The sequence below is a fragment of the Balaenoptera ricei genome, chromosome 2, assembly GCF_028023285.1.
Source record: "Balaenoptera ricei isolate mBalRic1 chromosome 2, mBalRic1.hap2, whole genome shotgun sequence".
NCBI classification, from domain to species: Eukaryota; Metazoa; Chordata; class Mammalia; order Artiodactyla; family Balaenopteridae; genus Balaenoptera; species Balaenoptera ricei.
In genome coordinates, this window is record NC_082640.1 from 1,697,788 (window position 1) to 1,769,876 (window position 72,089).

General features: G+C 41.7%; 1 long non-coding RNA gene across 1 annotated transcript; it reads left to right on the forward strand.

Moving 5' to 3' along the window:
* Positions 1–14,799: 14,799 nt before the first annotated feature.
* On the forward strand, positions 14,800–16,623 carry LOC132356466 (uncharacterized). Its single transcript, XR_009499866.1, has 3 exons — positions 14,800–15,230; positions 15,751–15,942; positions 16,475–16,623. It is a non-coding gene; the product is annotated as an uncharacterized LOC132356466 (long non-coding RNA).
* Positions 16,624–72,089: the final 55,466 nt, after the last annotated feature.

Below are 72,089 nucleotides of genomic sequence, written 5' to 3' on the forward strand. Positions count from 1 at the left end.
AAGCTCAGGGCCATTTTTGAATTAAGCAATGAACCTTGCACGTCTATTACTGCATCGACGTGAAGTTTCCTTTTTAATTTTCAGAGTCTGCAAAAATCAACAGAATCTTGGGTCACAGGTCTTCTGAAACTGTGATAATCAACCCAGATGAGGGTGCTTATATATCACTTGTGATTCCTCCTGGTCATTTGGAGTAGTTAACTTAGGACAGTTCTTCAAACCCGGAAAGTTGTAAAGTTTAGCAACAATGCAATAGTGAATTATAAAAGCTGTATTGTTTCCACCATACCACCATTTTATCTAATTATTTCTGGTATAAACCCCAGTGGAAACGATGCATATTTTGTTAAGAAACTCCAACCAGAAACATTGGACCTCAGACAAAAAGGAAACTTTGGCAAAAGATTCCAGCATAAAACTGTGGCATGTATATTCCCACACACATAAAATGAAGAATTAATATAAAATATCATGCCAAGAGCATACTGCTTAATATTTGTGCATTTTCTATTAGAAACTTATTTTGAGGTTGACTGATTTTTTTTTCCTATGAATCAGAAAGCTTCTTTCAATAACTGTAAGATACAACTCATTTCAAAATTCACCTAGAGAAATGTTTAGGAGCAAAGACGATGCTGTATTTGCAGTCAGTAAAGACCATTCCTTTACGTAAATATGATTATGAGGGTGCTATCAACCAGTTCATTTTTTTTTTTTTATTATTTATTTATTTATGGCTGTGTTGGGTCTTCGTTTCTGCGCGAGGGCTTTCTCTAGTTGTGGCAAGCGGGGGCCACTCTTCATTGCGGTGCGCGGGCCTCTTACTATCGCGGCCTCTCTTGTTGTGGAGCACAGGCTCCAGACGCGCAGGCTCAGTAATTGTGGCTCACGGGCCCAGTTGCTCCGCGGCATGTGGGATCCTCCCAGACCAGGGCTCGAACCCGTGTCCCCTGCATTGGCAGGCAGATTCTCAACCACTGCGCCACCAGGGAAGCCCTCAACCAGTTCATTTTAATGAGCTCTGTATTCCCAGAGTTTTGATGGTGATCAGAAGAGATGGTGCCATAAACATCACAGAGAGGTTTTTCTTACATGACAGTTCTTTTCTTCTTATTATTAAACTTTTAATTTTGAGATAATTGTAGATTCATATGCAGTTGTAAGCAATAATACAGAGAGATCTCATGTATGCTATACCCAGTACCTCTCAACTTAACATCTTGCAAAACTATATGTACATGATCACAACCTGGATATTGTCCCTCAGCATAATTCTCCAGGGTGTTTTGTGTACCAATAGTTTACTCCTTTTTACTGCTAAGTAATATTCCATGCTATGGATGTACCATAGTTTGTTTATCCATTAAGGTCATCTGGATTGTTTCTAGTTTGGGGCCATCATGAATAAAGTTGTTATAAACACTTTTGTGCAGGTTTTTGTGTGCACACAAGTCTTTACTTCTGGGATAAATGCCTAGGAGTACAGTTGCTGGGTCATATAGTAGTTGCATATTCAGATTTTCAAGAAACTACAAAACTGTTTTTCAGAGTGGCTGGTCCATTTCACATTTTCACCAGCAACGCATGAGTGATCCAATTTCCCTGCGTCCTCGCCAGCATTTAGTGCTGTCACTATTTTTTATTTTAGCCATTCCGATGGAGGGGGAGTGATATCTCATTACAGTTCCAATTTGCATTTCCCCAGTGACTGCTGACGTTGAAATCTCTTCATAGGCCTACCTGCCATCCACGTATCTTCCTCATGGAAATGTCTGTGTATGTGTTTTTGCCATGTTCTCATTGGATTGTTTGCCATTTCACTGTTGAGGCTTAAAAGTTCTTTGTGTGTTCTAAATACTAGTCTTTTGTTTGATATGTGGTTTGAAAATATTTTCTCTTACTCTGTAGCTTGTCTTTCCATCTTCCAACAGAGTCTTTTGCAAAGCAGAAGTTTTTAGTTTTGATGAAGTGCAATTTATCAACATTTATTTTATGAATCATTCGCTGGCTGTCGAGTCCAAGAACTCTGTCTAGCCCTAGACCCTGAAGATTTTTTCTTGTGTTTTTCCCTGAAAGTTTTATAGTTTTACATTTAAGTCCATTTTGAGTTGATTTTTATATAAAATGTTTGACTTAGGTTTGAAGTTCATTTTTCCCCTATGGATGTCCAATTAATCCAGCATAATTTATTTAAAAGTTTATGCTTCCTTCACTGAATTGCTTTTGCCCTTTTGTCAAAGTCAGTTGGGAATATTTGTGTGGGTCTATTTCTGGGGTCTCTATTCTATTCCCTTGACCTATGTGTCTATCTGTCTGCCAATAGTACACAGTCTTGATTACTGTAGCTATACAGTAAGTCTTGACATTGGGTAGACTGATCCCTCCTACTTTTTTCATCTTTTTCAAACTGGTTTTGGCTATTCTATTTTCTTTGCCTGCTTATATAAATTTTAGAATAATTTTGTCTATACCTACCAAAAAAATCATGCTGGGATTTTGATAAAAATAGCATTCAATTGTATATCAATTTGGGGAGAATTTGGTATCTTTACTATGTTGAAACTTTCAAGCCACAGACAGAATATCTCTCCATTTATTTAGATCTGTTTGATTTCTTTCATCAGCATTGTGTAGTATTCAGCAAAGTCTTATGCAAGTTTTGATTAGATTTACATCTAAGTATTTTATTTTTTGAGCAATCATAAATGGTATTATGTTTTAAATTTCTGTGTGTATGTGTTCATTGCTAGTTTATAGAAATACATTTTTCCATGTTTCCCTTGTATTCTTTGCTTTGCTCATCTTCTCTATTAGTTCTAGAAGTCTTTTTTCTTTTTCTTTTGTTTTCTTTTTATAGATTCTTTGGGATTTTCTATCAGACAACCATGTCATCTGCAAATAGAGGTAGTCTTATTTTTTTCCTTTCCAATCTGTATGCGTTTTATTCTTTTTCTTGCCTTATTGGTATGATTAGAGCTTCTAGCACTACGTTGAGTAAAAGTGGTGACAGTACATGTCTTGTCTTGCTCCTGATCTCAGAAGGATTCATTCAGTCTTTCACAATTAAGTATATTATGTATAGTTTATTTGTAGATGCTCTTTATCAAGTTGAGGAAGTTCCCCTCTAAGATATTTGTTTTTATTAACAAATTTAGCAGTTTAGGTTATATGAACATTACAGGAGTTTTGCTTTCTCTTTAAATTTTTTTTCTTTTTGATAGGATGAAAATCGTATTTTTCAAGTTTACAAAAGGACTTTGTCATCTTTTCTCACTGAAAGTATGTTGAGTTGTTGTTGTTTTACTTTTCCTAGATTTGTTAGGAAATGCACTGTTTTCATAGAGAAAATATTTGCTATCAATCTAAGTCATCAGGAAAGAAAATAAATCTCAGGTCATAATTTGGCTAGTGAAGGACTCATTTCTTTATGGCATTGGGTGTAACACAGGAACATTGGTGGGAAACAAAAGAGAAAGTGTGCTGAGTCCTCCCAGACCTGCTCACCTGTCTCTTCCCTGTTCCATGCCTCCCAGACCTGCAGAGAGCTGGCAATTCAAGCTATACCACAGGGTCAGGGATATTTTTCTCCCTAATTCTAATTCCTTTGTGGCCACTTGGCTTTGCAGATCCCATATGACGCCTCTGTTCTCTGATGCTACTGAACACTTGTGAAGCCTTCTTGCCTTCTACATCAGGGCTTCTCCCCCAGCCTGCTTGGAGGGGCTGCGGGACAAGAAGGAAAGCTGTGTTGTTTCCTTTCCCTCCTTCTTAGATTCTCCAGGCCTGTAAGTTTCAGAATGTATCTCTTCTGCTTGCCCACTAAGTCTTATCCATTACAGAACTCTCCATTATAGAAACATCCTGTTAGATATTTACTTTAAAAAAGGGACCCTCAACTCCAGGCCCTAACTATGACCAAGCACAAAATGAAATGAAAATCTGGCAAATTATAGTTCAACCCTATAGATGTGAAGTAGGGAGGGCTCTTGTTTGCTTAGTTTGTTTGCTTTACTTATGCAGGTGTGTTATCCACATCAACCAAATCTCTTTGGTAATGTCCAGTTCCTTTCGTGCTCTGGTCTGTGTTAACATAACTTACTGTATATCCCTGAGGTCTCATTTTGTTCTCCTTTCCCACGTTTTCTTTGAGAGGTAAAACTCCAAGTGGTGCCACTGCCCAGGATCACCCTACAGGAAGATAGTTCACAGCTGCATGGTGTCTGGGAGCACAAAGCCCCCGGTTGACTCCTGGCATTTTTCAGTGACTTTCCTCTGAGAACCTCAAAGCACTTCACAGTCTATTCTGCCACTGGCCGGTTTCATAAGATGCAGCGTATGGTAGGGTTGACCATTATGCCCGTGTGTAATTCTGCATTTTATTAAAGGATGTTTTACGTAATTTTGAGTGAGACAGACTAATGCACTTTAGCCCATCACAGACACTTTGAGCACCGCTGGTTCTTAGAGGAGCGCTTCTATTTGTTGCTTTGGTTACTAACATTTCCCCAATTGCTCAAAGTGATATATGTCTTTAAAAATATAAATTAGCATTAACAGATACCCCAGCTCTCTGGAACTGAGAAGAAATGTAAGGGGAGTGGTCCACCCTCAATGTATAAGGCTGGAGGATAAGTGAGCTGGATTCTTGTCACTGTGGTAGAGCCTTAGCATGACTGTGCCATAAGGGTCAAAATTTTACCAAATTCATCTCAACCAAGTGGTGTCTCCACTTGGATGGGTGACTTTGCCTATAATTTTGCATAGAGTTTCTCTTATAAGAAGCTTATGGAAGCTTAGTTTGAGTTTCGGGGGATTAGATGGAAAATACCTCTGAATTGTCTCTAATACGAATTGCTGCCTTAGAGTAGGATTAAGGCTAAAAAAACCCCAACTTTAAAAGAAGCAGCATTCTTATAGCTCAAGGCAGAGTAAAGGCAGCACAGCATTTCTGGGTCACTGTGGCCAAGCTGACTGTAGACAGTGAAAATGATCCACCTCCCAGATGGATGGGCCCCCGCCTTTGGATGGTTAGCGTCTAGTGACTTAAACAAGAAGGATACTAGTTTTTGACTGAGTTCATACCTCTGGGACAGTAAAGGAGGGGTGGCTCTGCAGACAACTGGTCATCCATGAAGCCTGTCCCTTTATTCACGTTCCTTTTACTGACAGTGAAAAACATGTATTGAGAAGAGATGCACATAGACAAGATTCTCATGGGCACATTTCTGTCTTTCTGTCAGATTTTCCATTTCTGGAAAAACTGCAGCTAATGGGTATTTCTAGGGTTGAAAGTGGGGTAAATTGGTGTTGCCACCCCTCAAGTTCGTGCTCAAGTACAAAGATACGGCTGAAAAGTTTGTGAAGATAAAATTCTAGAGAGACAGACACATAGGAAGGTAGATAATAGACAGGAAAAGGAAAGAAATAAGAGCTATCACCATCCGTACACATCAGGAATGGAAACATACATCTGTCTTCTGTGAAAATTAGAGATGACCATTTCATGTTCATCCCCTTTCTCGGAATATACTGGCCCCATTTAGAGCTTCTCAGCACAAATGGCCTCTCCCCTGGACCATGAATTCAACTCTATAATAGACTGCTTTTGGCACAGAGTGGTAGATATTTATATGTTCATGTTCATATCTTATTTTTAATCTATGTTGCATAACTTTTTAGGAGCAAAGTCAATGTCTTTCAGTTCTTCCTAGTGTGACACTTTGCACTTGTAAGTGCTGGTGAATGTTTGAATTGCTGATAGTTGGAATAAAAATGAAGGGAGACAAAGATGAGAATTTAAGGAAAAAGCGCTCCACTCCATTATTTATAAAATGTAATATTTAAGAACCGCAAAGTGTTGGCTTTATAACGCTGCTTACTTTCTGCTCCTGTGTGGACCGTGCTCTGGAATGCTCCCATCAAGCAGTGTACAAATATCACCTCTGCTCCTTTTCCTAGTGCGAACATTGTTGTATACTTGCAAACTGATCCAGGTGCCAGGTTATAGGATCGATTTAAATGTCGTGATCCTATCTTGAGCAGTCAAAGAGAAATTAGGGAAGGCAAGATGGGGTTTAGAGCAAACGATTAAAGGAAATCTTACCTGAATCTTTGCAGGTTATCACTTTACTGTGCAATGTTTCATTAGCTAATTGTTATTGAGACAATGAAGGAGTCGGTTCCAAAACAGTCAATTACTTAGTCCAATTTGGGTAATAAAAACATTCTATGAATTGAAATATAGTTTACTTTGAAAGGAAATTGTGCCTCCCAGGAGGCTGCTGAATGGTTTGGGCGAAAATGGTTCTATTACTTGCCTCTTTGTTGCAACCTTATATGTTGGAAAAAATACACTTAATCACATTTGGTTGGCTCTAAAGACTTTCTGTTGCAAACTGCTAAAATATTAACAAAGAAACACTTGCATGTGAGAGTTGTACAGAGGAGGAGCCTGGGTCCCAGGCAGGAGGTAGGATGTGCCCAGTAGGGACACAAAGTGCAGACCTGAGAGCCTCCGTCTCTACGTTTTGAATCCAGTTGTCCTCCCATTACTTTATGTGGCAAAAACTGCAAATAACCAGACAGTAACTCACAAGGATCTTCCATAGACTTTAGGTAACGTATGTAAGATGCATCTTGCATACGTTACCTAAAGTGAGATAATTAAGATTTAGGATGCAAAAGTGCTGAGGCCTTCAGGAATTTCTAAATTGTAAACAGTTTATTTAAAAAAAATTAATTTGACTCCTATTTTTTTAGTAGCAAAAATGCATATCCTAACCCAACAGTTACACTAGATGACTGTAACATTTACGCTTCACTTTAAAAAGCTTTCTGACTGCTTTTAGGAAGGCCTGCAAATGAATAATTGTCATAAAACTCCATGTTTGGGAGGCCTCAAGTCCTGGAAAGGTTTCCTTTGGCACTATTGTCTTTTCCGCCGTGCGTTTAAGACAAATCCCCTCTCTTAATGCCTCTGTCACTCACAAGCAGCTTAGAAGAGGGTTTTCTTGGGACATAAAGATGGTGAATGTGGTGGCCCAATTCCTTTCGCTTTTTAGAACAGTTTAAATAATTCTATCTCTCTTCATTTCATTTGCTGTTTCCTGGGTAAATGGATCTGTCCCAGTGGATCCTATGATTAGAGCCGAAGTCATACCCCAAATCTTCATTCCCTGATCTGTGATGGGAACACAGATGACAACTGCCTGGGGGGCCTGGGCTCTTGTTCACCTGCAGGCACACCTGGAGGAGCATGGCTTCAGGATGACCAGGAAGCTGTGGGACTCAGGTGAGTTTCTCCACTGATCGGAGCCTCTGTTTCCTTGTCTGTAAAATGAGGATAGAAAGGGTTTCTGGCTCATAGGGCAGCCTTTTGTGTAGAATCGCTCAAGTTAGCTGAGTTGTGCCCTAGGGGAACCTGGGGGCAGGATGAGCTTTTTGCCGTTCCCAGAGCAGGTGGTGAGTGGAAAGATCACAGGCTGGTCTCCAGTCTTGATTCTGCACCAACAGAATGTCTGCTTTGGGGCAACGTACTTACCCTTTCTGAGTCTAGTTTCCTCATTTGTAAACGGAGGTAATACTGACCTTGGGGGCTTGTTGGGAGGGTTGGAAGTCTGTGTCTGGAATTTAGTGGATGTCCCTTTTCTTCCCTTAGAATGGCTGGGAGTGTTCTATCCTTACAGAGCCCTTAATGGAACAGTGGACCGGGGTAAAGAATTCAAGGTGTTTGTTTTATTAGCCTCAGCTCCTAGGAAGACACATCTGCTGGCAACAAGGTTAGTCTAGTGCCACCTGCTGGAGAAGCCACTGTGGCCTCAGCTGAGCAGCTCCAGGATCCCGTCCTGCTCTGCAGGTGTGCTTTCAGAGCCCTAAACTGCCCTCTCCCACCAGACACCCCAGCAGGGGGCTTCCCTTCTCTTCCCCCTCCCCCTCCCCCTCTCCCCTCCTCCTCCTCCTCTTCTGCTTTGTCCTAATACTACCATTAATTAGGCCTGTGGTACCACGGGGAGAAATGGAATCTCATATCTCTCTTTGACATTTTCACTTCCATTTCAGGAATATATTTCTTTGTCCAGTAGGTGCTGTAGTACACAGACACGGAAGTGTTCGTGTGGGTCCCTGAACTTTGTGCAGACACACAAGTGGACCCACTCAGGCTAGAAATGTTTCTGACTTTTTGCAGTAATGTTCTGAGCTAAATCTTTTCGACTCCTGGCTGCATTCTTACTCTGTCCTTGTTCTGTCCTTATAGTTGGGAGGATGTGGGGAAGGGGGTGGTGAGCGGGGAGAATGATTGCTTTCATTTAGAAAGAAGAAAGAGAGAGAGAAAGGAAGAAGGAGAAAGAATGAAGGAAAGAAACAAAGGAAGGAAGGAAGGAAGAAGTTTCAAGGAACATACCAGGATTCAAGTTTCCCAAATCGGAATTCATGTTCAGAAGACGTAGTTTTGGATTAACTCCAATCTACGTAAATACAGGGATGTGCCTGCAACTACACAAAGACCACGCTTTGGAGGAACTCTTCACCTGCCCACCTGCTTTCTCAGCCCCTCAGAGGCACGCTTTCCCTCTCTTGGGCTAGAATGGAGATGCTATAGCCTCTAGAGTGAGATTTCTTGAAGAGAAGGTTAAAACATTTGGCAGACATTCATGTGAAAGCAAAGAGCTCTATTTGGGGCAAAGCTATTGAGTGAAAAGATAATGGAACTTGGGAAATCTGGTTCCGCTTAAAATCTGAGATTCATTCACAGCTAGAGCACAAGTTCTTTCTTTAAATAAACACAAAACAGTAATTTGCTAAAATGATGGAGCTTCTCCCTGTGTGTGTCAGATGGCAAAGCATCCCACAGGGCTCTCTCGGGTCTGTGGGGACATTTTTGTTCCTGTTTACCCTCCAAGTGGTTCACTGCTAAAGTTTCACTCGCCCTACTTGTCAGGAAGCAAGGAAGCCTCTGGGCAAAAAGATCTAGTCATTGAGTTTGATTTCCTATATTGGGTGACTCAGGTGACAAATTGGTGATTTAACTCATTTAGAAAACGTGTTATTATGAATGCACTCTACCATTCAGCCCCGATCTCCTTTTAGTCTTAGTAGCAGCTAAGATCTATGAAATGTTTTGAGTGTTTCTTTTATCCCAGGCACAGCTCTGAGTGCTTTCTGTGGGTTGAGTCACGCTCACACTTGTGGATGCCATAGGATATTGGTCTGTTTCTGTTTGCAGATCTATCCCAAGGACCTAGAACAGGGCAGAGAGTTGGTGCTCAATACCTAGTGGTAATGAATAAAAATCCCTCATTGCAGCCCTGTGAGGAAGATAGATTATAATTGAGGAAATTGTAGCCCGAGAAGTTAAGTGAGGGTCCCAGGGTCACGTGACTAGGAAGTGGAGGGTCGGGGTGAGGGTGGAACCTCCTTTTTGGTGACAGAGCCCAGGGTCTCGTCCACTGTGCGGTGCAATCTTGTTTCCCCTCAACCTGCTCCAGGGACCTAATGACCCAGAAAGGCTGGTCCCGGCATAACAGCCCCACATGCTGGCATGTTCCTGCTTCAAGCTCCAGTGATTCCCCTTCAACTGTTACTACCACTTCCCCCCTTTCTCTCTCTACCCACTGTCCTGCTGTTAAACCCCACTCAGCCTTTAATGCCCAGCTGAAGCCCCACTTTCTTCTGAGCCCTCAGGGATCTCCCTTATGCTAAGTACCTGTACCATGCCTTCAACACTCACCAGAGAGAGTCTCCGTTACCTCTTATTTATTTATTTTTATTTAAAATATTTTTTTTTAATTGAAGTATAGTTGATTTACAATGTTGTGTTAGTTTCAGGTATATAGCATAGTGATTCAGTTATACATATATATAGCGATTCTTTTTCAGATTATTTTTCATTATAGGTTATTACAAGATGTTGAATATAGTTCCCTGTGCTATACAGTAGGTCCTTGTTTACCTATTTTATATATAGTAGTGTGTGTATGATATTCCCAGCTTCCTAATTTATCCCTTCCCCTCCTTTCCCCTTTGGAAACAGTAAGTTTGTTTTCTGTGTCTGTGGGTCTGTTTCTGTTTTGTACATAAGTTCATTGTTTTTAGATTCCACATGTAAGCGATATCATATGTCAGTTACCTTCTATACTGAGGAAGATTTTGACCCCTGCTTAGGTCACAAGCTCCTAAAGGGCAGTGACAACCTCAGACACCTGGACCTTGACCAATTCATCACCATCCCCTCCCTCCATCCCTCTCCCCGACCGTGTGCCATTTTCTCCCTTCAGTGGTAAAGAAAGATCAGATTGAAAGGGGCTGGAAATTAAGTAAAGGCTAAATAAACTTGAGAGGTTTAGTATAGGAGAGGGAGTTCAGCACAGGGGTTGGAATGTGGACTCTGCCCTCGGTTTGCTCAGGTTCGAATCCCAGCGTTGCTGTATTAATTATCTTTGCTGAGTAACAAATTAACCCCAGAACTTAGGGCTGTAAAGTCACAATAAACGTTGCTATTTCACTGGGGTCTCTCGTGAGGCTGTAGTCAAGTGTCGGTTAGGGCTGCAGCCATCTGAAGGTTTGACCGGGATGGGTAGGGTGCCCTCCCCAGGCTGGTGCTGATGAGACGCCTCAGTTCTGCCATGTGGCTGTCCCCACTGCACTCCCGCCATGCTCTGCTGGTCGCATGGATGAAACTGGTTCCAGTGTGTGATGGGGCCACACAAGGGACTCGAGGATTGCTGGCACCATCCTGGAGGCTGGCTTTTATATCCACCATTTATAGGTGTGTCAGTTTGGACAACTTACTTAACAACTTTCAAACAATTCCCCCATCTGTAAAATGAGGCTAATTTTTGGCACTACATAATATTATGTAGCTGTTGCGAGAATCATATGAGAAAATACAGGTACTTAAGACATGACCTAAGTATTAACTGTTATTATTTGAAAGTGCAAACTAATTTCAGAGGAGCAGAGGGGTCTGACCTGGGGAAACTGGGCTCCCTACCCATCTTTCCTTCTACTTCTCCCCCAGCTCTGAGTGTGCGTGTGTGTGTGTGTGTGCGTGTGTGCGTGTGTGTGTGCACGTGTGTGTGTGCGCGTGTGTGCCTGTGTGCGCGTGTGTGTGTTCCTTCTACTTCTCCCCCAGCTCTGAGTGTGCGTGTGTGTGTGTGTGCGTGTGTGTGTGTTCCTTCTACTTCTCCCCCAGCTCTGAGTGTGCATGTGTGTGTGTGTGCGTGTGTGCGTGTGTGTGCGTGTGTGTGTGCGTGCGTGTGTGTGTTCCTTCTACTTCTCCCCCAGCTCTGAGTGTGTGTGTGTGCGTGTGTGCGTGTGTGTGTGTGTGTGTTCCTTCTACTTCTCCCCCAGCTCTGAGTGTGTGTGTGTGTGTGTGTGCGTGTGTGTGTGTGTGTGTTCCTTCTACTTCTCCCCCAGCTCTGAGTGTGCGTGTGCGTGTGTGTGTGTGTGTGTGTTCCTTCTACTTCTCCCCCAGCTCTGAGTGTGCGTGTGCGTGTGTGTGTGTGTGTGTTCCTTCTACTTCTCCCCCAGCTCTGAGTGTGCGTGTGTGCGCGTGTGTGTGTGTGTTCCTTCTACTTCTCCCCCAGCTCTGAGTGTGCGTGTGTGTGTGTGTGTGTGTTCCTTCTACTTCTCCCCCAGCTCTGAGTGTGCGTGTGTGTGTGTGTGTGTGTTCCTTCTACTTCTCCCCCAGCTCTGAGTGTGCGTGTGTGTGTGTGTGTTCCTTCTACTTCTCCCCCAGCTCTGAGTGTGCGTGTGTGTGTGTGTGTGTTCCTTCTACTTCTCCCCCAGCTCTGAGTGTGCGTGTGTGTGTGTGTGTGTTCCTTCTACTTCTCCCCCAGCTCTGAGTGTGCGTGTGTGTGTGTGTGTGTGTTCCTTCTACTTCTCCCCCAGCTCTGAGTGTGCGTGTGTGTGTGTGTGTGTGTTCCTTCTACTTCTCCCCCAGCTCTGAGTGTGCCTGTGTGTGTGTGTGTGTTCCTTCTACTTCTCCCCCAGCTCTGAGTGTGCGTGTGTGTGTGTGTGTGTGTTCCTTCTACTTCTCCCCCAGCTCTGAGTGTGCATGTGTGTGTGTGTGTGTGTTCCTTCTACTTCTCCCCCAGCTCTGAGTGTGCGTGTGTGTGTGTGTGTGTGTGTTCCTTCTACTTCTCCCCCAGCTCTGAGTGTGCGTGTGTGTGTGTTCCTTCTACTTCTCCCCCAGCTCTGAGTGTGTGTGTGTGTGTGTGTGTGTGTGTGTGTGTTCCTTCTACTTCTCCCCCAGCTCTGAGTGTGCGTGTGTGTGTGTGTGTGTGTTCCTTCTACTTCTCCCCCAGCTCTGAGTGTGCGTGTGTGTGTGTTCCTTCTACTTCTCCCCCAGCTCTGAGTGTGTGTGTGTGTGTGTGTTCCTTCTACTCCTCCCCCAGCTCTGAGTGTGCGTGTGTGTGCGTGTGTGTGTGTGCGTGTGTGTGTTCCTTCTACGTCTCCCCCAGCTCTGAGTGTGTGTGTGTGTGTGTGTGTGTTCCTTCTACTTCTCCCCCAGCTCTGAGTGTGTGTGTGTGTGTGTGTGTGTTCCTTCTACTTCTCCCCCAGCTCTGAGTGTGCGTGTGTGTGTGTGCGTGTGTGTGTGTGTGTTCCTTCTACTTCTCCCCCAGCTCTGAGTGAGTGTGTGTGTGTGTGCGTGTGTGTGTTCCTTCTACTTCTCCTCCAGCTCTGAGTGTGCGTGTGTGTGTGTGTGTGTGTTCCTTCTACTTCTCCCCCAGCTCTGAGTGTGTGTGTGTGTGTTCCTTCTACTTCTCCCCCAGCTCTGAGTGTGTGTGTGTGTGTGTGTGTGTTCCTTCTACTTCTCCCCCAGCTCTGAGTGTGAGTGTGCGTGTGTGTGCGTGTGTTCCTTCTACTTCTCCCGCAGCTCTGAGTGTGTGTGTGTGTGTTCCTTCTACTTCTCCCCCAGCTCTGAGTGTGCGTGTGTGTGTGTGTGTGTGTGTGTGTTAGGTAGTGGTGGGGTGAGTGCTTTCTCAGCATAAAAGTACTTTCTAAAGAGAACCTTTCTGTATAGGAAGAGACTTTTGTTAAGTTGAAGATTTACTTTCCTTTTTCTGCATAGTTTTTCTGCCAGCCCATGTATTGATCAGAGACGGTTTGTTTCAGGGACAAAGCCTCTCAGGCCTATTTAACACCCATGCAAGATGAAATGGGGCCAGATGAGCTTCCCAGAAAAATAGGTGAATGCCACTTGCTCCAACTGGGGCCACTTGCTGATTGGAGGGAAATAAATGGTCAAGATGGAAAGATGCAGAGAGTAGGAAAGACGTACATTCAAAGATGAAATACTTTTTGGGCATCTACCATATGCCAGGTACTATGTTAAATCTGGGAATATAGGCAGACTTCAGAGATATTGCAAGTTTGCTTCCAGACCACTGCAATAAAGCGAATGTCACAGTAAAGTGAGTCCCATAAATTTTTTGGTTTCCCTGTCATGTAAAAGTTATCTTTACACTATGCTGTAGTCTATTAAGTGTGCAATAGCATTATGTCTAAAAAGTAATGTATGCACCTTAATTAAAAAGTACTTTATTGCTAAAAAACCCAACTGTCATCTGACAATGCAGGCTTGTTACAAACTTTCAATTTGCAAAAAGCACTGAATCTGTGAAGGGCAATAAAACGAGGTATGCCTGTATAATGGAGTTCCAAAAACGAAACAGAGCTCCTGACCTCGTGGAGCTAGCAGCTATTCTTGTGGAGCAGACTTCACCCCTCAAAATTACACAAACACATGTATAACTGCTAAATTATAATCACTAAAAAGAAGGATAAAATGCAGGGCAAGACCTCTATAGGTAGGTGAGCACATGATTTTGTTTGCTAGGCCCAGTCCCAGTTTATACCCATATCCCACATAATGAATTATAGTACCTAATTTCACTCTCAAAAGGGTCCTGGTCTGGAAGAGAAACCATAAGGCCACCCTAATACTAGGAAACTTAGGACAGTCAGGGAAACTTCCTGAAGGAGTGACCAATGTGTTGAGATCTCTAGGAATAGGAATTAACCAAGGGTGAGAATATTTCAAGCAGAGGACCTTATACAAAGGTCCTGTCACGGGAACAAGCACCGAACATTTCAGGAGCTGAAAGCCTGGTGTGTTTGGAACACGGGGATCAAGGCAGTACAGTCTTTTAAAAAAAATAATTAATTAAAATTTTAACTGAAGTATAGTTGATTTATAATATTGTGTTAGTTTCAGGTGTACAGCAAAGTGATTCAGTTACATATATATGTGTGTGTGTATGTATATATCTATATCCTTTTTTCAGATTATTATTATTTTCAGATTATTTTCTATTATACATTATTACAAGCTATTGAATAGAGTTCCCTGTGCTATACAGTAGGTCCTTGTTGGTTATCTATTTTATATATAGTAGTGTGTATCTGTTAATCCCAAATTCCCAATTTATCCCTCCCCCCTTCCCCTTTGGTAACCATAGTTTGTTGTCTATGTCTGTGGATCTATTTCTGTTTTGTAAATGAGTTCATTTGTATCATTTTCTTTTCAGGTTCCACATATAAGTGATATCATATGGAATTTGTCTTTGTCTGACTTACTTCACTTAGCATGACCATCTCCAGGTCCATCTGTGTTGCTGCAAATGGCATCATTTCGTTCCTTTTTATGGCTGAGTAATGTTCCATTGTATGTATGACCACATCTTCTTTATCCATTCACCTGTCAATGGACACTTAGGTTGCTAAGGAAGTGCAGTCTTAAAATGAGGTTGTCCAGGTTGTGAGATAGACCATGCAGAATCTTAGAGGCCAGGTTAGGGCTTTATTGTAAGACCAACAAGAAGCTAAAGAAATCTTTTTTTCTTTTTTTTAAAAATTAAATTAAATTTAATTTAATTTTTATACAGCAGGTTCTTATTAGGTATCTATTTTATACATATTAGTGTATATATGTCAATCCCAATCTCCCAGTTCATCCCACCCACCCACCCCCAGCTTTCCCCCCTGATGTCCATACGTTTGTTCTCTACATCTGTGTCTCTATTTCTGCCTTGCAAACCGGTTCCTCTGTACCATTTTTGTAGATTCCACATACATGCGTTAATATACGATATTTGTCTTTCTCTTTCTGACTGCACTCTGTATGACAGTCTCCAGGTCCATCCACGAGAACTGTTAAATCAAGGGAGTTACGTGATGAGACTGAGTTTCCAAAGCATCATCGGTTGTACGCGGAGAGGGGATGAGTGGTAAGGGGACCAGGGCACAGGTAGGGATGAGGCCAAACTGGAGGGACATTTAGGAGGAAAGTGGACCTACTAAGGGACGCTTTGGATTTGGGAGCTGGACAGAGGGCTTTCACAAATGCCTCTTCAGTTTCTGTTTGCAGAATGGCTTCATTTAGAGAGACAGGAGACACTGAACGAGTACTAGCTTTAGGGGAAGACATGTGAGTTTGATTTTACACACACTGACTTTCAAGTATCTTTGAGATTTACCCAGGAGGCAGCTAGAGACGTAGGACTGAAGCTCAGAGTAGCGGCTTGGTTTTGAGATGAGTTTGTGGGTCACTTGTGTCCTTTGTGTTTGAAGGATGCATGGGAGAGATTGTCTGGAGGGAGGAGTGGCCCTAGCGTGGAGCTTTGGGGAATTCCGACGTTAAAACTGGAATGGCAGGGGTAAAGTTCACACACTGCTCATAACAGGGAAAATCAGACTCAGAGCTAAGAGCTTTATAATAATAACTATTATCAAAACCTATTTTTTAAGAGGTGGAAATTTGCATGGAGCTATAACCCTAAGCATGGAGCTTTGGGGAATGTCACATTTCCAAAAATGTGGCCGAGGAAGGACTTCACACAGCAGCCGAGTGGCAGGAAGCAACCAGATGAGGAGGCAGCTTTACGTCTTGGCCAGAAGTAACCCAAGGGCACGGTCAACAACATTGGGAGTGCCCAGGAGGTATTTTTAGTGTGATATGCTTAGAACAAAGCATGGAAAGCAATAACCTTGACTGAGCCCCTCCTAGGAGAGGAGTGCGGGGCTCACAGTTAACCATGAGGCTGTGGAAACGTGGAAGGGTAAAGCACGGAGAGGACAGGAGAGCGCGAACTGAAAGTGATTCGTGACAGCTCTCTCCCGGCTCTGAGTTGTTCTTAACCACAAGGATTTTAAGCACAGCTCAAAGTCAAGCCTGAGCTTCCCCTTGGTCCACTGAGCCGTCCACACAGAAGGACAACGGGGAGAGGGGGATGGCGTGAATTAGGAATGTCACCGCTGCAGTCAGGAGAGTGGGGTGAGTCTGACTTAGATCTGGGGTTCCTTGCCTGCTAGGAGCTGGGCAAGCACTGATACAGCCCAGTATTCATGTCACCTGTGAGCTCATGCCACAAAGAGGGCCTCGCTTGTGCAGTAGATGTGTTCCTGGAAGGTTGGGTGTTCATCAGATTTTTGTAAGCCGAGTAATATAATTTTCACTTTTTTGACTTCACAGTCTCATTTCAGAGATGATTTATCCTGATTTATTTTCAAATGATGTTTCTCAATGGAATTCTACTCAGCCATAAAACAAACTGAAACAAAATGAAACTGAAATAACACCATTTGCAGCAACATGGATGGACCTAGAGATTATCATGCTAAGTGAAGTAAGTCAGACAAAGACAAATACCATATGATATCACTTATATGTGGAATCCAAACTATGACACAAAGGAATTTGTCTATGAGACAGAAACAGACTCACAGACATAGAGAACAGACTTGTGGTTGTCAAGGGGGAAGGGGAGTGGGGGAGGGATGGAGTGGGAGTTTGGGGTTAGTAGATGCAAACTAGTATATAGAGAATGGATAAACAACAAGGTCCTACTGTAGAGCACAGGGAACTCTATTCAGTATCCTGTGATAAACCGTAATGGAAAAGAATATGAAAAAGAATATATGTATATATAGCTGAATCACTTTGCAATACAGCATAAATTAACACAACATTGTAAATCAACTATACTTCAATTTTAAAAATTAAAAAAGAGAAAAGGAACTTTTTTTAAAAAAAAAACAAAATGATGATGTTTCTTAACAATTTTGACAAAAGGTTACTTTCTTTGTTCCTTTCTTTAAAAAATGTATTTATTTATTTTTACAGTAGGTCCTTGTTTGTTATCTATTTTAAATACAGTAGTGTATACATGTCAATCCCAAACTCCCAATGTATCCCTCCCCCTTTCTTTCTCCTCTCCCCCCCAACCCCAATTTTTTTTGTCAAGAGTTTAATGATCTAAAAACACTTAAAGCCATTAGGGGGTTACCATAGGAGAAGAATCCTTTCACAGTATTATTAATCCATGGCTCTGCTGGGCCCTGAGGTCCAGCTCCTGCTGGCAATGTAGTGGGTGCAACACTAAAACATGGAGGGGGGCTTCCAACCAGGGCTGGGAGCGGCGGCTACAGACTACGGGCTACTTCCTTTTCCTTTGTACCCAGAATGGAAAACTGGGCCCAGCTGAGGGGCAGTCAACCCAGGAGGTGAAGTAACGATGGTTTCAGCTTGGACCCAACACGCATGTGTACAGAAAGAGCATTTTTCTCCAGTGAATTCTCTGAGCATTTTAAACATAATTAAGGAAGTGATATTCAAAGATGAGAGAAATATCTACTAAGTCCTTTTTTTCAAATGGCAAAGAATCTGAGAACGTCAGATGTGGGGTTCTTTTTCACAGCTTGCATTTTGGGGCTTAATTTCTGTGCAACTTCTCCAGCCAACTAAAAGAACTGTTTTGCATAATCAGGTTGCAAGCGAAGTGGAATAAAAATTTTATTTACACGGGGACTTGACTGTTATGAGGCCCTTTGGATATTGTTCATCGGCTGCCGGAAGAGATTCTCAGACTCTAATTCTGGGTGTTTTTCATCCAATCACTTAGGGGCACGTTAAAGATGACAGAATATTCCTCAACATCTCTAATGAAAGGTGGAGCCTGTGCTTCTTCCCCTTGAACCCGAGCGGGCTCTGACAAATAGAGCACAGTGACGCCGGTTTTCAGGTCCAGGTCTTGAAGGCCTGGCAGCTTCCACTCTGCTTCCTGCAGCCCTGAGCTGTCACATCAGAAGCCCAAGTACTGCGAGAGAGACTAGATGGGGAGGCTTGGACTCCAGCCGGAGAGGGGGAGCTGAGCCCAGCTGAACCAGCCTTCCTGAATTTTCCACCAAAATGTCAGGCATATGCGTGAAGCCATCTTGGACCCTCCAGTTCAGCCCTGCTGCCACCAAAATCCACCCACTGTCCCCCATCAATGCCGTGTGAAGCAGAAGAAATGCCTCGTTGAGCTGACCCAGAGATCGTGAGGATGAATGCAATGATTTCTGTCAAGAAGCAGGCCTCTGATAAGAACCTTTGAACCTTCCAGAAAAAAGAAAAGTTTTCCTATTTCAGGAATGCCTTTCCAAGACACATGACTCATTTATAGCCACCTGCAGATTACAATCTACAGCGTACATTCCAGGCAGCATTGGGGCATCTAAATTTGATTAGGCAGACGAAAAATTCCTGTATTAAATTCTTATCTGGTTTTGAAAACTTTCTCATAGACGCCCTGAGAACAGATGCCAATCATTCCCATTGACCTTTGCTCTACTGATTATCCTCAACATTCCCTGCCAGAAAGTGCAGTAGGTTATAGAACAAGCCATCATTTTTAATTGGCTTTTTCAGGAGCAATCTATTAGATTTGTAGAAACCTCATTCCAGAGCGTCAAGGGCAATTTTATTGAAGAAATGTAAGAACTAAGCTCTTCTACTTCTGCAAGAACTTAAAGGTATTGGATGGGTAAAATTACGAATTGATTTGCTATACATCATACTAGGGGATATGACTCTTGTGTCTCAAATAAATCAATAATTGCACTCAGTTTTTGCTCTGTGCGTGCTGTGCTCTCTACGGATGGACAAATGCCTGTTTCTCTAAAATGGTGCAGTGATGGAAGGTTCTGGCTATTCAAATATCCAAATATTTGACTTAATTGGGAATTCCTATCCATACCAGAGAGTATTTCCCAATTTCAAAAAATTGCAAGTAAATGAAATACTTTATAACTACCACTGGCAATGATTTTTTTCCTTGTCTGATGATTCAGAAGGCCCAGGAATTTCCAGGGTGCCCAAGGGCGCCCTTAGGAACTTCACGATGTAGACAAAGAAAGTACAAGAAACTGTGAAATCTGCTATTAAGTCTATGTCAATGTCAGATCCCAGAGTTGTGTAGAATTCATGCTGCAGAGCACGTTGTTCACTTATCATTTCTCTTTTGTTTTTATAAAAGCAGAGCCTGGAAAAAAAATCCATCTGTTTGTTTGAAGTTTCTTGGTCTTCCAACTTGGTGTAAAGGAGCATCTCCTATACGTGAATATGTACGTGTCCCTGGAAATAATGTTTTCTGCTTAGCTCCAGGGAATGGGGAGATGTATTCTTACGGGAGTCTTGCAGGAACAGTTTAAAAACTCCTTGGTGGGAGTAAATGCGGACGGAAACCACCAGGGTGGCAGCATGGAGAGAGAGGGAGGGACCCGCAGGAGAAGTGAATGCCAATAGCTTTGCAGCTGTGCCTTCCCAGAGCCCCCTGGCTCATGGACATGTCACCCGAGACTCCAGACACCAGCTCTCAAAGGGCTCCACCCTCAGTGAGCTTATTTGGCTCAAACTGAAGAATCACAGTTGGGGATCGTGTCACCTGCACATTCCCTTCATTGTCACATATGGAAATGGGGGCTGCAGGACGCACCCTCTCAGGCCAGGCGGAACCAGGAAGCAGAGCCACAGAGGCTGAGTCTGATTTGAATATTTGCTGTCATCACCCAGATTAAAAATCAACACTAGTTACCATAGGGATGGATCTCTAGGGTTTAGGGAGCAGGGGACGCTTGGTTCCCTCCAGCCCTGACCGGAGATGTCTGTGCAATCTTTTCCTAATGGCCTTGGCCCCAGCGTGAGAGGAGGGCAGGCCATTTCCACAAACGTGTCCCTGGGTTCACACATGCAAACACTTCACAGCCGGTTCCAGGTAGCCAGCAAGGGCAGCATGAAAGATTCTTTACTGCGGCCTCCGAGACTTCATCTCCATTGTTAGCATAAGTAACCCCAAATTTCTAACCAGCCTGGACCCTTCACCTGCAAACTGGCTTTGAAGCCCGTGGAATCTTGGTATCAGTTGCCTTTCACGGATATGTATTTTATGCAGACAAAAATAATTATTGAGTGAAAATCTCCTTGTGCTTTTCAAGCATCTGCAAACAAGCTGCTCCGTGAATGCACGAACGGCTACCTGGTTTGCTGACTCATTCACGTCCGTTCCCTGCTGCGAACCCACAAAGCGCTGCCCGTTGGGCAAGTCACTCTATAGACAAATGAATGCATGGGTAAATGCCATATTCCTATTTATGTCTACCAGATGGTTGAGTTAATTAGTTGATTGAGTGAATTAGCTCTAAAGACACTGGATTTTCCCTGTCTGAACTTTCTCAACAGAAGCCTTTTGGGTTGCCAGGCACACACTTTTGTTTATTAATTCATTGTTCATTCAGCAAATATCGATTGACTGCCTGTGGAGCGTATGCCTGGCTCTGGGCTAAGTGCTGAAGCCATGGTGTGAAACTAGGTGGACGTGGTCCCTGCCCACCGGGAGCTTACTCGCTCCAGGAGGGGAGCCTCGCTAGAAACATTGTTCCTTGGACATGATCATGGAAAGGTACAAGGCCAGTGAGAACAGGAAACAGGCGCTCTAAATAGGAAGGTCAGCTTCCCAGTAACAGAGACATTGAAGCCGATAGGAGTTTACTGGGCAGAGGGAGAGAAAGGTGTGGGCAGAGGGCAGAGGGGGGAGGCAGGAGTTAGATGGAGCTCGGCCCCGATAGGCCCTGAGAGCCAGGGGCCGCAATTTCAAAGATTTGCGGTTTTATGCTAATGACACTGGGGAGTCTCTAAGGGTTTTGGGAATGATGGGACGTGATCAGACATGGGTTTTTAACAGATGACTGGACTGTCCTGTAGAGGATGTACTGGAAGGAAGGAGAATGGACGCAGAGAGCAGGCAGGAGGCCCCACAGGGTCCAGGAGGGAGATGCTGGCGGTTTTGCCTGAGGGCTGGAGTCTGGGGAGAGGAAAGGACGTTTCTCTGCCTTCCATTCTCACCCACTGTGCAGCTCACCACTCATTTTTGAAATGGAAACTGATCCCAATAGGGGCAGGAAGGGAAAATCGTCACACGTCAACGCGTGCTTGTTGCTCACCGTATCAGGCACTGCTTAAACCACTTGGGGGGGACAGCAGTGAACAAAATCGAATATTAGATGACACTCCCAGGGCAGGCACCCTTCAGGCTGCATTCTGCCAATTTCCACTTTCTCAACCTCAAACGCTTTACTGTCCCACCTTTTTATGGTAAGGGAGTGTATGTTGCCTTTGCAATTTTCCTACATTTCTTTTCTTCAACATTTTCCCCTTTCTCTCCTCTTCTATGATATATTCTAACGATTTGGTATCAGTGTTATTCCACTTTTATGAAAAAATTAATTTTGAGAAATGAAATGCTGAAAGTTGAAAACGTGTCCAAAAAAATCCCTTCTGCACAGAGAGCTACTCTTCCTCTGTGGTCCAAGTTGGAGATATTGATTTATTTAGCACGTACTCTGTTCCAGGCACTGTCCTAAGTGCTTCGTATGTATTGTCTCCTAATATTTATCTCCATAGCGTTAGTGAATACTGTTATTATTATCCCCACTTTATAGATGAAAAAACTGAGGCACACAGCAATTAAGTTACAGAGAGCTGCAGAGTTGGTGAGGCGAGTGGCAGAGGGTCGCTTCTCCAGATGCAGAGACACAGAGAATTTCTTCCTTCAGCCCAGTCCCTACAGAGCCACTGCCCTCAGATCCAGGCTTTAAACGGGCACAGCCAGAAACCCAGCTCCACTGGGATAAGATCCTCAGGAGGGTCCACAAGCCCGTTCTGCTGCTTCCCCTCCGGGCTGCAGGCCTATGGCTGCTGGTCTCGCTGTCGAGGCGCCTGGTTCCTGCTGTGTCCAGAAGCCACACTCCCCACGCTGGACCTTGTCATTGAGAATAAGGACAACACGATAAAATGGTACAAAGGCCAGGAGGGCGGAACAGAGACAGAGACTCTCCCTACTCCAGCAGCCCACTGGGTGATCCTTCCAAGGATGGAGTTTATAAGCCATGAGTGAACCTGAAATTCTAGCTGACCAGACTTTGAGAAACTTCCCATCTGTTTTGTGTTTAAAATGGGCTTTTCGTTTGTGGAGAAGTTTCAAATCAGGGATTATGTTAATCCTAGAGAGGGAAGCATACCCGAAGGTAAGATTATTCCGATGGGATTCCTCAGAGAATGTATTGAACTTCGGTATTTAATCCAGAATCTGTTTCCCTAGGGGGGTGGGCATAACGCTGCCTGGTCCTTATCCCAGCCCATGACCTCCTTGACAGCTAATAAGGGAAAGACGGGTGGGGGTGAGGGGCAGGGACAGAGCAGGGAAGGGAGGCGCGGAGCTTCAATAGATCAGGGTGCGTCTCCATGCTCGTGTGGTGCTAGGAAGCTATCTAGGCTGTCCACAGGTCACTGTCTCAATGTGACCTCACTTCTGTAAAATCACCCCAGCACCATAAAGTGTTCTGCCATGACACATATCTGCTTGATCACTTATTAAGGAGTGGTGAGGCCATCTTTCTGTTACTTGCATTTCTCTTCCAATCTCCGTGGTCCCCATCCCAATGAAGGATGTGGTCCCCATCCCAGTGAAGGGTGTGTTCCCCATCCCAGTGAAGGGTGTGGTCCCCATCCCAGTGAAGGATGTGTTCCCCATCCCAGTGAAGGGTGTGGTCCCCATCCCAGTGAAGGATGTGCTCCCCATCCCAGTGAAGGGTGTGGTCCCCATCCCAGTGAAGGGTGTGGTCCCCATCCCAGTGAAGGGTGTGGTCCCCATCCCAGTGAAGGGTGTGCTCCCCATCCCAGTGAAGGATGTGCTTCCCATCCCAATGAAAGTTCCCATGACCAAAGTCAGAAAAACAAAACATGCCTAAAATAATGTGGAGAAGCCACGTTCATTGCCATCACTAGAGAGTATTTGTAGGCTGGAAGGCTTGATACAAACAGTCTGTTTGTATTCAGAGAAAAGCATCTCTAATACAGAGATCTCTGTAAAGAGTCACCATCTGGGCTCCATCTCCACCAAAGAAGACACAGCAAGAGGAAGTGGGCTCAAATGGCAACTCAAAGGATGTGTGTTACGTGTGATGTAAATAGACAGCAAAAGCAAATCCAGTGTACAGGGCATGGATCCTGGGATTTTTTAAAAAGTTTATCCTGAAAAACAACCTCTGTGTCTCTTGAGATGACAATCATGTCATAGTGATACACCAGCAGTGATTGTACTGCCCACTTCTGACAATTTGGACCTCTGGGCCATCATTCCACTCCATCCTAGAGCCCAAGTCACGTCATCTGCCTCTGGAGGCAGGTGCAAGGGAAAGCACAGGGCAGGATGCAGGAGGTGGGGGCGGTGCTGATGGGGATGGGGATGGGGGAGGTGGGGTGGCAGACCTGGGGATGCTGATGGAGGGAAGGCTCCTGGCCCTGCGAAGCTTCTTAGAGACATGGTAACACACGAGACCTGAATAACTTTATCTTCTCTTCCCCAGGCTCACTTCAAAGGATTGTAATTTGGGGTATGAGAATGATTGAACTAAAATGTATTTGGGAATCCTCCCAAGCCTCAGATACAAAGAGAGTCAGTTAAAAGGAGGAACATTATTTTAAGAAAAGATATTGGGAGAATTTCAGAGTTGGCTTCAGCCTGACATCACTTCCTCTCATCCACGTCTCAGAGAGGTGTGTGTGTGACGCGAAAGTGTTTGCAAAGCTGATTGCTCATTTCACAAGAGTCATCTTAGTTAACTTCATGATATAAATGATCTTTAGCACATATCTGACCATTTAATCTCTACTCCTATCTTGATGAGGATTTAAGGCAGAAACTTACCTCCAATAGGACCTGCCCTGAATGTCTTTTCTGAGAGGCTAAGTGATTGGGATGGAATCTTGACATGGTAACACCTTCCCCTTTTAGAATTTTCAGAGGCTTTCCCCTGAAATAATGAAGAAATGAAATCTCAGACATCACAACAGTCAGCCTTTTATTTCATTTTCTCACCTGAAAGAGGACTTGGAACACCTTGTTGGACTCAGTCCTCCTTGACTGTGATATTAGGAATTGAGAAAATAATAATAATAAGTTCAATTTTTTAGAGTATAATCGCCATGGCTGACAGAAATCAAATTTACAGCACCAGGAAAATCTGGTTTTAATTCCCGCCATCTTCCTGGGATAGTGGGTGGCTTAGTTAATAAAGTTGATCTCCCACTTCTGGAATTGGATTGAGCTCCCAAGCTGAAACATGTCTGCATTTAATTTGGAGATGCTTGTGTATTCTGGGTCTGTGCTACCCAAGAAGAAACAGTGCTTAATTCTGGCACTGTGGTGCTGACTGAGGAACGTTTTAACTTGCTATGAGCCTCCTAAGACATGAGGATTTTAAGCCCTTGCTTTTCAAAAGTTGAATCTGATTGTGCATGTGCCAGAGGGAGAGTGGGGGCAGTGGTGAGGGATATGGTGTTTTACAAAGAGTCGTAAAAATGCAGTTACATGTTGCCAGGCAGCTCTCTCTTTGCTTACATATCTAGGAAATAAGCCAGAAAGTCAGTGAAGACTCAGCATGATTATTGATACTGAACAGCTCAAAAATGTCTCCTCACTCTTAGTTTCTCTTTCTGCCAGTTGAAGACAGGGAATTTATATTCAGAGGTGGCTCTTTCTAGAGGACTTAAAATTCTTGCTCTGAATTAATACAATTCATCATATGGACAGAGCTAAGAATAAAAGTCATATGATCATTTCCAGTAATGGTCAAAAAACACATTTGACAAAATTTTATCAACAATCATGATAAAACATAGGAAATGAGAAATCTTTCTTAACATGACATGATAAAATATATATACCTCAGCCCAAACCCTTCATCTTACTTCGTGGGACAACACTAGAAGCTTTCCACTAAGTCAGAAACTAGGCAAGAATAGACATTACTCACCATTACTATTGAACCCTATGCTGGAGATAGTAGCCAATGCAATTAGACAAGAGCAAGTAATTAGGGGGATAAGAATTGGAAAGGAAGTGGCAAAACTATCCCTCTTTGCAGACAGTATGTTTATATATCTGGACAACTTAAAAGAACCAATGGAAACATCTACTCTAAAAATTCTAGTACAGAGGCAGGATATAAAATTCACAAGCACACTAACAAGTTAGAAAAACTAATAGAAGAGAAATCACATTAAAGTAGCAACGTAGTAGCAAAATACAAAATACCTAGGCTTAAACTGAGTAAGAAATGTGCAAATTATATGAGGAAAATGATAAAACATTCTTGAAAACCACACGTAAACTTGCATAAATCATAAGAGACACCATGTTCCTCTATGGCAAGAGCTAGCAGATGTCTATTCTCCCAATGTTACTTTAAATATCTAATGCCATCCAAAGAAAATTATTATTGTTTTTCTTTCTGGAGCCAAATAAATTTATTTTAAAGCCCACTTAGAAGGATTAACAAATCAGACAAAGAAGAGGAGGGGTGTGGAGAGTAGTCCTAGAAGATATTGAAATATTTTAAAGCCTCTATAATTATAACAGTTGGTATTGATGTGTGAAAACACAGACTGATGTAATCAGATAGGAAATCCAGAAGGAGGTACAAGAATATATGGAAATTTAGTATATGATAAAGAGATATGACTCATCTCAATAGTGGAGGGAAAGAAGGACTTTTTAATACATACATAACTGGATAATCAAATGGAAAAACATAAAATTTAGAACTTTCCTCACACCATACACTAAGATAAATTCTAAGCGGATCAAGACCTAAATGCAAAAAGTGAAACAATTTGAATACTAGAACAAATATGGGTGAATTACTTTATAATTCTTGAGTAAGAAAACTTCCTACCTATACTCAAGTTCAGGCAGCAACAAGGAAGAAGATGAATAAATTTGACCACTTTAAAGTTAAAAAAAAAAAACTGTGCAGCAAAAAGCAAATAATCAAAATAGCAACAATAATAACAACAAAAACAAAAATATAGTAAAGTAACAAGACAAAAGACCAACCAGGAAAAATACTTACAACTTACATTACAGCAGAGAGTTAATATTTCTTATATGAAGAGCTTCTAAAAATTAATAAGAACACCAATAACACAATAGAAAAGTGATACAAGATATAAACAAACAGTTCACTGAAAAAGACATGTAGTTTTCTCTTAAAAGTAGAGAAGATGCCCAGCCTTGATCATAATAAGAGAAATGCAAATTAACGCTACACAGGACTAACACTTTCACCTATCAGATGGGCAAAACTCCAAAAGCCTGGGAACATATTCTATTGGTAAGACTGGGGAAAGAGTCACTTCATAATTGCTGCTGGGAAAGCAAATCATTCAATCTTAATGGAGAGAAATTGGCAATATAATAAAAATTATGCTCTTACTCTCCAACCTAAAAGCCCATTTTTAGAAATATGTCCCAAAGATACGCTGGAAATGTATGGAATGACATTTACATTCATTGCAACACAATTTGTAATGTCCAGTGACAGCAAATATCCAATGTCCATCAATAGGAAACTTGAATAAACAATGGCACAACATTACAATGGAGCACTGCGTAGCTCTTAAAGGGACAGGAAGGCCTCTGTATGTTGCCGTAGAGTGATCTGCTAAGTGGAAAACACACAAGATGCAGATGACTGTGTACAAGATGCCATTTTGGGGATTAGACAAGAAGGTAGATATGAATACAAATATATATTTGCCTCTAATTCCAAAAATAAAGCAAAACATTCTTGAAGTGTTCCCTATGGAATAGGAAGCTAATGGCGATGAAAGAAGAAGGGGTGCAGCTAGAACTCAGTGCTTTGATTCTGGAACCATGTATATATTTTACATCATTTTTTTTAAATTAATGAAATTTAAGCAAACAATCTCAATTAAAAGCCAAACTAAAATAAAACTCAGAGAGACGTCATCAAGGCGGTGGAGCAGAAAGCCGAGCTTTCATTCCTCTGTAGAAACGCTGATTTACCAAGATATTGGTACCAAAATGCTTGACGGGAAATTCAAAATCCAGCCAAAAAGTAGAAGCGCCTCAGAGGAGCACGCTGAGAGCAGTCACGTTTACGTGGGTAAGAAGAGCAGTTGTATTTTACCTCTGTCACTCGCTCCCCGAAACTGGCTTAGCCCAGAGCCAAGAAGATCACCTTGGCCCACGCTTTCCCGCATGGGAGGTTAGTGAGATCGGGGTGTGCACGTGGCCACCTGCCCTCCTGGCCTCTTAGAGTGCCCTCTGTGGGGCTGGTCTCTTTCTCACCTCATACCAAGTGTCGAATGACCTGCAGATCCTGGTGCTCTGGGACAGCTAGGGACAAAGGAAAGGGGAGGGCATCGGCTTGTAGCCAGCACTGCTCAGGGAATAAGGACAGAGTTGAAGGAGGGACGGAAGCAAAGGGGCAAGTCAGAGTGGCCTCCAAGGAGCTGATTTCCATCTTTTCTCATCCAGAATGACGAACAACAGCAAGCAGCTCAGTCCCCTGGGACAGGGTGAGTAACAAAGTGGTGGGCATCCTCTAATAGTTGGCACGACTAAGCATAACACAGAAGAATCACGGAGCTGAGGCTTTTCCTCCAGAAGAGCGGGAAGGAAGCGAAGAGGCCTTTTCTCCAGACTTGCAGTGCACTTCCTCAGGACGGGTCTCTGTCTCACGTGTCCAGCACTGCCTCCTTGTGAAGGTCTCTCCCCGTCTAAGTCAGCCCATTAGGACCCCAGGAGGTAGCGCCTTCTTCAAATGTGCAGACAACAAAGCAAACCTCCAAAGAACATGAAGAATTAAAAAACATGACACAATAAAAGGAAGAAGACAAATCTCCAGTAACCAGCCCAAAAGAAATAGAGATCTTTGAACTGACTGACAAAGAAACCAAAATAATCTTATTAAAGGAGCTCTGTGAGTTATAGAAGAACACAGACAGATACCTAAATGAAATCAGAAAAATTATACATAAAAAATGAGAATATTGACAGAGAGATAGAAATGATAAAAAATGGCCAGACAAAATTATTGAAGCTGCAGAATACAATAGCTGAACTGCAAGATTCACTAGAGGGTTTCAAAAATCAGATTTGATCAAGCAGAGGAAGAATTATTTAAAGCAAACTTTAAATAATTCTAAATATTTTATTAATTATTAAATAATTACTTTAAATATAAATAGATTAAACTCCCCAATCAAACTACATAGAGTGGCTGAATGGATTAAAGAAAAACAAACAAGATTCAACTATATGCTGCCTATAAGAGACTCACTTTACTTGAAGGACATACATAGGCTGAAAGTGCAGTGGTGAGAAAAGATATTCTATGCAAATGGTAAACAAGGGAGCACAGGAGTGGCTATTCTTACATCAGCCAAATTGAATTTAAATCAAAAAACTGTAGAAGGTCATTACATAATGATAAAGGGGTCATTTTATTGAAAGGTCATAACAATTATAAATATATATGCGCCCAACATTGGAACTCTTAAAAATTTATATTTCTGCCTTCTCATGGTCATTGCAGCATTATTCACAATGAGCAATATGTAGAAACACCTAGACGTCCATGGACAGATAAATGGATAAAGAAAGTATATATACATATATGTCGTATATACATATATAGAAAATGAAATGTTATCCAGGCTTATAAAAGAAGGAAACCCTGTCATTTGACACAACATGGATGAAACTGGAGGACATCATGCTAAATGAAATATGTCAGACACAGAAAGACAAATAGTGCATGATCTCACTTATATGTGGAAAGCCAAAAAAATCATACTCGTAGAAGCAGATAATAGAATGATGGCTACCAGGGGCGGGGACGTGAGAGAAATAAGGAAATGTTGGTCAAAGGGTGCAAAGTTTCAGTTATGCAGGATGAATAGATTATGGAGATCTAATGTACAGCATGGTGACTAAAATAATACTTTATTGTATATTTTAAATTTGCTAAGAGAGTAGATCTTCACTTTCTCACACATACAAAAAAGTAACTATGTGAGATGATACATATGTTAATTAGCTTGATTGTGGTCAACATTGTGTTCTTATTACAATATATATGGATATCAAAACATCATGTTGTGCACCTTAAATATATACAATTTTTAGATACAATTTTTAATTCATCAATGATACCTCAATAAAGCTGGAAAAATAAAAAAACTCTAGTAATTTGGTAGTAAAGTCACATTTCAAAAGGCTTTGAAATACAGTATTTGATTATATATCCCTAGTTGGATATATCCAAAGAATAAAAATAAACCACGAAGAAACCTTAAATTATAGTCAGTAATCTTATTGTTACCATTACCATTGGTATTGTTATTTTGAAACTATTACAAATAGCCTCAAAAATATTACAAATCATTTAAAAATATTACATACAAATTATAGAACAAAGCTGATAAGTTATTTTATTAGTGTTATTAGAAACCAAGATTTTCAACTAAATAGAAAGAATTCCAAGTGAAAGAACAGCCCAGTAACAATGGGCATCACTTGAGCTCAGATTGTGAACTCAAAAAACCATTTCTTCCTTAGGAGGAGAAAATGTTGATTCTGGGTCTGGGGCAGGAAATGTACACCTTGAGCCTGGTGCATGGAATCTTGTCAAAAGGATAAAAGGGAAAAAGACACAGGAGCCAACTTAAGGGGCTCTCACTGGCCAATGATTGTATAATTTGAGCATCAAAAAAGATAATTACAGAAGATTGAAATACATCAAACATATAAAAATCCATGTGTCGTGATGATACGCTAAGAAGAAAACTCATTGGTCAGTATTAGGACATCAACTCATTATTTTGAAAATTCATATAAGAAAAAAAATTAAGTATTTATCTTGTCTTTCCTGTAAGGATTATCTTTCAAAGTAACCAAATAGTTGATGAAAGAATTTTCTTCTTTACAGAAGAATTACTATGAATAAATGCAGAAGGACTGATATAATTAGAAAAATCACTAATAGATCATGGATAGAACTAAAAAAATTGCAACTGTAAATGAAATAATGGATCTAATTCACAATCAGCAAGGGCAGCTAAAACCATTAGGTGAAATACCAATAGATACATTTACAATAGATGGATTGGCTGACACTTGAACCCACTGATGTATCTTAGCACCACTACAATTGGGAAAACCAGGTATTGTGTGTATTCTGTTGTGATGCATTAAGAAGTACCCAGCACCACCTATGGAGGATTCTCATCGAAAATATTCACCCCAAATATAGTCGAGTCCTTAAGTCTAACTACCAGTTTGCAAAATCATGGAGGGTACAAGAACATGGTAAACAATACCAAGAGAATGAGAGAAAATCCTATTGGACAAACGATCCAATTTCTTTAACAAAAAATGGCATGAAATAAAAGGGAAACTATTATAGATTTTAAACGCCTTAAGAGCCACAACAATCAAGTATAATATGTATTCTTATTTGAATTCTGATTTGAACAAACCAACTGTAAAAAGACGTTTCAAACAACCAGGAAAATTTGAACATGACTGATTATTAAGGAACTAAGGTAAATTTTGTGGAGTATGACAATGGTGTTAAAATTATATTTTTAAAGTTCTTCATCTATTAGAGGGGTATATAGAAATATTCATGGAGATGATATAATGCTTGGGATTTAGTTTATAATATGCAACAAAGAAGCTGGAGGGGAAATGAAGCCAGTAGGACTGAATATAGAAATGTGTTGAAACTGGGTGATAGGTGCACAGGGATACATACCTCCATGTGCTCTATTTTTCTTTCTTGACTTTTGTTGTGTTTATATGTTAAAAACATAGAAACGTTTTTAAAACTTTAGTGTTAAAATGGGACATTTTGAAAATACCATGTAACATCTTAAGTGAAACCTATGTAGAGAGAATAAAGAATTTACATCTCCAAATTCAAGAAAGGAAAAGACTGTTCTTTGGCCACAGACCCAAGCTATGAATTAGTAACTTCCAAAATTGATCTTAAACTCTTTCCAAACAGTGACAACTTCACTTCAGTACTCATACATCTCAAAGTCAGCTAATCAGAGGAGCCTCCCACCATCAACAAGGCTTTCCCAGTCAAAGATCAACCAACTCCCAAACTTTAATTTCTGAAAGTCTCCCAACCCCTGAGCCCCATACTTCCCCAAACCCTAGATAAGATCACGTTTGCTTTGTTCAGTGGGACCATCACTTCTAAGTACAGCTCTCCCTCGCAGCAAGTGATAAATTCAGGTCTTTGTTTCAGATAATGAGTGGTGGCTTCGTTTGACAAAAGAATAAACCCATTAAAAATAATTTTGGGAAGACCAAAATTTGAGGGCCTTGGATCTGTATTTGTATTCAACTCAGGTCGCCCTGGTCTTTGAAGGCAAATTCTAGATAAGGCCCAGCTATTGAACGTGAACTCCCATCTCCCTCTGCCCTGAGCAGCAGAAATCAACCCAATTAATAAAACTTGGCACTGCAGTGGGGCCTCTGTATCAACAGGTTCCAAATCTGTGGATTCAACCAACCGTAGACAGACCGTACTACATGATTTTGTTTAATGGACTTGCACATCTGCAGAGCTTGGTATCCATGCGGGGTCCTGGAACCAATGCCCCGCAGATACCGAGGGACGACTTACTGAAGAAGAGTTGGGAAAAAGAAGGGTAGAGCAAAGTGATGTTTTATGAGACACTCGTAAATGTGATTCGCGGATTTTGTAGATGATCGTGCATCCTGAAAAACACTGGTACTCAGTAAGTGATTTCAAAGGGCATTTGTTTTACACACTTTAAAATCGATTTCAGTGGGTCTCTAGTATTAACAAAAGGAAAACAAGCTCAGGCCACTCTCTTAAAATGTGCATTTCATCAGTAATTTTCATACTGAGTGAATAAAAAATCATGGCTCAAAATACATTGTTTGATGTGTGAGTATTTGTGAGTGAGATCTATACTTTACAGAAGTGCATGTATATATGTTGAAACTCCAAAGGAATTGTTCTATGATCTATGATCTGAGTAATACTTTTCATTTAAGACCTCAGAAAAAGAAGATAAGCTATATAAAAATACATAATGTGGACAATGCTTGGATTAATTTATTCAAGATATAAGTTATAAAAGTGGTTTTTTTAAAACTCCTTTTATCACAGTTATGATTTAGTATTATTTGTCCAGGAGTCAATATCATCTGTCTCTTATTAAACTGTGAAGAGTTTAAGTATGGTAGATTAGAGAGTTATTATTCAGGAATGTCATATAGCACAGGACTTTGCTGCTATTCTTTATGTACTAAGAAATGACTTCATAGATTTCTCTGGTGACTCTACGTTGTTTTTAAGCTGTCAAACTGATATGAAAACTTACCACCATCTTGAAGTGATCAAATATTAAATACTCAGCTGTATGTAATTTGAGTAAACCACTAAAAAATCAAAACCTTTGTAAATGAATTCAATTTAAGAGAAATAATATTTGGGAAGTTGCACCTGAATTTCTTTGATAATTGAAGCATATTCAAATTATGTGAATAAAGTATTCCATAATTTCTTCCGTGGTCTAATTTTTGGAAGTTTCTGTATAGATAACATTTCAAGTGCTTCTCTACCTTTACCAATGTGCCATAGTACTACCCCTTTGTATTCTTAAGTTGTGACATCATGACATTTTGTTGAGTGATAGGTAGAGAATTATAATACCAGGTAGGACAAGTAATGAGTACAGCTACTCAGACAACCAAACCAAACAAATGTTCCGGAAGACAATCTTGGGTGTCATAGTGACAAGGAAAAGCCACCTTAAAACAGGGGCCTTATTCTGGTTTTAGGGGTTGGGAACCTCCAGAAATATGTAGTTTTGGAAAGAGAATCTTTAGCCTTTCAGATTTTCAGAGTGATCTTTGACTGTACGATCAGATTAAGGTCAAGCATGCAATGCCAACCTTTGGGTGGGATCTAAACGTTTCAGCCAACTGTCTGAACGTTTTGTCTGCACAAACCAAACCAACCACTGTTTGATAACTGAACAACTTTTCTACTCTTATCTAAATATGCCAAGCACTTTTATTATTCTTTATTGAGGTACAATTGACATATAACCTTATATTAGTTTCAGGTTTACAACATAATGATTTGACGTTTGTATACATTGTGAAATGATCACCACAATAAGTCTACTTAACATCTGTCACCACACATAGTTACAACATTTTTTTTCTTGTGATGAGAATTTTTAAGATCCACTCTCTCAGCAACTTTCAAATATGCAATTCCATATTACTGACTATAGTCACCACACTGTATATTACATCCCTATGACTTATTTATTTTATAATTGGAAATTTGTGCCTTTCGACCACTGTCACCCATTTTGCCCATCCCATTCCCCCGCCTCTGGTAACCACCAATCTGTTCTCTGTATCTATGAGCTTGTTTTTTGTTGTTGTTGGCTTCAGATCCCACATATAAGTGAGATCATATGGTATTTCAAGCACTTTTTAAAATTATTATTATTCTCACTTCGTAGAAGAGAAAATTGAAGCACAGAACGGTTAATTGCTTTCTGCAAGGTCAAGCTGGAATCTAGGCCCAGGCAGTGCGGTTCCAGAGGTCACTCTTTCTAAACCACTGTGTGATGCCAGAAGCCCCGAGAGTATAGCTTAACTTCAGGTTAACATTTCAAGATTTAACTCTTGAAATTTCTTACACTTTGGGAAAATAAACAATAATTTCAACTGAAACTAAGTTTTTGTTTAATTTCTCTCTCTCCTTCTTACATGTGTTCTCATTAAATTTGTTCCTCCAACTTTAGTAATGTGGTTTATTGCTCTGTTTCCCCTTCTGGACTTGAAGCCCCTTTAGGACAGAGGTTGTGTCTTATGCTTCACTAGGCCCCTAGCACTTAGCACGAAGCTCTGCCCATGGTAAGGTCTAAATTCATATTTGCTAAATGAATAAATGCATTTTATTTCCCTTCCTTTCTGTGTGGAAAGGGAGAGTAATCTTTGAAGCCAATGACTTATTTAGATTTAGGGTTGATTTTAGACTGTATTTGAATATTGACCAATGAGGTTCTGGCCAGATCAAGGAAATGGTAAGATGTTCCAGAAAGTCATATGCCTGCGTACAATACCCTGAATCATTTTCCCATCAGTGTAAACTGAAAATGGTAAGCAAGAGGTTATGTACCATGATTCTCAGAATTTCATTTTAATTTTTTAGTTAGGTAATACATGGCTCTAGCTATTACCTTGTACCTAATTAAGGGGAGGAGTGGAAAACAAAACAAAAAACACCAACAAAGAGCCCAAAGCCTGTGCCTTTCCCAGGTACTTGGGGCAAGGATTTATTTATAAGCTGATTCATTAACTTTACATTTTAATTATGAAAAATAAAAGACCAGGTATTTTTCTAAGTCATTTGGCCAAAGGTAGGAAAAATGTGAGTCTTTAGAACACTGTGGCTTTTCTTTTGAAGTCCTTTGAGAATTTCTCTTTTAAAATTCCTAAAACTTTGTGTTTTGCTGGGTGTTTCCGGATGAAACTGATTACTAGAAACTCTCAGGGCTAGAAAGAATTTGAGCTACATGGATAGGGCAAGCAGTGTTGAACAGAGAGACGAGAACTTGGGTTTTAGACTTAGTTCAGTTATTAACTCAAAGGTGACCTTAAGCATGTCATTTAATCTCTGAGGGCCTCCATTTCATCAATCTGTAAGGTGAGAGGCCTGGGTTAGCTGACCCTTGAGCATTCCTTCAGCTCTCACAATCTATAAATCTGTAACCTAGTTCATTTCCTCTTTCCAGCAGGGACAGCACAGTTTAGCCTGACAGTCTAATGAGAAGCAACCCTTTTGGATTAAAGTCTGTGTACTGGATTTCTCTGTAGGCACATCAGATCTATTCCGACTTTTTCCACCCTACTTTCTGTCCCCAGAGGCTGACGTTTAAAGATTGTATCACAGGCTCCTTTGCCCTCTGGCTTTTGCTTAGATTCAACCCCTGGAAGGCACCAGAGGGGATCAGAAGGTGGGGGGAAGGAGAGGTCAGGGTTTCTGTTATCTGTCTCTAGTCTCTACTGGGGCCTCGCGGGGGCCAGGGCTGGATTTTCCTGTCCCTGTGCTGAAGGCCACAGCTCCTGCTGGGGAGCTGTCTGCCGTAGCTCCAGCTCTGGGAATTGCCTCCTCTTCTGTCTCTTTTGTCTAGGGGTGAGAGTGGTTATCCCTGTGCTTCACATTTCTTGTTGCTGGTTTCTCTTAAACCTACCCTACCCTCATCTTTGCAAAGAGCGCGTTCGTTAAGCTCGCTTTCACTCTTTCCCATTTTGAGAAGAAGGTAGGCTACGTCTACACAGTTAGTGGAAGTGTGGTTCTGCGAATTTTTCCAGCTGGAATTTTTTATTAAGCTGATTTAGACATTCAGCACAAGCAGAAATTTATTAAATACTCTGACAGAAGTAGATTTGCGCAGGGACCTGATAGAAGTTTTGAAATCCTGACACGGGGTAAACAGACAATTTTGACTAGTATCTCGTCTTTCTTAAATATTGCAATGGAAATGGTTCCTGGATTCATTGGCAGATCCTGGGGAGATTAGGGTTGATGACACCTCTGTTTATAAAAGAGCACTTCAGTTGGTTTACATGAGTCTAATTTCTTTAGTTAGATTACTCTCCTTGGAAGATAGAGAGTATATTTTCTAATAAATAAGAATACCCGTAGTATATACTAGAGGACTAAGAACTCTGCAATGTGGTTGACCAGCTGACCAGTAGCATAAGTCAAAAACTGGCACGTTAATGACAAATTTTCTTCAAAAGAAATCTGGTGGAACTTGCCTTAGTCCAGCTCTATGTCCCAGGAAAGAACTATAAGGACAACTGACACAGAAAAGATTCTGAGTAGTCCCTGGAACTTTAGCACTTTGAGATCTCTTCTGGAGTAAGAATATAAGCAGAATTAGCAATTAATTCTCCAAAAGAATGGGTGAAATCTAATTGTTTGCCTGATATATAAAATTTGAATAAGTCTTAAAGGTGGGATAAAAATTCACTGGTAGACTGGGGGAGGAAGAAAAGGCTTTCAAAGCAAAAAGAGGAGCACAAGCCAAGGCACTGAGGTGTGGGATGACTTAGTCCATTCAGGGCCACCAAGAGGAATGGTTCTGTTATAGAGTTCAGGATACAGATGCAGCTGGAGAACAGACCAGAAAGGTCCGTGTATGTCTTGCTAAGGACTTTGTACTTCATCCTATAAACTGATTATTATTATGAGTTAAATATCTCCCAAAAAGATATGTTGAAGTTCTAACTCTCAGTACCTGTGGATGTGACCCTATTTGGAAATAGAGTCTTAGCAGATGTAATCAAGTTAACATGAGGTCATTAGGCTGGGCCCTAATTCAACATGACTGGTTTCTTATAAGAAGAGGAAACACCATGTAAAGACAAAGGCAAAGACTTGAGTGATGCAGCTGCAAGCCAAGGAATGCTGAGGATTTGTAGTTACCACCAGAAACTAGGAAGAGGCAAGGAAGGATTCCCCTGAGAGTCTCAGAGGGACCATGGCCCTGCTGAAGACATGATTTTGGACATAGAGCCCTCAGAACTGGGAGTTTCTACTGTTTTAGCTACTTAGCTTGTGGTACTTTGTTTTGACTGTCCTAGTACACTAATATGCTTAGGTAAGTATCTATAGAGACAAGGATTGTCACATAAATGGATGAAGTGGGCCAAGCGAAAAACAATAGGGAATAGAGGGTATTGAGCACTACAGATCCTGTGCTCATCTTCATACTAACATATTTTAAAAGCATGGTCTACAGCAAACAGAAAAAAATTCTGTGAGCCAAATTAGGCCCGTGAGCTCCCAAGACTCCTCCTACGTAATGGGAAGAATCCAGAGGGTTTTCAGCTGAGGGATGGTATTAGTTGTGCATGGTAGTAAATTGCTCTGTGGCCAAGAGGAGGAAGAATGAAAGGAGTATGAGAAGGGGAACTTGGTATGAACCAGGTGAAATGGTACAGACGAGCGTGGTGGGTATAGAGAGAATGGGCTGTAGGATCAATAGTAAGTGGTTTTTAAAGTAAGGAAGTGGGGGAGTTGGGTTGAGGGGCACTGAATGGATGGCAGTGTGAATGAATTAGCTATTGCCTTGATTATGCTGTATAAACTCAGTGTCTGAAAACAACTGTTATTTATTCTCATGGATCCAAAGGGGGGTTGTGGCTTGGCTTATCCAGTCCGGGCTTAACTGGAGGCTCTGCTTTGCACTGTAAGTCTGCAGTTTGGATGAAATAGCTGCCTTACGTGTCCCTCATTCTGCTCAATTTAGCAAGCTAGATGGACATCCAGCAAGAAGCAGCACACAAAGCCTCTTGCGATTAGGCTCAGGATGGGCACACTGTCTGCTCCACCCTTTTCCATTGGCCAAAGCATCACATAACCAGGTCCAAAGTCAAGGGGCAGGAAATGAAGTCCTCCCACCATGAGGACATGGCAATGGTGTGGATGCAGGAGGTGTGAAGAATTGGGGGCAGTAGCTCAACTGTGGTCTGTCATCTGGCTGCAATTATTCACATCCATCCCATATGCAAAAGTCATTGACTAGCATCCCAGTACCCCAAATCTTATCAAATCACAGTGTCAGGCTCAAAGTCCAAGATTCCATTACCTATATCAGGTCCAGACGTAAAGCTTCTTAATTCAGAGAACAGACAAATTATCTGCCCCACACCTGCCCAACATGTAAAGGTGAGGAGGGGACAGGATAATCACAACAAACACCCCCATTAGGAAAAAGGAAGGAACAGAGACACATAGCACTGGCCTATAGCAATCTTGAAATCTCACCTGGCAAATGTTGTCAGGTCCTCCTGCCCTTAGTAGGGAATGTTCCCTGATTAGACCTGGGCTTTTTTCCCGGAGAATAGCTTCTTAGTTCTCTATTCTTCATGGATCTTGGTTCCCCATTCTAGGATTTTCTTGAACATTTCTGAAGAGGACATTGGAAATATACCCATTTTGGCAGCTCAACAGCTTTCAAAGACCACTACCTTTCCTGTAGAAAGCTAGGGGCCCAGAAGTCTCTATACATTTCAATACATCTTGGGCTCTTTTGATCCATGCTGGTAATTCTTTCTTGTAGATCTTTATTCATATTCATCTTGTGCCTTTAACACTTCAAAAAACGATCTTGCCCAAGTCCTGAAGTTCATTAAGTACCTTGTTTATCTTCCAAAACCTTTACCACCACCTGTAAGTGGTCACCATTGTTTCAGCTTCCTATAACATTTCTTTACCTCCTGCTACCCAGCCCTAAAGCCAACAGAACTCATAATGAGTTTTTCTTACAGGAGCTCTTCTTTTCCAGAACCAGTTTCTACCTCACTGCTTCACTTTTGCTACAAAAAACATCACTCCAGACTCAGTGGCTTAAAACAACATTTATCCCCATAGATCTGAGAGCTGGCTGGCATATGGCTGATCGGGCTGCCCTTGGTTGGAAACAATGAAGTCCTTTCTAAGATGTGGATGTAGGACGCGTACGGTTCATGGTGATTTGTGAGGAAGGGAAGCGCATCCTTGAGGGGAAAGTTAAAGAGCTCAGTTTTGGATACCCTGGTCTTGTGATGCCTGGGGAACGTGCAAGTGAAAAAGACGTGTGATTGGAGCCTAGGAGATTGGTCTTGGCTAGGGAGATAGAGAGAGACAGAGAGAGAGTTACTGGGTCATCAGATTATAAATTGTGACCAAGGACATGGACATAGATGATTGACCAAGGTGACCATATAACGAGACAAAAGGTAAAAGGCTCTAACATGAAACCTGAGGTGCGCCGACATTTAAGAGGTGTGGAAAGGAAGAAAGCTCACAAAGACATCTTGGATGGAACAGAGATACGGGAGAGAATGGCATCGTGTAAGCCAAGGAGAAGAGTCTCACTATCGTGGGAGACATTACGCTCCCAGATCCCACAGAGTGGCCCCGCTATATGAAAACGGAAGAGAGCCTGATGGATTTGCAGATAGGAGAGCATTGGTAAGGAGACCACATGATTTATCTTCGAACTAGGATACATTTGAGAGTGACCAGAGGTGCTATTAATAATGACAGAAGAACAACACGTGTTCTCAGGCAAACAAGGGCGTGTGGTCACGCTGGCATCTGGGGATCTCTGCCAGGCTGTTTCTCCAGGGTGAGTGGAGTGTAGGCTTGTGAGCAAGCAGATCAGTGATCGGAACACGGAAGAGCTGAGACAGCTGCAGCAGATTTTTCTGGGAGCTACTTGGTTGGACAAGGAAGTGAGTGGGAAGAGGGAATGATAGCAAAACAGTGGGCTTTGCAGAAACGTTTGAATATATGTTCTTCTAACAGAGCGGGCCTCAGACAGCTTTTAAGATTGTGTATTCAAATATAACTGACTGTGAGAGCTTCTAAGAGGACTGAAAAAGTAGAACGAGCTAGAGAGACCAGCCCCACCTTTTTTTTAAAGCAACATAGGGGGAAGATCTGTTGCTATGAGGGTAAATAAGAAGATACCGGGTGATAGAAAAGAACGGTCACCTGGGCTCAGGCTGGGATATTTTTTTCAGCAAGAACAAAACCATGTTCTTAGACGTGGCCTTGAAATAGTCCATTGTCAGAGGGCCTCAGTGTTACAGGAACATGCACTGTGGAAAACCCAAAATAACTAAGTATATTATGAGACAATTAAGTCTCACATCGTGTCGAAAGTGTTCGAACCATCCAGAGCGTGACGGATGGCTGCAAGCAGCATATACGTCTTCATCCTTTCACCCCTTATAAGGTTTCCTCCAAGTCACTCCCCACCCACCATGGCCAACCTACTGCAAAAAATTGCTCTAAAACCAGACTGATGGCATGGGTCCCGGTTGAACAAGCCCTCTTTGTTAGCTGCATCAGTTGGCTCCGAAGGGCATGTGAGCAGCAGCAAGAACAATTTCATGATAATCTAGGTCGGGTTTTTCCTTTCCCACCGTTGCCAGAGAGTTTCATCGACTTCAGAGTCAGCAGGGCACGGGACGGCTTATCTGTGTGGTCGTGTTTCTCTGATGGGGCTCCGTGTGGGGAAAGCAAAATCCCTGCTCTCAGGCAACACCTGAATGATGCTGAGAGCTTTACTTGATCTCAAACCCTATCAGCGTGTGTATGAGGATTTTGGTTCTTTTTTTTTTTTTTAGAACCCTTTCAGTTCACTAACAACTAGTAGAATAACATTACTTTTTGGCTAAGCAGAATGTGAGAAGCCAAGTTACATTTGAAAAACAATCTTTTCTTTTCAGGACATAAAAGATAACGGACTTAACAACTGACAATGGTGAAACCAGTTTGCCTATAACAGAGTCCCAAAGATAGGGGCCAGTTTATACTTTAAACCTTTCTTAGTTTCACTGAAATTTCAGGACTGTTTGAAAAAATGGAAAGACGGAGATTTAAAGGCAAGTATACAAAACGTAAATTGCTTCCTCATATTATGGTAGATTGTGGACGATTTTTCCTAGCCTTTTTGAATGAGGAGTGAATTCTGACCATCAGCTTTGGGTTTCCCACAACAGCTTGGCTTCACTGAATAGTGCAAAGTCCTTCAAAGTCTCGCGCCACCATTTAGTAGCTGTGTTACTTCGGATAAATTAATTAAGCTTTATGTGTTTCATTTTCCTCACCTATAAATAGGGAGAAATCATAATGGCTGTCCCATAGGACTCTTGTTAATCATTAAATGAGGTTGTGTTTGTAAAGCCCCTATTATATCTTAATACAAAAAGCTTATATCTTAATACAAAATAGATAACCAACAAGGACCTACTGTCTAGCACAGGAATTCTGCTCACTATTCTGTAATAGCCTATATGGGAAAAACATCTGAAAAGAATGGATGTATGTATATGTATAAGTGAATCACTTTGTTGTACACCTGAAACTAACCCAACATTGTAAATCAACTGTACCCCAACATAAAATAAAAATTAAATTGAAAGAAACTCAATAAATATTAACTATGTTATTGTTTCTTCTTGTCATGGACCCTAATTAAGGTGCCCCAGGAACCAACTTCTAGAGGACTCTAGAAAACGCTAGCACTTGGGGTAACTATTGCAGTCTCAAAACCTTGGATCTGAGTGACAGGGCAGGTGTTCAGTACTGCTGATGGGACTCTGCACGTAAAGGTTCAAGTTCAGGGAGCCCCTAGCATTAGGGGAGTAGGGGGCCTAACTCAGAACGTGTCCTTGAGCAGTGGTGGGATTAGGGTTCTGCATGCTCCGCATGTTGGATCTCTCTAGATTACTGGCCTGCTTCTCCCTCCATAGCTCTTGAACCTTTGGCCTTCTCCAGTCTTAGTTCTACAAGAAGTGTGGTCACTCCCAGAAATCCCACTACTGGGCATATACCCTGAGAACACCATAATTCAAAAAGAGTCATGGACCACAATGTTCATTGCAGCTCTATTTGCAATAGCCAGGACATGGAAGCAACCTAAGTGTCCATCGACAGATGAATGGATAAAGAAGATGTGGCACATGTATACAACGGAATATTACTCAGCCATAAAAAGAAACGAAATTGAGTTATTTGCAGTGAGGTGGTTGGACCTAGAGTCTGTCATACAGAGTGACGTAAGTCAGAAAGAGAAAAATAAATACCATATGCTAACACATATATATGGAATCTAAAAAAAAAAAAAATGCTCTGAAGAACTTAGGGGCAGGACAGGAATAAAAACGCAGATGTAGAGAATGGACTTGAGGACACGGAGAGGGGGAAGGGTAAGCTGGGACAAAGGGAGAGAGTGGCATGGACATGTATGCACTACCAAATGTAAAATAGATAGCTAGTGGGAAGCAGCTGCATAGCACAGGGAGATCAACTTGGTGCTCTGTGACCACCTAGAGGGGTGGGATAGTGAGGGTGGGAGGGAGATGCAAGAGGGAGGAGATATAGTGATATATGTATACATATAGCTGATTCATTTTGTTATAAAGCAGAAACTAACACAACATTGTAAAGCAATTATACTCCAATAAATATGTTAAAAAATAAAAAACAACCAATTAAAAAATGGGTGAAATATTTGAACAAATAAATAATGCTTATTTTGTTTAAAAAAGAAAAGAAAAGAATTGTGGTCACTGAACCTTGGCCTTTTGACCTGGTCTCCTAGCTCTGGTCTGTAGGTTGTCTCATAATGATGCTTATTCCTGGCCTGTCACTCGTGTCCCAGGAGAGAGCCCCCTCCACTGGGTGGGGGACTGTCTCAGTTTTGCATAAAACAGGACATTTTATCATGAAAGATAAGGGATCAAGTGGCATATTATGACGAATATACAAATGTTATCCTCTGCAAACCAGTCTTGCTGTAGGTTTTATTTGGCTTGTACAGTGCAATGCTTCTGTGTCACGATTCCTTAAAATAAAATAGACATAAAATGACAACAGAGAAGACAGTCTCAAAATAACTTTTTATTGTGACTTTTATGATATGTTGTAGAACTATTTATCGTGAAGAAAAATCCTAGAAGCTTTTTAAAAAACAGTCTTAAGCTATTACAGTTGAAGAGGAGATCATGGAAAGAAAACGTTTTCTTTGTCAGTCCCAACAGAACAGACACATGACACTTTAGTGGAAATCCTGTAAAGGAGAACATTATTGATGATAGACATTCTGTCTCTCTGAGTATGTTTAAAAAGTCACTTTTAAAGTGTGAATACATATATATAGATAGATAGAGATATATATTTTTAATAGAATCAATTTTATAGGATATCCTAAAAGTTTTGAACATGTTTATATATCTTTACCTAGAAATTCCAGTTCCAGGGTGCTATCCTGAGAGAAATATTTGTTGAGTGCCTACTACCTGCCATGAACTTTTCTCGGCATTTGAGATTCATCAAAAGAGAATGACATTTATCACCATCCTTTCTGAGCTTACATTCTAGCAGGTGAACACAGACAGTAAACAATGAACATAATCAATAAGTAAGTTAGAGAGTATGTCTGGGGATTAGTGCTCTAGGAAAACAGTGGAGCAGGTGGGGAGATCAGGAGGCAGGAGAGAGCAAAGGGCAGGTAACAGTGTAAGCAGCGATCTATAACATTATTTTTATTATTTTTTTATTTTTAATTTTTTTATAACATTATTTTGAATAGTATGACACTGTATGGGAGCACCGTAATTTGTCTTAGTTTATTCCCAATTCACCATTATAAATAAAGCTTCAATGAGCATCTTCATCTGTATGTATGCATATATGTATCTATTTGTCTACCTGTCTGATTATTTCCTAAAATAAATCCTGGAAGTTAAATTATTGAGTCAAATACTATAAACAGGTTTAAGGCTTACCTAACAGAAAGTCTGAACCAATTAACACTCCTTCTGGCACTTACATTTTTTACTCTTGCCCAATTTCATCGTCAAAAATGGTAACAACTAAATTTTCATGATATATGATATCAAATGAAAAATAAAAAGAAGTATTTGCTCTAGCACATTAGATTACACACATACTTGACTAGATGTTAATACATCAGCATTTTAACTGTTTTTCCTTTTTTAAATTCAGTACTATAAGCGATTTTTTCTTCTTTCTTCATACTTTTCTGTATTCCCTAGGTTTTGGACACTCAATGCAAATTTTGTCTGATAGCTTTTGCTTTTACGGATAATAAAAAAATAAGTTTTAAGTAAGCAAACAATATTGGGAAGCTTTATAATGCTTTGTCAATGTTTATCACAGTTTCCTGGATCGGCGAACGCTATTTGTTCATTTTCTTATTAATCTGAAATGGCTACGGTATCTTAAAACACAAATTAACAATTCTTTCTGTCCTCTTTTGGCCAGACTACTTTCCTGATTTGCTTAGGATAGATCAGAAAAAGGCCCGTTCCTCTTCTGTTATGTGGCTTGGTCCTTAAGACTTAGAAATGAGTTTTCCTAAAAGACCAGCCTCAGCTCAATTTAAAATGTTGTTTTATTTGAGATGGGGGTCTTGTAGGGTGGTCCTGCTCCAAGTCTCCCCAAAGAAGTGGCTCATCCCTTCACCCAAGAGCATTCTTTCAGGGGATCAAATCTGTTAAAAATGACCAAGTTAGCTGTTGATTTATTCATGCAACCAATATTTATTAACGGACAAAGTGCTGGGGACACTGAAGTGAATAAAAGAGACCAAAGAGTTCCTGCCCTCATGGAGCTTCTCCTCTAGTGGCGGAGACCAAACAGTAAACAAGACAAGTATGTACATCACTGGTAGGTTACACAGTGATATGGGCTAAGGAGCAAAAAATAAAGCAGGAAAGAAGGACCTGACATAGAGGAGGGTCAGGGATGCTGGAGTCTGAGATGGGGTAGCTAGTGAGGAGATTCACTGAGGCTATGATATTTTCAGTAGGATCATTCCCTTGGCATATTTCTCGCTGTGACCTTGAGACATTCTGACTTCAGGAGAATGGGTGGGCGGCTGGACTCTGGTTAATACCACCAGGGACGTCCACTTGGGGTCTGGCCCTCTTCTTTCAGGACACTTGGGAGCTGGAATGATGGGTGGGAAATGAACAAATAGGGAAAGACGGCTGCACAGTGGCTGAGAAGCTGGAGGGGAGAAATCGTGAGAGATAATGAGAGAATGTCCCTGAAGCCGGGGGCCGTGTCAGGCACGTCTCTCTGTCTTAACTGAGCTGATTTGCTCCCTTTGGCTCCCCCGCCTCTGCCTCTCTCTGCTTTGTCATTCCTTGGCTTCACTCCAGCTGCATTTGAAACACCCTCCAAAACAAATAACCAAGGCTCCTGTGTGTTTAGAAAATGGACAAGGTAAGGACTTTTCATTGAAAGGCGAGTTTGTGCCCTCGCAGCCACCACTTACTGGCAAATACTGTGATTTTTTTAAGCACTGAAAACAAATAATATTTTAAAGTGGCAGCACTTTTTATGTACAGGAAATAAATGTTCATGTAACGGGACCCTTAACATCAAGAGCATTTTGTTCTCACGGGTAATTTACAAATTCCAATTACGAGGCAAGTGAATGTTTTCATTCCTTCCCACTCACACTTGAATACGTGGTATATGCCGGGCTCACGACTCGTCTGTCCTCTGGGTGCTTCCAAAGCAAGCATGTTGGTTCCTTGCAAAATAATTATATCTGTTTTATCACCCGTGAGGTTTAATGATGTAACACAGGGAAAAGACGAAGATGGTTTAATAGTAAGAATGAAGTACATACTTTTTGGACAATATAAAGATATTTTTTACCCAAAAGTCCCCAAAAGCTCTTTAACTTTGAATAATGGTCAAGTTTCTATTTTGTAATGTAAGGGCAACAAGGCATGCAGTGTCCAAACCGGCATATGATCCGAAGCTCATGTTTTTTTGCTTTTGGACGTATTTTTGAACAAACATTTGAATGTCATTATGTCTGATGTTCAGCATTAATAAGTCCAATAAAACAGAGCCAAACGATGACTCTGGGTGCTGGAAGGTGTTTTTCCCCACTTCAAGTCCACCCCGGTCTCTACCTGTAACTCCCCACTACCATGACTTTGCCTTTGCTCACTTTCCCTCAAGCGCCCCCTGGAGGGTAGCAGTGCCAGGAGCTTAGGAAGGAGTCAATCACTGAGGGATGGCTGGATAGACTGAAATCTAACGAGTTAAATAAATCTGAAGGTTGAATTATAGTAAACGTAGTGGGTGAGATAAAGGGAAGAATTAGATAGGACGGGTGTTACCTGTGTTGGGAAGAAGTGTGTGTCTTTCTTCTCAGGAAAGCAAGCCACCAAGTACCCCCATCCCATCCCATCCCACGCATCCTACCTTGTAACTGGTTAATGGAAGGTGGTACAGCACTCCTGCTGTGAGAGGATACAGGGAAAAGCGACTTAGGAAACAGGCCTGAGATGTATTTATACTCTCAGCTGAAGTATTCAAAGAGCATGTCTACAGTTACTGGAAGTTGTATTGGAAACCTGGTCCCTGAGCCGGTTGTGAGCCCCTTTGTTGGTGAGTGTAGATGGCCGAGCGGAGCCTTTGGACGAAGCCTCTGCCTGTCTGTGTTTGAGGATGGATCTCTGCCATCGGTCCACTGACAGGACAAAAAGGTGACCTGATTCAGATCAAATGCAGAGTGATGTGGGCTCTGGCATCAGCCGACAGCCAGGGTTACTCAAGGTCTGGTACACGGAGTAACCTACTTAAAACTTCTTCTCTTGCTTTTGAAACTCCTGGCCCTTCCTGATTCTAACAGGTACAGGAAACATAGGGGCCTTGGGCCAGACTGCTTCAGAAATTGCTGCTGGAGGGCTCTGAACCGTCCTGACTTCTGTGTCAGTGACAAGCCTCTTTCTTGTTGGTTTCACCCACATCTGGAGCTGCCCTGGGCTCTGGGGGATCAAGAGATTTCTTGGCTCCCTAAACCTCTTTCCTCCCCCTTGGGGACACGAGGCCTCCCCGGCCCTGTTTTCTATCGTGCCTTCTCTCTAGGGGCACCTGACAAGATGAGTCTTTCCTGCCCAGCCCAACCCTGGTGGCTTCAGTGAACACAATTGGTTTCACATAGATCCTGCTCTCCTCTCTAGAAATCACTGCATGGGAACAGGTTTGTCTGGTGTAGCTTCTACTTGCCAGGTCACCGCTGGAGTCATGAAGGTGGAAGATGACAATTCCACCTTATTCAGGTTTCACTGGGACGGGAGGCAGAGAGGCTCAGAAAGGGAAGCCTGAGAGCACACCATCTCTAACTGTCCTGGAGAGACCAGAAAACTGCCTTGTCTATTGTTCTTTTTCACATTTAACCTTCTTTAATATGTACATTTATATATTATCTATAAATATATAAATATATTTGTAATTTAATTATATACAATTACATTATTTATATATAAATTCTATACAATTTGTATTAAAATATACTTATTTCATATATAATTATATTATATATAAATTTATGTATATAAATATTTATTGTGTATATTTATATACTATAAAAACATTATTTTATATATATAATATATAAATAAAAATATATAAAATATGTGCATGTGTGTATGTATATATGTGCATGTGTGTCTGTGTATGTGTAAAGAAAAACTCACAGAAGACTTTGGGGCTGAAGAATACTTGGCTGTTACCAGCTTTCACTCTTTTCATGCTTAGTTGATGTGCTGAGCAAAATTTTCCCCATCTCCACCTGTCCAGATCCTATGTATCCTTTGATTTGTGATTAGACAAGATCCGCCATGAATTTTATTGCTTCCCTCTGTAGAAACAAAAATGCATGTGTGTGTGTGTGTGTGTGTGTGTGTGTGTGTGTATAAATCTGAACTCGCACAAAACACTTTTGGTACTTGTCACATTCTCTCTTATACGCCAGTTGTGTGCACTCATAGCTCCTTGCCAAATTCCTAGTCGCGTACCTTCTGCATCCGTGTACCCCCGTGCCCGTGTCTGTCTGCTACAGGATGGACGCGCACGAAACAGGTGAGCAGTGGATGGAGGGTGAAGGCGGAGGGGGCAGAGGGAGTCACAGACCCATCTGTTCACACCCGTGGACTCAACTGCCCCGTGTGTAGCTGGGGTTCTGCTCTTACTCAGCTGCCCCTGATGAGTGCCTGCCCAGCACTTAGTATAACTTTAAATACAACCATAACAACGATAGAAAACTGTGTCCAGGCACTACCTCTGACCTGGGCATTTGTATTTTAATCAAACAAGCAAGCAAACATACAGACGAGCAAGCGATTCTGACATGCACCCGGGGTTGCGACCCTCACAGCAGAGATGCTGGTTCCCTGTGATGCTTCCCCAGCAGCACCATGCAGGGAACCCCTGGGGATTAAAATGTAGACTGACACTGTCAGAGTTGGCGTGGCTCACAGACTCCCAGGGGATGCTGGTTCCTCTGTTCTGCAGACCAGAAGGTCTACCTCCTAAAAATTCTGCTGGAGTAGTTCAAGGGTAGGGCATGTGAATTTATGTTTTTAACCAGTACTCTAGGTGATTCCCATAATTAGACACATCTTGGAAACGCTGGATTTTAGCAGTGCTTTGCAACACTAGGAGTTCACTAAAAATCCCCTGGTTGCTTTGATAAGTCCATCCTCCCTGCAGGGTCCCTACGAGGTTCCAGGTGGAACGTCAGGGTCTACACTTTAAAGATCCGGAGGTCATTTCCGAGTCACCCAAGGTTGAGCAACCCTAAAGATGGCAACAGTGCTTCTTGCATTGCAGGGAAGGAGTGTCCTGGGGGGTGCAAAGGGTTTGTGGAGTCTGCAGATAGACAAACAGTTGGCACCTGGAGAATAATTGGCGTTGTCACTACAAATTGCCACATCCTGTAATATGGAAGGTTTGCTTCAGCAGCTGTTCTTCAAGAGTATAATCTCACGGACAATCTTTCCACTGAAGCTTTAATAGAAGAAATCAGAAGTTGGTTCCACACCAGTCAGTTCATTTGCCTGTGTATTTTCCAATTCTTTCCCTCTTTGTCTATATAAATAAAGGTGTTAGAAGCCCCACGGTGCCTGAAAATGGTTGGCCTTGTCTCAATGCCTTTTGCTATGAAAAGGCTGCTTGTATATGAGCAAGCAGGTGTGTATGAACTTCCTGCCCCACCGTGATCTCAGAGCTAGACGTCGCTCACCTGCCCTGCTGAGGGCCTTCCAACAGGATGGCTTTGGAATGCGATCAAAACACCCCCAGTTGAGCATTTCTTTCCAGTGAAGTCGACTTTGGTGAAAGTTGGTGAAAGTTTGGTGAAAGTTTTGGCTTTGGTGAAAGCAGTGATCCCTCCATTTTGTGAATGAAGCAACTGACATCTCCCAGGCCCTGGGTCTTGGGGCAAAAAGAGGAGACGGATCAAAAACAATGAGTCTCGGGCTTCCCTGGTGGCGCAGTGGTTGAGAATCTGCCTGCCAATGCAGGGGACACGGGTTCGAGCCCTGGTCTGGGAAGATCCCACATGCCGCGGAGCGACTAGGCCCGTGAGCCACAATTACTGAGTCTGCGTGTCTGGAGCCTGTGCTCCGCAACAAGAGAGGTCGCGATAGTGAGGGGCCCGCGCACCGCGATGAAGAGTGGCCCCCGCTCGCCGCAACTAGAGAAAGCCCTCGCACGGAAACGAAGACCCAACACAGCCAAAAATAAATAAATAAATAAAATAAACAAAGTAAACAATGCGTTTAAAAAAAAAAAAAATTAAAAAAAAAAACAAAAAACGATGAGTCTCAAAAACATGTCCTCATTTCCCATTTCTAACCATCCCGAGATCTCCTGCTGGAGACAAATAATAAAGTTATGGGCTCATTGTCCTTTGATCAATTGTAATATTAGAATTTCCCCAAACGATAGAAATATAATTTTTCTCCAGGAGAAGGGTCACTGACATTTGTTGAGATCTTTCCAAGGTACCGACAAGAGCGCTGGAATGTCCTATTGTTTAATCTTACATTTACTTGGATTCTGTGTATAGTCTGAGAGCCCAAATTTGGCTTTGGTTCAGACCAGGACAACCAGCCGAACAGTGAGAGAGACTCAACTCAGAACGGCCATGGCCTTTCAAAACGGGAGGTTTTCTTACTTCCCGCAAGCAAGGTGATGTTTCCTTGGAAGCCAGCTAACCATTCTTCAGAGATAAAGGTATACTGCCTCTGTGGTTTCTAAACCTGGCCATTCATCAGAACCACTTGGAGTGTGGGGAAAACTGATTCTTGTAGCCTATAGAGCTACTGACTCAGATTCTAAGATGGTGTTGATAAATTGGAATTTTTTCCAAATGATCTACCGCTCTGCACTCCAGCATGAAGGAACAACCTTCTGACTCTAGGATTCTAGGGTGTACTGAATGTTGGTGTATATATGTGATAAGTGCTTCATAAATCAGAGAGTGTAACATAAGGCATTGTTAGTAATCACCAGACACCCCCATGTTTCACTGTGTGTCTGTGTGGGGCTGAGCTGACAACCAACGAGCAGAAATCAAGATAAATTCTGAAAAAGGCATTCTTGTGAGTGGTGAAGGTGTTGTTTCACGGGAGTGTAGGTTGCCGCGGACATGGGGACGGGAGATCAGAGACAGGACTTGCCGGGTTCAGTATATAGAGGTTTTAGAGGAAGATACTGACTCAGAACTGGGGCAAAGACAAAGAACATGACTCAGGAAAAGAAGATGGCAGAAGCCAGGCAGCTGGGAAAAAACCTGTGGACACATGTCAGGCAACAGAGTGAGCAGGGCGACCCAGACCCGACACACAGGAACCGGAAGACCCGTAGGAGAGGCATGCAAGCTTGCGGTACAGGACAAGCCAACAGAAGAACTGCTCAGAAAATCAGAACCAGGCTTCCCTCCCTAAACGCAGTTGGCTGGGGCTGTAGAAGGGTCTGATGGAGAGCATCCAGGTCACGAGAAAGTAACCACAGGCAGGCTGTTTCGGAAACAGGCCCATGAGGGCGTGAAACCCACACCCTGGACGATTTTTGAACAATCTGAGTTCCTCAGCCAAATGGGCCATTGCCTGGAGTTGCTACTCCTGGGTAAACAAGCCATGTGACCTGGAGGCAGCTGCGTGCCCTTGAGCAAACCGCTTCATCTCTCCAAGTTCAAGATCCTCATCTTCAAGATGAAGGTGCAGGAAGGACAGGGGACCTCTATGGTCTCTGTAATCCTGGGCAGCACTTACAATGCTGGCTCTGCCAGTGTTATGTCCACACTCAGTGGGGCACCGCATTTGTCATCCAGCCAGGCTGAGCAAAGGCAGCGTGTTGGCCTCTCCCTGAAAGTCACGTGGCCTGTTCCTTGGGGTGTTGGACTGTTGACTTCTTGGAGTGCCATCTTGGATGCATACTATAAATAGCACGTAGATGGTCAGCCATATGCTGTCATAGCAACAGCAGGGTTCAACCACTTCCTTCTTGATAAATAGGCCACGTGGAAAGAGCATGGATCCCAGTTTCAGCTTTGTAAATGTATAAACTGTTTTTCCTTCCCGTTTTACTGAGATGTAACTGACATAAAACCCTGTATAAGTTTATGGTGTCCAGCATAATTTGATTTCATACATCGTGAGGTGACGACCACGGTAAATTTAGTGAACATCCACCATCTCCTATAGATACAAAATAAAAGAAAAAGAAAAAAATTATTTTTTCCTTATAATGAGAAGGCAAGATTTGCTCTTTTAACAACTGTCATATATAACATTCAGCAGTGTTAATTAGATTAGTCATGTTGTACATTACATCCCTAGTACTTATCTTATAACTGGAAATTTGTACCTTTTGACCACTTTTATCTAATTCCCCCTCCCCCAGCCTTTGGTAACCACAAATCTAATCTCTTTTCTTATGAGTTTGTTTGTTTGGCTTGCTTGTTGGTTTTTGTTTTTTTTTAAGTATAATTGAACTACAGCACTATGTTAGTTTCTGGTATAGGACATAGTGATTCCATATTTCTATACATTATAAAATGATCACCATGATAAGTCTAGCTACCATCTGTCACCATACAAAGATTTGAGCAGCATGGGGAATATGGTCAATAATAATGTAATATCTTTGTAAACTTATAACAAACTTTCTGGACCTCTATTTCTTATTAGGTTGAACCCTGTGAAATTGCCAATGTTAAATTCTTTGGTCTTACAAAAACTGCAATTTCATAGGGTTCAACTTAAGATGAAGAAAATGGGTTGACCTGACCAGTGTTTTTAATGTACCATAGAGGTTTCATTCCTGTTTTTATTTTAATAAATATTTATGAATATCTTCCCTGGGGTCAGGCCCTGTAGTAGGTTCTGCACACACAACAGTGAACAAAATAGTCTCAGTAGCTAACCTCACAGAGCTTACCGTCTACTGGAAGACAGCTTTAAAGGTCTTTTGGCAGGCCAAATTTAAGTCTGATGATTTGAATACTCCTGAAGCAGGATGTAAATTGCATCTTCACAAGTGTAGGAGATACCTACCACCTGGGGGAGGATTATTAAACTTTGTTCAGCCTCTAATGAAAAGATAATTAATACCCCTGTCAAAATACAGTTCAGAGAAGCTGAGAACGAGCAAGAAACACCCTTGATGAATTTATCCAAAGCCTGAGACTGTTTGAGAGAATGAAGATCGGGGATATTATTATACTTTACTTATGACATGGTCAGTCAGGCAAACATGAGAAAATTAATACATTGTAAAACATCTGACATATGCAACAGGAAGTCTTCTGAAGTTTATTGAAATTTATATTACTTTCAAAACATAACAGATTTAAGCAGAAAATGGAGCTTTTATATTGCCAAGGCCCCCTAGTTTGGGGATCACAAGCACCCCAACAGGGTCTTGCTGAAGTCTGTTCCGGATGCCCTTCAGCAGACATCCCCTCAGGCCTCACTGTTGGGAAGGACTTCAATGTCAAGAAAGTTGAGAACAACTTGATTCAATGAGATCAGTCAACTTCGCTCCCAGGGGCTGAGGAAGGTTCCAGCCTCCCTGAAGGATTAGACCACTTTTACAAGAGGGTGAGCAAAATAAAGGTTCTGTTAGCAAGAGAGAACTCATAGGCTGCCTGATGGGAAGGGAGCCAAGAGTACAGACCTCAATGCCGAAGTCAACAATAAATCAAAGTGGATCATAAAAAAAGTTACGAGTGGATTAAAATCTGCCCTACCTTGGATTTTCTATAACCCTGCACCTCTGGATTAAGATCTGATTTCACTTGGAGTCCAAGTCACGACGTGCTCGTACTTTATGGAGCAAATATGTCCCCCACATTCACTGAATTGTGGTGAAGTGAATCTACTTTTTCCACTGATTTATTTTATAAAGTGCGTCTCCCACTCTTTCCTGTAGTCTGAACTTAGCCTATGAGAACATGATTCAGAAACTGATTAGGTCCATAAAGTACTGTGCAATACCGCAACCCACCCCTCTGGAAAGGCTCTGTGGCAGTGAACACTCTTCCTGATCTGTCCTCCTTCAGGTCATCACTTTGTCCAGACTCCCCCGATCTTCGGTATCACGTGTCCTTAACTCTCATTCTCTCCTTTTGTGTGAGTATGGAAAACATCTGATCGATTTTGTCCCAGTGTCACACTGACCCTCTGTATTATACCAGCTAAAGGAATAAGAAAGCACAAAGTGCATAGAAACAAGAGTGATCAGAGGTTCATTCACGTCTAAATGATCTTTTGTCTGAAGGATTTCAGTCTTAGAATTAATTTTGTGCTTTAATTTATCACCTTGGCAAGTTAGGAATCTGTACACCAAGTATCAATAGACCAAAGCTTACTTGTCATTTAGAGCGATACATAAAACCCTGTGAACAGCAAGCAAACAGTCCCTGCTCTCTCTTGCCCCAGCGGTGAGGGGAGAAGGCTCTTCCTAGTAGGGCTTGGGGAACAACCAACTACATAGCTTTTGCACAATTAATGGGGACAGGATTAGACCGAAATGTGATGTTTTCCCTCCAAAAATCAAGAAGATTTAAAAACTCTTCCCGTTATTTAGTACAGAAAAGGCTGCTTTTTTTTTAGGAGGCAGAATACATTTGCTTTAGAATAAAGGAAATCTCCAGAATTTCAGCTTTTTAGTGGCAAATGGAAAGAATATTAGCCAAATCGATAGATACTGAACATATGTTAGATTTTAAGACTTAATTCTAGTACTGGGAACTAAGAACTCTATACAATTAACAAATCATCTGCAATTAAAGGAAGGGATATTAAGGTGGGAATTCACATCAGTGGAGGGACAGACACACAGGCAGACCCATGGGTGGGAACATTGGGACGCTGACATAAGAAAGGAACATGGTCAGGCCTTTCCCTACCCCTTCTGCAGAGTTAATAGTTAATGAGCGTGGTCTAGCTACACCTTTATATTATCTGTGGTTACTTAGTAAATGGTACATAGTTCATTCTGTATATGGTTCAGTTCTTCTAAGCTACTTTTTGGGTTTTCTTTGCAAAATCTTAAGTTTAAAAAACATAACAAAATAAAACAACTCCTTCAGTGTTGCTGAAATGAGTTGACCCTAATGAATTTTGTGGATCAGCTACTTCACATTAGATGAGGTGTGTAGAGGGCCTTCTATCTGTTTCTGCTATTGGGTTACGTGCATAAATTTATAAACTGACCAAGCAGTGCAGGGGTGTCCCCAGAATGAGGAAGATCCCCTTTAAAGAATCTTTTGAAGAAACTGCTTTTATATCAGTCAATTTTTTAAAGTTAAGAAAACTATCCTGTCTAATTGTTTTTCCTTGAGACCCTGTATTTTAGCTCATTGCCCCAGTTTTCTTGCCAGCTAATTATAAAGCTTTTTGCAAGGTTGTTCACGGCTGTCTGACACCCTTTTTATCTCTCTCTCTCTCTCTCTATTCCCCTCTCGACCTTCCGCGATTCTACATGTTCTGATATCTTTTCTGTCTCCCACAGAGATGGACCAAGTATACATTTATCGCTCCCCTTTAAATCTGTGTCCCACGTCTCTACTGCAGACTCCAGAAAGCCCAGGCTGCCTTCTCATTGACAAAACGCTTCTTCTCATGCTCATTGTTGCTCTTTCCACCCAAACAAAATGAGAATGAATTTTACCACGTTGAGGAAAAGAGATATGTAAATCACGAAAATTCTTAGAGTTAGAAGGAACTTTAGAGACACGTTGTAAATGGGGAAAATAACATCTTTTTACATAGACGCAATAGGTATTTTTTTTTTTTTTAACATGAAGAGTTAACACAAAATAGCAAGGGTAAGATAAACAACCCAAGGAACAAATGGGCTAAGGGTTTGCACAGCAATTCTCAAAAAATTACAGAAACCCAATAAACGTATATTTAATGCTTTGAACCTCGTTATCAATCTGTGGAATACAAATTAAAGAGTGGTACCATTTTTATGTATCATGGTGTCAAAGTCTGAAAAAGATTATGACCCCTGGTGTTGGCATCACTGTGAGGAGGTGGGGATACATGCACTACAGCCAGTAGTCGGCATGTGTGCAGACCTTCTCTAGGGCATTTGATGGCACCTATCAAAGCGTTAAACATATTTATAGTGTTTGAAGTAAGAACACTTCCAGTGTTTTATCCTAAGGAAATAATTAGGGAATCATGCAGAATTTTTATGTACCAGGATGTCCCATGCAGTGTTATTTGTAACCTCAAAAAAAAAAAAAAAAAAAAAAGGAATCCCTAACTATATAATGTTAAAATCTTGAATAAATAATATTAAATAAATTATGGTGTATTCACGGGAAGGAAGCCAATGCCAAGCAAAAAGCATTCAGTCCCACCTTTATCCCACTTCCAGGGGTACCTGCTGCCATCATGTATCTGAGTGGTTGGGGCCTCTTTAGTGCAAATATGGTTTTTGTTGTCTTTCCTCTGAAGGAGCTCAGGGCTCAGTCTTCTTTGATCCTCTAAGTCGGTTACCCGTCATTTTTTTTACTTTCCGGCTTGCAAAATCCAGCTGCTATCATCTTTTTTTCCATTCCTCTTTTCCCTGTGGGCCTTTTAGAAAATTCCTTTCTGTTATTTTAGTGGTGTTTTGGGAAGAAGCAGCGTTAAATGTGTATTTTTCAATCCATTATATTTAACTAGATGTTCATATCTGAAGATTTTTTGAAAAGTTTGTTGGCCGAGGCTGCTTGCAAGTTTTCAATGAGAGGGATTTTTGTGTGTCCATTGGTAGGTTTAGTTGGAGCCCTCAGTGTGCCAAGCAGCATGGTGTCTCATAGTGGGAAAGAGGAAAGACCCCCTCCCCATTCTGAGCGATACGTTTTTATAGCAACTTAGTGAGACATCTCTTTTGTTTACAGCTCTCTCTGTTTACTAAGGATTCTTAGATGCATCACTGGATGCTGGGGTCTGAGGGGAAGTCCAGGTGATAGAGACCATGACTCTGGTTGATTCTATCTGGCTCCCTCTTCTCCAGGGCTGGTTTTCCTAGTTTCCCAGACATGGGTAGTCACATCTGAATCCCAAGAGGGAACGTAATTTAGCCTGAAGCTAGGATTCCCACTACATTTATTTTCTTAGCAGGAGACTTTCAGATCACTTAACCAACTTCTTCGTTTTACAGGAAAGCAATCTGAGGTCCAGAAAGTTTAAATGACTTAATTAAGGTCACAGGCTAAGTAAGTGGTAGGATCTCATGACCGGAGCTGTAACCAAGGAAGTCTAACACAAATTCGATCTTCCTTGAGAAAATATTAAGGAAACAAAGAAAGTTATGTCACTGCATAAAATAGGAAAGGCAAGAGGAAATCTGCTTAGCTGATCCTAACTCTATAAAGGTAATGCCATGAAATGTGACCTTCACATCTTACCCACTTACTTCTATAGAGCAATGAAATCTTAAGACAAAAATAACTCACATTTACCAAAGGCTGAAACTTTCGGTCCACAATAATACTGGAGGAATGGAAGTCTGCTGGTTCAGGGTATTTTGGGTTCCACAAGTCCAGTCCCTGCTGAGCTGCCCCCATCTCATCATCCATTCTTATCCCTTTATGGTAGCTATTCCTTGCATTTTCCTCTCCATTTCTCATCTTCCAGTGAAGGCTCTAGTTTTCACTTTGGAATTCACCTCTGCTTACTCTCAGCCCATGTGATCTTGGCTCCATTGGCCACAGTGGTTGGTTAAGAGGTGGGCATCTGATCTCAACTATTACACTCAGAGGATTACTTGCCACTTCCACTAGTGAAGCAGGGCCAGGAAATGAAGAGAGAGAAACATCAAGCTGATGACTTCACTTGAGCTCTGGAGCAAGCTGCTCCTGAAGCCAGAATACTTCTGAGTTATAAAGTAACACAAGATAATAAACTTAAACCCTCCCATTTAAAACAAACCCAGTTTCAGTGGGTGAGAATGGTTTTTGTCACTTGCAAACAAAGAAAGATCCTAACTGTTAAACTATAGGAACAAACACATGCATATACACTTGTTTCTTATTTTTTTTTTATATTGTTTCAAGGTTTGTTTTTTTTTAACGTCTTTATTGGAGTATAATTGCATTACAGTCGTGTGTTAGTTCCTGCTTTATAATAAAGTGAATCAGCTATACATATACATACATCCCCATATCTCCTCCCTCTTGCATCTCCCTCCCACCCTCCCTATCCCACCCCTCTGGGTGGTCACAAAGCACCGAGCTGATCTCCCTGTTCTATGCGGCTGCTTCCCACTAGCTATCTATTTGACATTTGCTAGTATATATAAGTCCATGCCACTCTCTCACTTCGTCCCAGCTTACCCTTCCCCCTCCCCGTGTCCTCAAGTCCATTCTCTACGTCTGCATCTTTATTCCTGTCCTGTCCCTAGGTTCTTCAGAACCATTTTTTTTTTTTTTTTTTTTTTTAGATTCCATATATATGTGTTAGCATACGGTATTTGTTTCTCTCTTTCTGACTTACTTCACTCTGTATGACAGACTCTAGGTCCATCTACCTCCATCTCCATTTTTCTTTCTCAAGATTGCTTTGGCTATTCGGGGTTTTTTGTGTTTCCATACAAATTGTGAAATTTTTGTTCTAGTTCTGTGAAAAATGCCATTGGTAGTTTGATAGGGATTGCATTAAATTTGTAGATTGCTTTGGGTAGTATAGTCATTTTCACAGTGTTGATTCTTCCAATCCAAGGACATGGTATATCTCTCCCTCTGTTTGTATCATCTTTAATTTCTTTCATCAATGTCTTATAGTTTTCTGCATATAGGCCTTTTGTCTCCTTAGGTAGGCTTATTCCTAGGTATTTTATTCTTTTTGTTGCAAAGGTAAATGGGAGTGTTTCCTTAATTTCTCTTTCAGATTTTTCATCAGTAGTGTATAGGAAAGCAAGAGATTTCTGTACATTAATTTTGTATCCTGCTACTTTACTAAATTCATTGATTAGTTCTAGTAGTTTTCTGGTAGCATCTTTAGGATCCTCTATGTATAGTATCATGTCATCTGCAAATAGTGACAGCTTTACTTCTTCTTTTCCAATTTGGATTCCTTTTATTTCTTTTTCTTCTCTGATTGCTGTGGCTAAAACTTCCAAAACTATGTTGAATAATAGCAGTGAGACTGGACAACCTTTTCTTGTTCCTAATCTTAGAGGAAATGGTTTCAGTTTTTCACCATTGAGAATGATGTTTGCTGTGGGTTTGTCATATATGGCCTTTTTTATGTTGAGGTAAGTTCCCTCTATGCCTACTTTCTGGAGGGTTTTTATCATAAATGTGTGTTGAATTTTTTCAAAAGCTTTTTCTGCATCTATTGAGATGATCATATGATTTTTCTCCTTCAATTTGTTAATATGGTGTATCACATTGATTGATTTGTGTATATTGAAGAATCCTTGCATCCCTGGGATAAATCCCACTTGATCGTGGTGTATGATCCTTTTAATGTGTTGTGGATTCTGTTTGCTAGTATTTTGTTGAGGATTTTTGCAACTATATTCATCAGTGATATTGGTCTGTAATTTTCTTTTTTTTGTAGTATCTTTGTCTGGTTTTGGTATCAGGGTGATGGTGGCCTCATAGAATGAGTTTGGGAGTGTTCCTCCCTCTGCTATATTTTGGAAGAGCTGAAGAAGGTAGGTGTTAGCTCTTTCTAAATGTTTGATAGAATTCACCTGTGAAGCCATCTAGTCCTGAGCTTTTGTTTGTTGGAAAATTTTTAATCACAGTCTCAATTTCAGTGCTTTTGATTGGTGTGTTTAAATTTTTAATTTCTTCCTGGTTCAGTCTTGGAATGTTGTGCTTTTCTAAGAATTTGTCCATTTCTTCTAGGTTGTCCATTTTATTGGCATATAGCTGCTTGTAGTAATCTCTCATGAAACTTGTATTTCTGCAGTGTCAGTTGTTACTTCTCCTTTTTCATTTCTAATTCTATTGATTTGAGTCTTCTCCCTTTTTTTTCTTGATGAGTCTGGCTAATGGTTTATCAATTTTGTTTATCTTCTCAAAGAACCAGCTTTCAGTTTTATTGATCTTTGCTATTGTTTCCTTCATTTCTTTTTCATTTATTTTTGATCTGAACTTTATGATTTCTTTCTTTCTGCTAACTTTGGGGTTTTTTGTTCTTTCTCTAATTGCTTTAGGTGTAAGGTTAGGTTATTTATTTGAGATGTTTCTTGTTTCTTGAGGTAGGATTGTATTGCTATAAACTTCACTATTAGAACTGTGCTTGCTGCATCCCATAGAATTTGGGTTGTCGTGTTTTCATTGTCATGTGTTTCTAGGTATTTTTTAATTTCCTCTTTGATTTCTTCAGTGACCTCTTGGTTATTAAGTAGTGTATTGTTTAGCCTCCATGCGTTTGTATTTTTTAAAAATTATTTATTTATTTATGGCTGTGTTGGGTCTTCATTTCTGTACGAGGGCTTTCTCTAGTTGTGGCAAGTGGGAGCCACTCCTCATCACGGTGCGAGGGCCTCTCACTATCGCGGCCTCTCTTGTTGCGGAGCACAGGCTCCAGACGCGCAGGCTCAGCAATTGTGGCTCACGGGCCTAGTCGCTCCACGGCATGTGGGATCTTCCCAGACCAGGGCTCGAACCTGTGTTCCCTGCATTGGCAGGCAGATTCTCAACGACTGCACCACCAGGGAAGCCCATGTATTTTTTACATTGTTTTTCCTGTAATTGATATCTAGTCTCATAGCATTGTGGTCAGAAAAGATACTTGATATGATTTCAATTTTCCTAAATTTACCAAGGCTTGACTTGTGACCCAAGATATGATCTATCCTGGAAAATGTTCCATGAGCACTTGAGAAGAAAGTGTATTCTGTTGTTTTTGGATGGAATGTCTAAAAGTCCATCTTGTTTAATGTATCATTTAAAACTTGTGTTTCCTTATTTATTTTCATTTTGGTTGATCTGTCCATTGGTGAAAGTGGGGTGTTAAAGTCCCCTACTATGATTGTGTTACTGTTGATTTCCCTTTTTATGGCTGTTAACATTTGCCTTAAGTATTGAGGTGCTCCTGTGTTGGGTGCATAAATATTTACAATTGGTATATCTTCTTCTTGTATTGATCCCTTGATCATTATGTAGTGTCCTTCTTTGTCTCTTGTAACAGTCTTTATTTTAAAGTCTATTTTGTCTGATATGAGAATTGCTACTCCAGATTTCTTTTGCTTTCCATTTGCATGGAATATCTTTTCCTATCCCCTCACTTTCAGTCTGTATGTGTCCCTAGGTTTGAAGTGGGTCTCTTGTAGACAGCATATATATGGGTCTTGTTTTTGTATCCATTCAGCCAGTCTATGTCTTTTGGCTGGAGCATTTAATACATTTACATTTAAAGTAGTTATCAATATGTATGTTCCTATTACCATTTTCTTCATTGTTTTAGGGTGTTATTGTAGGTCTTTTCCTTCTCTTGTGTTTCACGCCTAAAGAAGTTCCTTTAGCATTTGTTGTAAAGCTGGTTTGGTGGTGCTGAATTCTCTTAGCTTTTGCTTGTCTGTAAAGGTTTTAATTTCTCCGTCAAATCTGAATGAGATCCTTGCTGGGTAGAGTAATCCTGGTTGTGGGTTTTTCCCTTTCATCACTATAAATATGTCCTATCACTCCCTTCTGGCTTGCAGAGTTTCTACTGAAAGATCAGCTGTTTAATCTTATGGGGATTCCCTTGTATGTTATTTGTTGTTTTTCCTTTGTTGCTTTTAATATTTTTTCTTTGTATTTAATTTTTGGTAGTTTGATTAATATGTGTCTTAGCATGTTTCTCCTTAGATTTATCCTGTATGGGACTCTCTGTGCTTCCTGGACTTGATTGACTGTTTCCTTTCTCATTTTAGGGAAGTTTTCAACCATAATCTCTTCAAATATTTTCTCAGTCCCTTTCTTTTTCTCTTCTTCTTCTGGGACCCCTATAATTTGAATGTTGGTGCGTTTAATGTTGTCCCAGAGGTCTCTGAGGCTGTCTTCAATTCTTTTCATTCTCTTTTCTTTTTTCTGCTCTGTGGTAGTTATTTCCACTATTTCACCTTCCAGGTCACTTATCCGTTCTTCTGCCTCAGTTATTCTGCTATTGATTCCTTCTAGAGAATTTTTAATTTCATTTATTGTGTTGTTCATCATTGTTTGTTTGCTCTTTAATTCTTCTAGGTCCTCGTTAAACATTTCTTGAATTTTCTCCATTCTATTTCCAAGATTTTGGATCATCTTTACTATCACTATTCTGAATTCTTTTTCAGGTAGACTGCCTATTTCCTCTTCATTTGTTTGGTGTGGTGGGTTTTTGCCTTGCTCCTTCATCTGCTGTGTGTTTCTCTACCTTCTCATTTTGCTTAACTTACTGTGTTTAGGGTCTCCTTTTCGCAGGTTCGTAGTTCCCATTGTTTTTGGTGTCTGCCCCCAGTGGGTAAGGGTGGTTCAGTGGGTTGTGTAGGCTTCCTGGTGGAGGGTACTGGTGCCTGTGTTCTGGTGGATGAGGCTGGATCTTGTCTTTCTGGTGGACAGGACCACGTCTGGTGGTGTGTTTTGGGGTGTCTGTGACCTTATTATGATCTTAGGCAGCCTCTCTCCTAATGGATGAGGTTGTGTTCCTGTCTTGCTAGTTGTTTGGCATAGGGTGTCCAGCATTGTAGCTTGCTGGTCATTGAGTGGAGCTGGGTCTTAGCATTGAGATGGAGATCTCTGGGAGAGCTTTCACCAGTTGATATTACATGGAGCCGGGAGGTCTCTGGTGGACCAATGTCCTGACCTCTGCTCTCCTACCTCAGAGGCACAGGTCTGACACCCGGCCGAATCACCGAGACCCTGTCAGCCACATGGCTTACAAGAAAAGGGAGAAAGAAAGAAAGAAAAAGAAAGAAAGAAAGTGAGAGAGAGAGAGAGAGAAAGAAAGAAAGAAAGAAAGAAAGAAAGAAAGAAGGAAAGAAGGAAGGAAAGAAAGAAAGAAAGAGAAAGAAGGAAAGAATAAAATAAAGTCATTAAAATAAAAAATTATTAAAAATATAAAAAGTTAGAAAGTAATTTGAAAAAAGAAAAAATAAAAAAGAAGAAAGAAGAGAGCAACCAAACCAAAAAACAAATCCACCAATGATTACAAGCACTAAAAACTATACTAAAAACAAACAAACAAACAAAAAAACCCCCCAAAAATGGACAGACAGAACCCTAGGACAAATGGTAAAAGCAAAGCTATACAGACAAAATCACACAAAGAAGCATACACATACACACTCACAAAAAGAGAAAAAAGAAAAATACATATATATCTGTATATATTAAAAAAAAAAAGGAAGAGAGCAACCAAATCAATAAACAAATCTACCAGTGATAATAAGCTCTAAGTACCAGTACCAAACTAAGATAAACATAAAACCAGAAACAATTTAGATGCAGAAAGCAAACCCCTAGTCTACAGTTGCTCCCAAAGTCCACCGCTTCAATTCTGGGATGATTCGTTGTCTATTCAGGTATTCCACAGATGCAGGGTACATCAAGTTGACTGTGGAGATTTAATCCGCTGCTCCTGAGGCTGCACAGAGAGATTTCCCTTTCTCTTCTTTGTTTGCACAGCTCCTGGGGTTCAGCTTTGGATGTGGCGCTGCCTCTGCATGTAGGTCCCCTGAGGGCATCTGTTCCACACTTTCTGTACACCAGAAACTAACACAACGTTATAAAACAACTGTACTTCACTTTGAAAAAAAGATTCAATTCTTCTTCTTTTTTTTTTTTTTTTTTGTCTGAGGGATTAGTTCCCAGACCAGGGATCAAACCTGTGCCCCCTGCAGTGGAAGCATCAAGCCCCAACCACTGGACTGCCAGGGAAGTCCCAAAGATGCAGTTCTTTAATGGTTGTCCTGCCAACCAGGTACAGAATGAAGACAAATCCCTGGTGTGTCTTTGGAACCTCTGTAGTGACAGACAACACATGACATGAACAAGACACATGAGGAGTTTAGGTCCCTGCACTTATTCACACTTTTCTTGTCTAAAACCATTCTTAGCCAAGCGTTGTTAGAAACATTACTGAGGATTGTTTGACAACTTTTATAGAAACATGGTTAACAGAAGTGAACTGGGTAAGCCTTTTCTCCCCAGGATGGAACTGAGGCAAAGAACTTATATTTCCTCACAGCTGTGAAAGTTTCAAAGCCTTGACGTTGGTACAGAATTAATGCCTAAGGCAATGTGTCTCAGAGGGTTGTTCCCCAACCAGTAGCGTCAACGTAATCTGGGAGCTTGTGAGAAATGCAGATTCCTGGCCCCCACCGCAGACCTACTGATTATGACTCTGCGGGGATGAGGCCAGCAGCTTCTGTTCTCATGAGCTCCCAAGGGAAGCTGACGCAGCCAAAGTTTGAGGACCACTGTCCTCAGAGCCTGCCGTTGGCTCCTCCTCCAGGAAACACCTGAGATTTAGAGCAGATTCTTTCTGAGAGAATGGTCTGTGCTGTCAGGTGAGTGCAGGTAAGTCAGCCAAAGCCCTCTGCAGGCAAGTCCCCTGATATCTTGGATTCAGAGGTGAAGTCAGCAAAGTTCCAGATTTTCTGGAATGGACGGGAGCCTTGTTCAGGTTCAGAGCTTTGGGAGTTCAAGTGAGTGACTCAACATTCTTCCCAACATTTTCTAGAAAAAAAAGAAAAGGCCAACCATCTATAAAGTTCAAGAAAGACTGAATCTGGTTATTTTCTTCAGCTCATCTCTTAGTTACTGACGTTGATGGTGGGTAGTTACCTACAGCTCTGCGTACTTATCACTCCCTGATCACGATGGCTGCGGTGGGCAGAGATGGCCCGTGGCTTTCTGTGGCACCTGTGACCTGCGAGTGCTCAGACGTTTAGAGAAATCAGCACTGGGGCTCCTGTCTTTCCTCAGCTCAGCACCGTTCCCAGAGAGCAAGCTGACGCTCTGGGTGGGTCCTGGTTTTGTGTCACAGAGGATGAGGGGGGGACGTCCACACATAGAGTCTCCAGTCATGTTTCCCTAGCTGTGAACCTTGGACCACTGGAACCCTCTAGGGTGTTTGTTAACATGCAGATCCCCAGACCCTGCCCTACAAATGCTCAGTCAGAATCTCCAGGACTGAGTCCTGGGACTCCCCATTTAGTTAGTATCCCACGTTTCTCTTAGATGCAGTTATGTTTGGCAACCATCGATCTACGCCATCTGACTTTGCTCCTCTTTTAGATTTTGATTAGAATACACAGTCTGCTGTTACTAGTTGGAACTTGAGCCTATAGAGAGGATATAAATTTGGAAATGAGATTAATCAGGCTTCAAATCCCAGACCCGGCAGTGATCCAAGGTAAGACTCCTGGCAAGTGGATGAACTTGTTTGAACCCCAGTTTTCTCATCTGTAAAATGTGATGATTATAATATCCATATGGCAGAAACACTGGAAAGGGTAAATGAGAAGCTGTAAGCTAAGTTATTAATACATGCTATACATATAAATATATGTATGTATTTAATACAGAGATGCTATTTAATAACATTTTCTAAAGAATTCATCCATTTTCTAGCCTTAGAAGATGATTTTTAAAAATCTCCTTCCAAAATACTGTTCTCCAAATGGAGGTGGAAGTGGAAGGAAGGAAGGGAAGAAGGGAGGGAGAGAGGGAGGGAGGAAGGAAGGAAGGGAGGAAGGGAGGGAGGGAGGGAAGAAGGAAGGAAGGGAGGGAGGGAGGGCGGGAGTGAACTAATAATAGGAAAGATCTGATCTAATGATTCCAACCTTCCCTGTGTGGCGGGTGTTTTTATCATCTAGAACTCACAGATAAGGCTGCTAAGAATCAGAGAAAAAGAGAAACAAATTCCTCAGCTTCCAAACCTCAGGCTCTTTCCGATTCCTCAAGGGGTAATCCCAGCTTTAATCCCTGCTACCATGTAGCCCCATGGCGATTTGACATCACTGTATACGTGTTCCCACAGGGACTTTGCCTTCAAGGTCTAAGCAGACGTGACCCAGAGTTGAAAGGCCATCAAGTGTCAGGTTCCTTGAACCAGCCTTTCCTCAGGGTTTTTTTGCTGAAGGGATGACTCAGTCCTTCACCACCTCTGGCCAAATAAACCACGTTCCAATTACCACGCTACCAGCGTGTTGTCTGAAAAAAAGAGACCTAAAGAACCTGTCTGCCCTTTGTGGCGACAGAAATCCTGGTGCAGCTTTTAATGGCCTCAGTCATCCTATAGGGGGTTATGATGACTTCAACTTTGTTTTGAATGTCAAACTTGATCCCAGGCTTAGATACAGCACCAGAACAAGCCCATGAACACTTGACCCTATGTGCGTTCTAAGAACAGGAATTGGTATCATTTCGGGGCCTGGGAGCTGAGGATCAAGTCACATGCCCAGGTCTTTGATGATGTCACAAGCACTGAATACCAAGAACAGTCCTGGGAAAGATCGCAATCCTTGTTCGGAATGTCGAAAGTCCATTTAGGGCAAAATCTGCCGACCACTTCCCATGCTCTATTCTGCAATGAAACCTTTCACAGACCATGGAGAGTTTAGGAATTGAAAACGGACACACTCAATGTGAACCAGGATTCTAGATCCTTTTTGACTTGTCAGAGAAGCAATGGAAAATAAACAATCCCCAGATAATCTCATATGGCAACAAAATTAGCTGTGTCTTTTCCTTTCCTGCAACGTCAAAGCTCAGAAGACAAGCTTCTCTTTTCCCCATGGAAAAGTCAAGTAATTAAAAAATTCCCAAAGATATCGGTTTCTTCGTACACAAGGACCTTCCACAAATTGGGCTGGTCTTTTCAAAGGGATAATCTTTCATGTGTAGGTGTGGTCATCATTATGTCGGGGTGTGTGCATAATCGCCCCAAAGGTAACAATTTCCATGGGATAAATGGGCTAATAGCAATGAAAGAAGACAAGAAGACTCCTTAATAATATAATTTTTACTGGCGCTTTCCTTCACTCACCGCCTTCATAGACAAATATCTGCTCATCTCACAGCACAGCTCTGGGTGGAAATCCCTGCTTGTTGGATTCGGCTCCGTGGTCTTATCTGTAATCTGAGGACACCCCTCCCTAACTCAGCTGGTCTATCGGATGGAGTCCCATTCAGGAAAACAGCTCCTGGAGGACTCCGTTCTGACTTCCTTCTCAGAGCCACGGGGAGCTGGGCGACGCCTGCTCCCATGGCCCCTCCACTTGCGGAAAACCCTTGACAAATCACTTCTAAGCACGGAAGGAGCGTCTCCATGATTTAGGGCACTTTCCAGAGTCCCTAGAACCTGCCCGGAGTGACAGAAATGTATGGGCGGTGAAGACGCTGCTGAGAATTATTGAGCGTGAGGTAAAGGATGGACCTTTGCCACGTTCACATCCATCATGAAAGCTCATGGGATGACTTATGTTTTCCAGAAATGGCTTTTTGGAAAGACCTGAGGTTCAGCAGTCCCGGGTCCTAACTGACATTTGTCTCACATTATAAAATGTCATCTCAGAGAAACACCATTTCATGACTTCACAGAGAAATAGTGTGTATTTAAAAGTTCTGTGGGTGTGTGTGTAAAACGTTGAAAACATAGCCAAATGCTCGCTGGATTAAGGGGACTGTCTCAGAAGCCAACTGTTTGAGATATGCATCGGGCTCGGGCTTGGTTGAAAAGGGGAGTTTTGCTGAGTCTCTTGTAGATTTCAGCTTGAATGCCACCCCCCCCCCATACATTTCCTGCTTGTGGAATCTTAACTAGTCCTTTCTCAATTCTATATTTTTTTCTTCGCGGCAGATCAGAGCCTGCGGTTATTTTATTTGTCTCTTAATTGTTTCTCACTCTAGAATGCAAGCAAGCCCTCTGAAAACAGGAACTGCAGACAGTCTTGTTCAGTTTTCTTCCCAGAACCAAGCAGAATTGCTGCTGCATACATTTTAGGTGCTTGATAAATATTTGTTGAGTTAGTGGTCAAAATCGGGCTGAATCTTTGGGGCAGGACTTCATCATAGCGTGTCTTGAAAACTGAAAATGAAAAGATATTAAACTAACTTCTACATTGAAGACTAGATCAACTCAGCAATGAAGGGTAAACTTAAGTATAACGCATTTATTTAAATTTGATTATTTGGAATATAGGGCTAGACTTGGAAGGGAAATCTTCATAGTATCCCTTGCGATGGAAGTACAGTGTTGCGGAAAGATCACGGGAATATGTGGAAGATGTTGACTGAACCCACGCTACATGGGGCCTGCACACATCAGGGGGCCAATCAGAAAGGGGGGTGCAGCATGTCTGCCCCTCCAAATAAGAGATGGGGTTTCTCTTGCTCTAATTTGAAAAGATACATGCACGCCAATGTTCATAGCTGCACTACTCACAACAGCCAAGACATGGAAACAACCTAAGTGTCCATTGACAGAGGGATGGATAAAGAAGATGTGGTACATATATACACAATGGAATACTACTCAGCCATGAAAAAGAATGAAATTCTGCCATTTGCAATAACATGAATGGACCTGGATGTTATTTTGCTTAGTGAAATAAGTCATACAGAGAAAGACAAATACTGTATGTTATGACTTATATGTAGAATCTAAAAAATAGTACAGTTGAACTTATTTACAAAACAGAAACAAACTCACAGACATAGAAAACAAATTTATGATTGTCAAAGGGGAAAGGAGCTGGGGGGAGGGATAAATTAGGAGTATGGGATTAACAGATGTACACTACCATATGTAAAAAAAGATAAACAACAAGGATTTATTGTATAGCATAGGGAACTATATTCAATATCTTGTAATAACCTATAATGGAAAAGAATCTGAAAAAAAAAAGACAGATATATACATATATATATGTATAACAGAATCACTTTGCTGTACACCAGAAATGAACACATTATAAATCAAGTATACTTCAGTTAAAAAAAGAAGGGTGGAGTTTCTGTTAACAATAGTGGTTCAGAGCACAAGGAAACCATGCCTTACCTTCTAGGGTCTCTCTCCTAGAATACACATGACCCAGGGGCAACCAAGCAATTCCCAACATGGGACTGAGGAAAAACAATTTTTTATCAAGCCCATAGTGTGTGCCAGGCATTGTGTACCCATATCATAATTAATCTTCACCATCATGCATAGAAGTTTTCTCAAGGGAAAAACTGAAGATCAGTGCCATCTACTAAAGGTCTCTTGGGATTAAGTGAAGGTTCTCTGATTCCAGACCTTTGATTTGAGATTGGGACAAAGGCATCAAGAGTGACCTTCTTGGCTTCCCTGGTGGTGCAGTGGTTAAGAATCTGCCTGCCAATGCAGGGCACACGGGTTCGAGCCCTGGTCTGGGAAGATCCCACATGCCGCGGAGCAACTAGGCCCGTTCGCCACAACTACTGAGCCTGCGCGTCTGGAGCCTGTGCTCCGCAACAAGAGAGGCCGCGATAGTGAGAGGCCCGTGCATCGTGATGAAGAGTGGCCCCCGCTCGCCACAACTAGAGAAAGCCCCCGCACAGAAACGAAGACCCAACACAGCCAAAAATAAATAAATTAATTAATTAATTAAAAAAAAAAAAGGTCCACATCAAAAAAAAAAAATTCAAGTTAAAAAAAAAAAAAAAAAAGAGTGACCTTCTTTCCTGGGTGTTAGAGTGAGTGGGGGGATCCATGTGATTACCAAGGAATAGAGTATCTCCATAGAATGTCTCTGATGATTGTTCTGGCTTGGATTTGAATTTTTGAAGTTCTACTAGGATCTGAATGGCCTGTGTTTTCTCTCTAGAGCTATTTCTTACTGGTGCCACTCCCAAAAATAAGTTTGAAATTGAGCATTTGGAGCGTTGCTGAGCTAGTTTCTTTTTATTTTCCAGTCTGTAAAATGGACACAGTTTTACCTAGTTCGTGGTGCTTTTATGAGGCTCAAATTAAGACGGTAGGAGCAAAAGTACTTTGAAAAGCATTGTGTCTTACCCAGTGGAGGATTATTATTATTTTTTTCATCTAAATAATTTTCTAAGTTAAGTGAAGACAAAAATAATTAAATTTCCATCCACTATCCTTACAGGAGATCAAAGGCTGGCTTCTACAGTTTTAAATGTGAAAAAAAGCCATTTTCTCACCTTTTTTTACTTTCATTTTCTGATTGGCTAATGAATACATGCCAGCAATTTCTTCACATTAGAGCTAGCTTTTTTTTTTTTTTTTTTTTTCCTTCTGTTGGCCTCTCATAGCTAATTGTGTTTGAGGGGGAAAATCAGATGTTTAGAAATGCTCATTGGTCCAGACTCATTAACGGGCCCTTCTTATTCTGTTGTATCCTGGAGAAGAGTTATAAGCATGTCATTTCCACCCCCAACCCCTTCGCTTTTAAAAAACTTTTGACAAAGACCAAGCCACAAATACCAGTCATAGATCATCAAAAGCCAGCCCCAATTTGGTTACTGGTGCGCACTTTGTTTTTAGATTCTCTTAATACTTTAAGCTCTTAACTGGAGCCTGTGTTCATCTGAGCTCTAGCCTGTGGTTTCCAGGCGGGAGCAACCCACCTGACGTTTAGTGCCCCTGTCTGAGAGTTGATAAGGGCGTCTGGAGTCTCTAAACTCTTTTAAGTGCTAAATGTGGAGCTGGAATCGGGTGCCTCCCGCTGAACAATGTGTGTTGTTTTAAAATGATTACTTAATATGAAGAGGTTTCCAAGCGCACTAATGCTTGGGGTATTTAAACAGGGTAATGGGGTATCTGTAAAGTGCCTTTTTAGCTGGCAGCTCAATAATCTCCCTCTTGTTCAAATATTATTTACACCACAGTTCATCTGATACCCTGTGAAAGTTAAACAAGCCATTCAGGAAAATGGGATTGAGTTGTGACAGGTTGAATAGAAGCTCTAGGAGCACATGTCTTCATATAGGGTAAGATATACTCTCGCATCTCTTTGTCCGTCCTGCTTGGGAGACAGTGAGGAATTTTACCTGAAGATGAGCAGGAAAATGAGGCACATCCAATTGCATCTATTAGGCCAGACTCTGGATATGTTAAGAGCAATTTCTGCATAAAATTCATTTCTTTCTTTCTCTACCTAATGCTCTGGAAATAAGCTAGAGGCATGATCACCTATGCATGAATGGTCCATTGCCCTCCCCCACAAAAAAAATGGTGTGTAGAGAGAATCCCAGGATCACTTCTGCTTCTGGCATCTCGGAGAGGTTCAGGGAAGAGCTGCAGCCCTGGGGGCCCGACCTGCCCAGGCCTGTAGCCACCATCGTGTGATATTGGTGGACAGTCACTGCATCACCACCCTGCCGCTATGGGGGCACCTTGTGTATCTGTAGGTGGTGACATCAACACCCCCCTGCAAAGTACACGTTCTTTCCTACTTTTCCAATTAAACTGTATTCATTCTTGATCACTAAGCAACTCCCCCCCTTTTTTTTCCCTTTTTTTTACTCCTTGACTTTTTCTCTAATTAGGGGAGAAAGAGGTCTGTGAAAATAAGAGCAGAATATCAGGATCTAAGATCTATCATTAATATAGTCCAGGAGATGCTTCAATTCTGAACTTAAAAGTAAATTTCCCATCATACATGCACAAACATATATGTTTGTTTGAGAAGAGAAACTGAGCATTTCGTGATACTCGTTCTCTGGCTGTGGCTTCCCAACATGTAAGATGGGAGTAAAAAAAAAAGTGAAAAATCTCTTCCGTCTTCTGAGTGTTTGGGGAAGTCTACGTAGCTGAGGCTCTGTAGGCAAAGCCTCTGGTGATGAAGGGGTGTGGCGGTGGGGAGGAGAAAAATCCGTGAACCAGAAGATAGGCAGCTGGCCTCAGGCCGGGGGCTCCCCAAAGCTTGGCCCGTGGCCTTGAACAAATCTCAGGGTGTTTGCTTTTGTATCTGTCAAATAAGCCTGATTGGATTCTATAAATGCCTTCCATCCAGAAGCTCGGCATCACTGGGAGAGCAAAAGGGGATAAAAAAGCACTTTCCTGCAAGAGTCAAGACGCAGGACTGTTTTTAATCACCCTTCTGGTCGAATACGCCCCAGCACCCTGGGTGGGAGAGGGGAGAGCTGTGGCCACCCACGCCCGCAGTGGGCGCGGCAAGCTGTGAAGATGGGGAACTCCTAGGCATACACAGGAGCCCAGTCTTCCTGGGACCCGTGGTCCACGGTGAATATTACTATTACCAATAACAACCATCTCAGGAGGATTCCCCTTTGGCGTTGGAGGACTTTCATACGTGACATCTCATCTCAGTCCCAAATCTTGGCCAAAGCAAGCCAACTACCCACACCGGGCTCTCGGGTCAGGCAGGCCCAGTGTTCCCAGGGGTAAAGGGTGCGAGCCCAGACACCTGTCAACCTGAGCCCCTCCTTTCACCCCCGTTACCGGACATGAAACTGCAAGTGACTTGGAGCCCACAGCCCATCCTCCAGCTCCTCAGGGCTCAGGGTCACCCCCCAGGCCCGGCAGGGTGAAGGGACACACCCAAGGCTCTGCGGAGCTGAGCGCTGGCTTTGGGTCCAAGACTCGGGCCTGGGGATCCCGGCTTGCAGGCTTCTGCTCTTTCCGGCCCAACATATAGTATCATCGGAGCCACTGCCACGAGGGCGTGAAGTCCCCACGGCCTGGATTTCATCATCCGGAACCTAGTGTCAACACTGAACTGGTAATGGGAGGAAAGCAGGGTTCCGTCAGGAAAGAGGGCAATTTTCTTCTCCTTGGCACCCAGGAGAGGCCGCCAGGGATGGCTGGCCGCCTTTCAAAGTCCTTCCCAGCTGCTGGCACAAGAATCTTCCTGGCCCATGTGGATGCTGGGGGCCGGGGAGCAATTGTGAAAACAGTTTCAACCATCCTGAGGGCACCAGATCTGCTTCTAGCTCGTAAATCAGGTAGGAGCAGAGCCTAGGCATTGTCTTCTCATGCTGGGAGCTGCCGCCACTGAATCTCAGGGGTCCGGGTGCCTGGCGCCAGCCCAAGATGCACAGATGCGCCACGACTGCTGTT